Here is a 70,565-nt window from a genome sequence, read left to right as displayed (position 1 = left end):
TTTTAGTCGATCTGACCTGAAAATATATATCTTCAATTCAATTTGACTAAATTCAAAAAATATATATCCTCCACCCTACTCTGACCCAAAATTTTTAGGTATAAATTTGACCCAACCCAATCCGATATAAAATAAGAAATCAATTAAAAATAATTTTTTAAAAAGAAAATTACATTATTATTCCTGGATCAGGTTGGATCAGAGTTTTTTAACCCTCCACCCCAACCCGAATCGACCTCTAAAAAAACCTCACCCAATCCAACTCGATCCGACTTGAACCCGAAATTTTTAAGAAAAATCTAACCCTGTTAGATCAAGTCAGGTCAAAACCCATTGATTTCGAGTTAAACTACCATTCCATGACCAACCACTTCACATCAACATTCATTTTGGTTGAAAACAAAATTCGAGAGCAGCAAATACATGTAGTTTATCAACTCTTTCCACCAAGGAAGGCAATCACTTTGAAAACTCAACTCTCCATTCAGAAACAATACAAGTATACAACGTTGAGACTAACAAACAACATTGCTTGTAACCCGGAACTCCTTCCTTGGCTGGTTCATACAATAAAACTAATACTCAACCAATGAAACCAGAGTCCATTGCAATGAAAGAGTTAAAAAGAATCACAGACCTCATCACTCCCGATCCGATACGATGCGCAACAAATTTAATGTCCCTCCGGCTTTTTCCGTCCGAACAATGCAGTGTTTGCTTGTGTATGTATGATTTATAAAATAGATAGATAAAGCAATTTCTTTCTGTATTTTCATGGTGTAATCATCACCGTCCGGACAATGAGTATGTATAATGTATAAATAGATATGTAAAGGAATTTCTTTCTGTATTTTCATGGTGTAATCATCACCATACATCGCGTAGATACCTGCCAGTAGTTTGCAGATTCTTCACCATGCTCTCGGCCTTTGAGCTGTCTAGACATCCCTGAAATCGACAAAGTTTGGCACCAGATTATCGAAACAGGAAGAGCTTTCAGACACCGTGTGCTTATATGTTCGTTTTCCGAACTTACAACATCGGAATGTGAAATTGTGAAAGTTGCAGTAACTTTTTCTTTAATCAAATTGCCTTCAAAAATGGTGTGTAGATTTCGATGCACATGTAATGAACATACCTGCTCTTGCAAAATAGTGTGTAGAGTTCGATGCACATCTTTAGCCATGCCCTTGGCATCACCACATACATATAGGTAACCTCCCTGAGAAATCATGTTCCAGATGTCCGAGGCCTGGAAAGAACGCGGAAATGTGCTTAGAGGTTGAAACTAAGGGTACTAGAAAGAGAACCGGAACGCACAATTCGTCTGGAAAAAAAAAAAAAGTTCTATCCTGCAATTCATTATGGTAGGTGAAACATGTCCTGTACCTTCTCCATCATCTTGTGTTGCACGTATTCCTTGGTAGGCCCCTCACGTGAGAAGGCAACCACAAGCTCGGAAAATGCACCACTGTCGACAAAGTGATTGAGCTCGTCTTCATAAATGTAATCCTGGATGAAAGAAAATTTTGTAATGAATTAAAAATCGTCGTTTAACAGGGCTGGAGATGTGAAACTTGTCATGGGGCTGGAAAGTGCATGACTTACCATTTTCCTATTCCTGCAGCCGAAGAACAATACCGATGGACCTAGATCAGCTCCAGCTTCTTTCAGGGCAAGTCTTTCCTGAAAAAGAAAATATAAATAATTAGTTTACGATATTCGCTCAACATGATGAACATCGAAAAGGTGATAGAACTTACCTGAAGGAATCCCCTGAAAGGAGCCAGTCCAGTACCAGGGCCAATCATAATAATCGGCACTTTAGGGTCTGAAGGAAGTTTGAAGTTCGACTGCCTGACATAAATAGGAGCCCAGCTGCAGTCATGGCTTTTCTCCGACGGCATGGAACTCTGAAAGAAAGGGGGTAAAATGGGAATAAAGGTTGTATTAATGCTATTATTCAATAAAAAAGACACCAAAGCATGGCAACCAGGGATTAGATATCATTTATCTTCTCAAAATTGTCATCTAAGTTCCCATTAACTTCAATGGCCGCCTTCTCTAGACTATGTAAATGAGAAAAAGGAAACGGAGTGAACTGAGTACCTTCATCCAAGTTGAACAAACTCCTTTGTGAATACGACCTGTTGGTGTCTTCTCATAAACCAATGCACAAGTTACATGAATTCGAGATGGTGCCATCCTGTAAATCATAATTATAGATGGTAAATATGTTCACATATATTTAAAAATTTTAGAGCTAGAATAAAAACATTAAATTGAAGATGGTAGAAGTGTTCCTAAATGAGATATCCATAATGCTACCGGCTTAATCATCTGGTAAACATTTCTTCACCTTGGCGAGGATGAGATGGAATAGTATCTAGGCTGCAACCGAGGGGCAACAGCGGCAAAAAATACGCCAAGTGGAGGCTTGGCTGAAGGAAATTCAGCCAAGACCTCAAGGAGGCTTCTCTGACTTGCAACCATCCATTGTGCATACTCATCCTGCATGAATGTCAGAAGGTGCATCAGCTTACAAATAAGCCACAAACAGGGAAATTGAACTATAATATAAATAGACTCCTCGAACCTTTCCAGCAGGCGATGCAAGGTGTCTTAACCGATCAGCTTCAGTTGGATCAGAGGCATGAGCAGCCAAAGCAAGTAAGGCAGACTGGGAGTTGTATGCATTAAAGAATTAGCTTCTTTTCTCAAAGAAAAAGAAGATGAGTTCATGATATATCGAGAACAAGAAAATAATCTAACCTTTTTTGGTGAGCTCAAAAGATCAGCATATCGTGCTAGTGCTGTCCTTAGAGTGCAAGGTGGGAAAGGAGGAGGCAAAGAACTTCCACCAAGTGAAGTGCCATCCTCTTTATCAGTATGAACAGAGAAATAGGTGTTCGGTGATAACCCCAACAATCTCAATGCTTCCTCTACAACTTCGTCTAGATTCTCACAGTAAACACCAACATGATCACCAGTTTCATACCTGAAATGGAAGACAATTGTAATTAGGCGAAGTTCTCTATAATGTTAAAAGGAAAACTTGAAATTCAAAGCACTCAGCATCTGATCTAAAAATGAGGATAAGATAAAAGCAACTTACGAAAGTCCGGTGCCAGCAATGTCAAATTCAAGATGGGTGCAAGAACGATCAGACGCAGGAGTATGAAGCTCCTTCCTTACAGCCACATTAGACCTTTAAGTTAGAAACAAAAGAACATGTTAGATTTCATCAAAGAAAAATACTAAAAAGTAGTCACCAGGATATCTGTAAAAACTGTTCTTGTATACCTGCATGGATGGTGAGCATCATAAATAGTATGGCCATTTGCATTGCTCCAGTTTTTATCCTCAACAGGTGCATCTGCAGGATCATAAAATACAACACGGTATTCCAAAACAGCAGCAGTGTATGGAGTAGAAACAGTTGTTGCATCATCTTCGTCACGCAAAAGCTGATCCAACTTGGGCCACACAGTTTCACGCCTAGAAGAGAAAGATGGTTCAATAAAGCGTAAAGGTAAAAGAACGAAAAAAAAACTTTTTATTCAAACAGATTTCTTAATACCAAGCCGTAAAGTCATCTTCAATGCATTGGTCATCATCTCCGAGACCCACAGGAACTAAGCGCTCCGCTCCTGCAAATGTAAGGGATAATGTTGGCCCATAGGTTCATACGTAGTGAAAATCTGATGACGACATATATGAACCGACTATAAAACAATCTATGGACCCAAGATTTTATCCATCTGTTCATAAGCAGGGGTGGATAAAAGAACAATTAAAAGCATACCCTGCTCTATAAGAATGTCATCAACCACCTTTGCAATCTTGTTAAAATGTTCATACTGTCTGTTACCAAGCCCAAAAACCCCATACTTCATGTTCTGAAGCCATTCTCCCCGCTCTTTTCCCTAACCAATCACACATTCAATAATTCAATAATAGCTAATTAAACAAAATCTAGTAAAACGGCGATTATCGTAACTTCGCTAAAGATAATAACTCATTATCAATTTACCATCATCAACCAACCGCAATTAAATTTACCTCAGTTAACCATTTATGGAATCTAGCTGCATTATCAGTCGGCTCACCATCTCCATATCTACAGGTTCACCAAATATAGCAAATCAGTGAATCAAGTTCTAAAATTATACATGGACAGATATATGATTTTATGTTTGGGGGAAGAACTTATAGAATTCTAGAGAGTGAAAACATATTATCAATATAAAATATAAAAAAAGTATCTAAAATATACTATAATTTAAAATTTTCAGGCCACACCTTGGTCCATTCTTGCATATACATATAATATATACACATAAACACAGCAATACAAAATATAGAAGTATAACCATAAAAAGAAAGGCAAATGATTCAAAATAACTCACGTGGCTAAGAAGAAAAACGTCAAACTCTCCTTCTTCATCTTCTCCTCGTATTCATCGTCATCGGCCGCATAATCATCCTACTTACAGTACCGAAAAAAAAGATCAACGGTTAAAATCTCTAATTCGAGCTAGAAAACTTAAAAAACAAAAATAAAATGAGCTCAAAATTAAACTGACCAAATCTACAATTTTAAACGTCGCCTTATCGTACCGTGCTTTTGCCTCCTCAGCTAGAGCCTGAGTCACAGCCAAACGTAAATCACGATCGAGAAAAACAAATCAATGAACAAAATCAAAAATAAGGAACTACATATAAATGGAATGGAACCTTGGCGAATCCTTCGGCGGTACCGGTTTGCGTTCCGAAGAAGACGGTGACCTTCTTCTTCCCGTCGTCAACTTCTTCATCGAGATCTCTAACGATCAAAGGCTTAGGAGGAATGATTTGCTTAGGTCTCCGAGAACCGGATCTACGCCAGAACAAAATGACGACGCAACCGATTAGCAAGGCGATGGAGGTAGTCAAGATCATAACGATCTCTTTGTTCTCGACAAGGACGGCGGCAATCTCGGTGTTGGAAGGGTCCGTTTTGGCCTTGATCAACGCTGAAAACAGATCCAGCGGCGAAACTTTCATGGAACCTGAAGATGAAGATGAAGCCTCCATTTCTTCGTTGCTTTTGGGGAATCGAAAACGAAGAAACGGAGGAGACGATGAAAAATGGGCGTTGTTGGGAGGTTGGTGGTGATGGAGGTGGTTTAAAAAGAGTGGCAATTGACCAACCAGCAAAGCCGGGGAAGGAAAGGAGCTTTGCTGGTTTATTTTTATTTTAAAATATTACCTTCTTTGGCTTCCACGCAAATTATGAGAACCAGAAAAAAGTATCTCTCTATTTATTAGGGATGGGCAACGGACAGCATGGTAGGCCTGTAACTGAACTGAACGTTCAGCTAACCGTTCATGAATCGTGCGGCGGGAAGTTTGTTTATGTGCGTTTATTTATTAAATGAATGAACATGAATAAGATTTTGTGTTCGTTTAATTAAATGAACGAACATGAACATAGGTCTCGTTCGTTCATTTACATTCGTGAACGTTCGGTTATGTTCGTTCGGTTATGTTCGTTTATGTTCGTTTATGTTCATTCATTTATGTTTAACCAAATCTTTTTAAATCAATTTTGGTGACTAATATGTAAGTATCTTAAAAATATTAATTAATATGATATTCTGATGATCAAGTTCATAATTAACCTAATTTTATTTGGAGATTAAATCCAATATGTTAACCCGTGAGGCACTTCGCACATATATTCATTTCTCCCTTTTTTTTCTCAAACCCTAGTGTTCACTGGAGAGTGGAGACGATAGCTGAAAGCTTCAAAACAAGTTATATTATAGTGCAATCTGAAGTTTGACATGTCTGTTTTCATCTCTTTCTCTGTTTTATTTGGATTAATAGTTGATAAGTAAAGCTATTGCGGGTATCTTCATATCTAAAATTCAAGAAAAAATTATACTTCTTTATAGAAATAGATGGGAAGATAAAGGTAACAATCAAAAGTATATGAGTATCAGTAAAGAGAAAATATATAGAATTTTTCAAAAAACAAAACAAAGATTTCTATGCAATTTATGAAAAAGAGTGTAATAGCGGAAGTAATGGGTTTTCCAGGAAGAACCCATTAATAAGTAGAAAATACACTTTGACAATGAACTTTTGTTTTCATAATTCTTGACCTTTAGTTGTGGGGTAGACTTTAGGTACGTTAAATGTTTGAATGGTGGTTTAGCAATAATATTAATTACGATATGTAGCATCGAAGGGATTTCGGATTTATGTTATTGTCTTGTAGTCCAATTTGTACCATTCGAAATCTTCATGCTGTTAAAATTTATACACTGCCAACGGAAAGGACCATTATTAACAAACCTCACTAAAGTCTGACATTAATGTCACAAAACTTTTAGCCGGCGAATTTATTAAAATAACATAGTGAAAAATGATTGTTCATATGTAATTATGTATCACTAAGATAAATACTATAGCGTTAAATTAAAGTCGTGTGAATAATTTAATATCTTTAAAAGATCGATCGAAATATTTGATATCTTCAAACATTTCATCACTGTTAATAAGCTCTTACGCTATTTATCACTGTAGATTTGGTTGATTTGCATTGTCGACTATTTTTTCATGAAAGAACAATGGAAGGTAGGGTCTCCAACGTTTATGTTCGTTTATGTTCGTGTTCGTTTATGTTCGTTTATTTGTTAAATGAACGAACATGAACAAGTTATATTCCTTAATAAACAAACATGAACAAAAAAAATGTGTTCGTTTATGTTCGTGTTCGTTTAAGTTCGTTTATTTATTAAATGAACGAACATGAACATACCTCCGTTCATGTGCGTTCGATTCATTTACAGGTCTAAGCATGAGTCCATCTTTTTATCACTCTAATTCTGAGTATAAAAGATATATCTTATATTCGTTTATAATTATATTTATAATAATTATTTATATTTTAAACAGTTAAAATAATATATTTATAATAACTTTTATACTTTTAATAATTAAATAATATATTTAATAATATAAAAAATATTTCAAATATTAAATAATATATCTATCTTTAATAGAAGGTCCATTTCCATGCAAAGTAGTCCTCATTCTTGTTTATCACTTAATTAGGTTAGTTAGGGCAATTAGAAAAGGAAATACGTGCTCAAATATGTGTGTGTGTGTATATTCAAATTCTTTAAACCAGTTTGCTTCTCCTCGGCACTTCTTTCCTCTAACAGTTGTTCTCATGCGCAGGGATGTCATTTCTAGCATTCCGTCAGAGACTATCATGCAAAATTCCTGCAGGGCTTTCTCTTCTGGAGATGGTAAGATATTGATTAATATCCTTAATGAAATATCTTTTTCCAAATTAGCATTTTTCTCTTATTGTTTTCTTTTAAAACGTTATTAATACATGGGTGTGTCATTTTGGTTAAGAATTTGTTTCCTGTGCACTACACGAGGCAACATGCGAAAATAAGAAAATAGTTCTAGGTCAGAAATTCTTCGAAATTTTTCTCTGGAAAAACGTGAAGGCGATATATGAAAATTTCTTGTTGTAATTGTGTTATATAATGATTTGGTTGTAAACGTGAAGGCAGTATGAAAAGCAGTTTGCATCTCCTTTTTTCAGCCCTTTTAGCGCCTTTCTTAAATTGCATATATTGAGGAACAGGTGTCTGCTTGAAAATAATGGCGCGTTCCTTTTTATTCCATTATCATGCTAAATTTTAATAATTTTGACTTCACAATTTATTTATGAAGGGGATCTGGTTGATGCCGTTGTCCCTTTTATGGGAGAATCAATTAGTGATGGCACTTTGGCAACATTCTTGAAAAGTATGTTTTCGACTACTTTGATTTCCATTGATCGCTCTATCATACTTGTTTTCATTGTTGTAAGTGCTTGATTGTGGATACATGTGAATTGAATTTTTGGGAGCAGAACCTGGTGATTCAGTAGCAGCTGATGAACCAATTGCTCAAATAGAAACTGATAAGGTACTAAGGCCTGTTCTTCTATTGAAAAGATGTGGGTTTATACCCCTGATACTGCAGTGTTTTTTTTCATCAGGTAACAATTGATGTGGTCAGCCCCCAAGCTGGTGTGCTACAAGAGGTAATTTATCGATAAATTTGGGTCTATGGGTAGCTCATTCCTAGATTCCTACCTTCTCGTTTCTGGAACTAGGGGGTGATATGGGTCCTGATCAATAATGCTTTTCCAGTACGTGGCAAAAGAAGGAGATACTGTGGAACCAGGTACCAAGATTGCTATCATTTCAAAGTCTGCCGAAGGTGTAGCACCTGCTGCTCCTGCTGAAAAGAAATCAGAAAAACCTGCTTCCAAGCAATCTCCTCCAGCTGAAACTGTAAAGGAGGAGAAGCCAAAAGCTAAGGCTGAAGCTTCTCCTGCTGTGGTGATGCCTAAACCCCCTTCTACACCACCTCCAAAACGAACTGCTACCGAACCTGTACTTCCACCCAAGGAATGGGAAAGAAGAGTAAGTCTTCCATTTTCTATTAACATCCAAATTATACCTTTGATGAAATGTTAGCATCATAGAAAAGAATCCTGAATGTCTGACATCATGTAACAGGTTCCTATGACAAGGCTTAGGAAACGGGTTGCTACACGATTGAAAGATTCCCAGAATACTTTTGCCATGTTAACGACGTTCAATGAAGTCGACATGTGAGTTCATTTCCCCCCATGTATTTTAGCTCTCTGTATCAGGTGTTAGGCATGCAATTTTATTCCCTTTTTCAATACAAATTTTTTGTGAACTTGATGAGAGCATTTTGTAGAAGCTATGGTGTATACATGATAAATCTGGTTCCATGGATTTGTTTTCTTTTCTTATTGACTTGATACATATTGCAGGACTAACTTGATGAAGCTCCGATCTGATTACGAGGATGCGTTTGTTGAGAAACACGGTGTGAAGTTAGGATTTATGTCTGGATTTGTTAAAGTACAAAATTTTATATTCTTTAAATGCTCACATATGCATTCATGTCCTGTCTTCTTTATAACTTTTCTTTCCCTTTTTTCCCTTGCCATTTCCTCTCTGTTATTGTTTCAGGCTGCAGTTAGTGCACTTCAACATCAGCCTATTGTAAATGCTGTAATCAACGGGGATGATATTATTTATAGGGATTATATAGATATCAGCATTGCTGTTGGTACTCCAAAGGTAATCCATTTTCTCGATTGTCTTGCTTTTACATCCTTTTTATTTACCAAATTGCAATTTAGCCCTTAAAATAACTTGCTAAAACCTGGATCATTAGTAGTTCTCTCAACATTCTCTTGGCTAATATTTTTAAAAATTTATAAAGCTGTGGGTTTATGCATGTAAAAATGTATTGAAACCAAAACTTTCCTTTGACAATTAAAGGACACTATAGACTTATTCAAGGTTTTTCTTAGGTCGCAACTCTTTATTCTTCTTGATATACTCGTCTACAACACTTGTATCGGACCTATATCACAGCAGAGACCTTCTAGGACCCCGAATACGTGGAAAAGCTTAGAAAAATCTGATGTACCTGTGTGATTGTGTCCTACATAGGGCTGTAAATGAGACGAGACAAATCGCGATCTACTCGAGATCAACTCGATCAAGGCTCGATAAATACTCGGATCGAATGAACTCGAGCTCGACTCGAATTTTTAACGAGCCGAAACGAGCTGCTTAATACTCGACTCGAAAAGCTCGTGAGCAGCTCGAAAATACAATATATTAAGATTTTATTTTTTTTAAATAAATTATTAATAATATTAATATTTATGTGTTGGTTTTTTTTTAAATAAAGTAAGACTTTTATGTATTTAAGATTCAAGTTCGAGTTTGAGGCTTCAATCTAGTTAAGTTTAAGATTTTTTTTTCATTTCGAGCTTTTTTGAGCTGCTCACGAGCTTCAGTTCAGGATTTCGAGTTCGAGTCGAGCTTAAAAATTTTAAGCTAGCGAGTTTTCGAGTCGAGTCGAGCTTCATTTCAGAGTTTTCGAGTCGAGTAGAGCTCAGCAATACTCGAGCTCGACTCGGCTCGTTTACACCCCTAATCCTACACATGTCCATATCCAAAGATGCTTTATTTTATATCATGGCTAAAGAGAATGAAATGTCTTAAATTATACGAGTCTTTTTCTCGTTTTGTTTTGATCTTTGTTCCTTTATCTTTCCTGCTAGGGGCTTGTCGTTCTGGTAGTCCGTGACGCTGACAAGATGAATTTTGCTGAAATAGAGAAAACAATCAACGGCCTCGCAAAGAAATGGCTGGAGGCTAGTTTACGATACCCAACGGTGGTGTTTATGGTAGTCTATTGAGTACCCCCATTATCAACCCTCCTCAGGTTCGTGGTTTCACACTAAAATGTATTCACTTATACTTGCTCGTATATGTACGAATGAGGGTTTCGTACACATGATTTTTCCGCGTCGGTTGAGGTGTTTGATCACTTCGGAGTTTCTCATTTCTAGCCTTTGCTTGTGAGCAGAATGAAATCCTACATTAACTAAACGGTTTTTGCTCATCTTTTTGTAGTCGGCTATCTTGGGTATGCACTCAATCGTGTCCCGACCAATGGTTGTTGGAGGTAATGTAGTGCCGAGACCGATGATGTACATTGCACTCACTTATGACCATAGGCTGATTGATGGAAGAGAAGCGGTTTTCTTCTTGCGACATATCAAGGACGTCGTCGAAGACCCTCGTAGGCTGTTGCTCGATGTCTAAAAGGCCTAAATGGCATCTGCTGTGATCATTCTCACGCACACAAACTATCCGAATAAGTTCTCTAGTTTCGTAGGGTTTCTTTCGTCGATTCACCGTTAAACGAGTTCCGAAACCGCGGCTGGCCATCGCCGAACTGTATTCGAGTTTTCCGATGTTTTGCAATATGCTCTGTACTTTCAATTTCTATACCGAGTTATTTACAGTTTTGGTGCAGAAAGAGTGGGCGTGGTACCTAATGTAATATCCATAAATCAAAATTTGTGACACTTTAAATGCGAAAAAAAATCAGATTTGGACAGTTTAATTTCTTCTTAGATTAATATCTATTGACTGTTCTTAGGACTGTTCTTAGGACTGTTCTTAGATTAATAGAATTCGACTCGGCTCAAAAATTTGCAAACCTAAAATTTTTAAGTTCGACACAAACTCTAAATCATAAATTAAAGCTTGTAAAAAACTCGAATAAAAAAATCTTAAATTTGATTAAAACTCGAACTTAAACATTAAATACATAAAAATTTTATATAATATTTAAAAATAACTAACACATAAATGTTAATATTATTAAATAATTTATTTTTAAAAAAAATAAAATCTTAATATAATATATTTTAGAGTTGCTCGTGAGCTTTTTGAATTGAGTATCAAGTAGCTCGTTAAGAACTTGAGTCGAGTTCGAGTCAAGTATTTCTTGAGCTTTGACCGAGTCAATCTCGACTAGCTTACATTATAATCACTCTAAATTATTAAAAAACTTATATTTTTTATTAATTGAGTTTTACCTTATATTGTGGTTTGTATATTATACAAAAGGAAGTGAATCGAGTTTTCTTTAACATTTAATATTCTTTAATTTATAGGCGGGGACGAACCTTAATTGCATAATTATTTTACCAAGGATTGTTTAGAATGGGTATGTATTTATTTTAATTTTTTTAATATTAATTACTCATTACATTAATAATATCTATTATGAAATTTTATTTATACTTATTTTATACAAAAAAATTTATTATTAAAATATATATATCTACCTTAAAAATATTTTAAATCCATATCTATTTACATTGATACTTCTGTCAAAAGGTCTGGTCTCCTTAGGCTTAAATGATCTACCATACATCTACAATGTTCAATTAGGATAGTATTTGATTTTAATTTTATTCTGAAATCATTTGTAATTATTAATGTCTTTTATAATAATTTTTTGAGTAAACTATTTAGTATCTAAATTATCAATTTTGGTCTGTTTTAGTACATGAATTTCTAATTTTTTCAAAATCATACCTAATATTTAATTTTCATTTCATTTTAATACATAGTCGTTAAAAACTTAATACATTTAATATCATTTTTTGTCCGTCTTAGTACCTAAAATTTTAATTTTTTTCAAAATTTAATGTTAAATTTTGAATAAAAGTACTAAAATGAAAAAAAAATTAGGTATGCTTTTTTAAAAAAATAAAAAGTTTAACTATTAAAACGGACCAAAACGGATAGTTAAGTCTTAATTTTTTAAGGGTAAATTACACCATTCCTCACTAAACTTTAATCTTTCTCCTATTTTACTCATCGAACTTTTAATTTTTTCAATTTACTCACTGAATTTTGACTTTGCTTCTGTTTTGAACACTCTACCATTAAATAATTAACAACGTTGTGACATGATATACGATACATAATTTTTTATCTCTAAAAGAAATGAAATTTAAATCAAAATTACATCGTTTTGGTTTAAATTAAAAATATATATTTCTTTTCTTTTCTTCATTCTATCCCTTTTTTTCTTTCTTTTTCTCCCTCCTCCCATTTTTCTCCATTTTGTATCTTCAACAGGAACGAACGAACCCAAATCTCATTTCTCTCCATTGTCTGTCTTCATTTTCTTTTGACTCTACTTTCATTCAACCATCAGAATTTTCTCCAGCGTCAGTTTCTTCCCGTCTCTTTGTCCTTCCTCTCCCTCTCCCTCTCCTCCTCTGATTTTTTTATTGTTCTGATTTTTCTTATTTGTCCAAAGTTTTTATTTATTTATTTAAACCCCTTTAGGAATCTGTCATCTTTAACCCCAAAGGCTCACAACTTTACATCTCTTCCTTCAATTTGGTCTTTACCAAAAGAGACATTGTACGACCCTCATCCGCCCCTTAAATCAAACCATGATTTGAAATCAATCTGATTTTGGAAATTAAAAAACTGTTCTTGACCCTTAAAACCCAAGCTTTGATTTCAACTTCCATCCCTTTACTTTTGGGCCCTTGAAATACTCAATACCCATCGTCCCAAAATTTGGTCTTTACCCTTAAAACCCAATCAATGAGAGCATTGAGATGATGTTGGGACGAAGCAGACAGGTCGGAACTCATAAAAGATTCGATAATTGATGTTGTTGGGGTTGGAATTGGGGGTGGAGAGATGGTGGAGAAATTTGAGCAGTGGCGGTGTAGAAGATGAATTGGGAGGTTCTACAGAGGGTGTGGAATAAATTTAAGAATTTTTATTTTTATTTTATTTTAAATATTATGTGTCAGTATTAAATATTAATAAAAATATATATTTCATCTTTTTATATTAATAAAAAAAATTCACGTCAACGACTGTTATAAAATTAACAGTTCAATGTAAAGTTTTTGTTACCGACTGTTATAAAATTAACAGTTCAATGTAAAGTTTAGTAAACAAAATGAAAAAATTTGAAAGTTAAATGAATAAAATAGGAGATAAAGTAAAGTTTAGTGAAGAACGATATAATTTACTCTTTTTAATTCTTAATAAAAAATGATTTTGATATAATCGTATTTATGGAGAAATTATTTTATGGTCTTATCACGTCATTTATAATTTCAGTGAATTGTATCTATCAATTTAAAATAACTTTCAGATACACTGTCAATTCTTTATTTACACATAAAAAAAAATGAAAATCAACTTTTAAAAATGAAATGGGAAAATATTTTTCAAATAATGTGATAAACAAAATCATCTAATAATTTTTCGTATTTATGAGAAGGTATTTTATCAAAGACTATAAATTTTGAATTTATTTATTTTTAAATAGTTTTATTTATTTTTAAATAGTTTTATGTATTTTTCAGAAATATTTGTCTTAGTCAACCGGTCAATAACACAACACAATTGCAGTCCTTTTTTTTTTTTTTTATAAATTTCTTTATTCCTTTATTAAATCGGTGACAGAAACATGGGTTATGCTGTATTTATTAGCTACGAAACTGTAAAATATAATCTTAAACTCTAAATCTTAAATTTTAAAGGATTGTTTGATTAAAACAAAATGATTAAACGTCGAATGATTCAAATGCTCTGTATGAATTAATTCTGAATGTGAGATGCTATTTGATAATGGTTCTGAATCATTCAGAATGTACTTTAATGTTGAATCATTCAACAGTGTTTTACTAAATCATTCAGCACAGTTTTCATTCAAATGTGAGAATCAAACACGCTGAATGCTGAACGGTTCAACATTCAGTAATAAACAAACCGCCCCTAAATTAATAATTGAATAACTAAACATGTAATTACCCTAATTAATATGATAATCAGAAAGATTCATATATTCACAATTACATCCATAATAACCCATCCAAAACGGCATATTATTGCCGTATCCAAACAAAATTCCAATGTTTTTAAAATCAGATCGGACATTGAACCGGTGAAGGTACTGGTTCACTGGTTCAACCGGGTTCAATCGGGTTCAATCGCGGTTGAACCGGATTTTATATAAAATAATTTTTTTTTTTAATTTTACATAATATTCAAAACAATATTAATATATATATAACACTTTTTTTAAGTTTATAATATTAAAAGGTATAAAAATATCACAAGTCATAACATGTATAAATAAAAAATCATAAAATCAAGTGAAACAAAATGATTCAAATCAACTACAACATAATATTTAAGGAAAAAGGGCGAAGAAGGTATGGATGCCTGCTTTTAGAGATGGTAGGTCATTTAAAGAAGCTCTGGGAGGTTTTCAGGTTGAACGTGGTGAGAAACCTCCAGTTGTCCTGAAGGTGTCCTGCATATTAATGTTGTTGATGATTGTGAGGTAAGTGCTTTACCTGTTCCTTCTGCTGATTTAAGGAATTTGATAATTCCAAAGAATGAGGTATCGTGGAGAGAATTATGTTTGGTGGGAAAAATAAAAAAGAGTTTTAATGAAAATATTATTCTAACAGCTTTTAGAGCTGAAGGGTTGGATATTAAGGTGAGTATTTGGCATGATCTTCTGATGATTATTCATTTCAAGAATAAAAATGATCGCCAGGTATGTTGGCTAAAAAGAGATGAATGGATTAGCTCTTGGTTTGATGAGCTTGAACTTTTGGAAGGTTATGAAAATAGAGTTAAAGTTAAAGTTTGGGTTACTCTAAAGGATGTTCCTCCTTCGGTCTGGAGTGAGAGTTTTTTCAGGGGCATTGGTAGTTTATGGGGCAGAGTTCTTCAAATTGATAAAGAAACCACTGACCGTGAAAGATTTGATATAGCAAGAGTGTTACTGGAAATGCAATCTGAATCTTCGGTTCCTGGAAATATCTCCATTTTATGCAATGGTTGCATTTACTGCATTAAAATTCTTACTGAATTGCAGGAAGAAGATAGAGAATTCATTGATGGTACCATGGTGGGGGGTGGAGTTTGGCAAGTCGATGTAGAAGAAAAATCAATTGATCCAGCTCGTGAAATCGAAAATGAAGTAGGTGTTGGTCTCGGAGGAAGCCTGAGCGTGGAGCAGCAGGCAAATTCGGTTAATCAGGAATTTGCAAATGACCGTGGCATCTCTGAAGGTAGTTTGTTGCATGCAGAATCAATGGTGAAACTATCAGATGCAGTTGAAGATGGGTTGCATGAAGTTCCAATTATGGCATTTTCTGGGGTAGCAGTTAAACCTATTGATGAGAGTTTTGAATTATTGGAAATCAATAGGGACGCTGAATTGAATTGGTCGACTCAAACCATTTCGAATAGTTCGAGGTTGCTAGATGTACCTATAGAACAGGTGTCTTCATTGTTAGAAAAGGAGGAGGTTAATTCCGCTCGGATACGCGGATACAAAATGGGGGGCGCTATGACGAGGTTCAAAGATCTAGTTATTCCCGATGTGGTAAATTGTTCTAAATCGACTTCTAGACGGGTGAGTCGGGTCAGTCTCAAAACATCCACGAGATTTATCAATGCAAAAAGGAGAAAGCAGCGCACTAAGGGACGGCATGAAAGACGAAATATAAGAGGTAGTTCAACGCACAATGCTCCTATAGGTGATGAATATCTTGGTGGAGAGAAGAGTGTTCCTAATGAAGCGGAGAAGACAATAGAGATTGCCGAAGCTTTGGGAGTAGTGTTTTCAGGGCCAAGAAGGGAGATTCTACAGAGACTGGAATCGATTGAGTAATGGGGTTAGTCCTGTTTCTGGGTGTGTGCTGATTTTGTGTGCGCTTTATTTATATGGAACATAATTTAGTTGCTCTTTCTTGGAACGTACGTGGATTGGGGAAATTTGAAAAGATAAGAGACGCTAGTAGGGTTATTGATTTAAATAAAGTGAATGTGATGATGCTTCAGGAAACTAAGGTCTCTGATATGAATGGTTTCCTTCAAAGAAGATTAATTGGTAATTTTGATAGGGAGCTAGCGTTTGCGCCTGCTGAAGGGGCTTCGGGTGGCCTTATTTCCATGTGGGATAGAAATGTGTTTGAGGTGAGTAATACTATTTGTCTCTAGGCGAATGATTGCTCTCAAAGGAAGGTTAGTCTTTAATAACATGATGGTAGGACTTATTAATGTCTATGGGCCGAATGATCAAGCTGAGAGGAGGGATTTTTTCGACCATCTGAATGCTGTTATTTATGCTTGGAATATCCCTGTGATAGTGGGAGGTGATTTCAACGCTGTTAGGAAGGATTCAGAAAGATTAGGGGTTCATTCTCAACCGTCTGCGATAAGGATTTTTGATGAATTTATTGAGGCTTGTGAGCTGATTGAGGTTCCTAATATGGGCAGTCTATATACATGGTACAGAGGTGGTGGGAATGTGGTAGCGAGTAGGCTGGACAGATTTTTGTTATCAACATAAATTTACAGTATGTTTCCTCAATTGGTTCAAGATACACTTCCTAGGGGATTATCTGATCATAAACCGGTTGTTCTGAAAGAGAGGAGGTTAATGAGGTTCGCTAGACCTTTTAAATGGTTTAATCATTGGGCTGATGACTCTATTTTGGCCAAAACAATCAGTGATTTATGTGAAGCGAATCGAGGTAAAGGAATGAATAAAATTCTGCTGATGGTAAAGAACGCGACAAAGGAAAGAGAGTGAGCACAAAGAGAAAATAACTCGGAATCTGCAGAAGAAATTGGGAAAAAAATTGATTCATTAGAAGAAAGTTCACTTTTGGATCCTACCAATACTCAAATCCAGATGGAGATTACATTGTTGAAGGCTAGACTGTGGAATATTAGGAGGAAGGAAGAACGGGAATGGCTACAAAAATCTAGGCTTAGGTGGTTTAAAGAGGGTGATAAAAATACTAAATTTTTCCATCTCTCGGCAGTATCAAGGGGGCGAAAAAATCAGATCACAAGGCTGAAAGTTCAGAATTCTCTTTTTAAGACACAGGTTGGTATTCAACAAGCGTTTGTTAATCATTTCCGCGCTGGTTATAATGAGATGAAAACAATTCCACTGAAGAGATTTGATATTCCTCTCAAGAGGTTAAATGCAGCAACCAGAAGGTTCGTAGAAAGCCCATTTTCGGAAGAGGAGGTTTGGCTTACAATTAAATCATCGGATGGATCAAGAGCGCCAGGTCCGAATGGGTTCAATCTAGATTTTTTTAAGAGATTCTGGAAGTATCTTAAAGGTGAAGTTATGAAGTTTATGGAGGATTTTTTCTGGGGAAGAGTGGAAGACTTTTCTTTTAATAAATCTTTTATTGCGCTAATTCCGAAGAAAGCAGAGGCAATTTGTCCTGACGATTTCAGACCAATCTCATTTGTAGGTAGTTTGTATAAGATTGTAGCTCGTGTATTGGCAAAAAGAATGGGTAGTTGTCTTCATGAAGTGATTGGAGAAAACCAGTTCGCGTTTGTTGCTGGCAAACAAATAGTCGATTGTAGTTTGATAGCAAATAAAGTCATTGATGGGCTGTTTAAAAACAAAAAAGGAGCAGTGCTGATCAAGGCAGATTTCAGTAAAGCTTATGATACGGTTGACTGGTGGTTTCTCAATTTGATCCTGAAGAAAATGGGTTTCGGCAGAAGATGGAGAAAATGGGTTAATTCGTGTATTTCAACTCCTTCGATTGCAGTATTAGTTAATGGCTGTCCGTCAAAGAGCTTTTCTATGAAGAGGGGATTAAGACAAGGCTGTCCGTTGTCGCCGTTGCTTTTTAATATTGTTGGCGAAGCTCTCAGTGGTATGATAAAGAAGGCGACGGACATAGGTTTATGTAGTGGGGTGGCAGTAGGGAATGGTGGCGTTGTTTTATCACATATCCAATTTGCAGATGATCTGCTCATTTTTTCAGATTCAAAACATGAGTCCATCTCTAATTTCTACCGGGTTCTTAAAATTTTCGAAGTGGCAGCTGGATTAAAGCTTAATAAGGAAAAAACTATGTTATTCGGCATAAACGAGGAAGCGAGTAGAGTGAGGGTTTGGGCAGATTCGATTCGCTGTGGTTGGGCTGAGCTTCCGTCGACATACTTGGGTCTACCGTTAGGGAACCGGAAGAACTCAAAGGTCATTTGGCAGCCCATTGTGGACAAAATCAAACATCGGCTCCAAAGTTGGAAAGGAAAACTATTTTCATTTGGTGGAAGGTTAACATTGATTAAATCTGTTTTAGTTAATTTGCCTGTATTCTACATGTCCATGTTTTCAGTGCCTAAGTCCATAGCTGAGTTGATAAATAGATGCATAGTAAACTTCGTTTGGAATTCTAAGACTGAAAGGAGCATCCATTGGATTAGTAGGGACAGTATCTGTAGACCCAAATCGCAAGGAGGGCTGGGAATTATCGATGTCAAAATTAGAAACCATGCTTTGCTAAATAAATGGATTTGGAGGTTTAGTGTGGAAAAGGACAGCTTATGGCGGAAGGTCGTTGTTGCAAAATATAATTATGATATGGATTCGATCATTCCTAAAGATGTTAAAATTAATAAATGTTCTTGGATATGGCGTAATATTGTTAATCCATCTGGGCTTAACGAGTCATGTTTCTTTAAAGAGTTGAGATGTATAATGGGGGATGGGAATAACATTCAGTTCTGGACAGATTATTGGACAGAAAAGAAATCTTTGAAAATCGCCTTCCCGAGAATATTTAGCATAGCAAAAAAAAAATGTGGAAAAATTAGTGAGTTCGGAAGTTGGACTCATGGTGTGTGGGAATGGAGGATTGAGCTGAGAAGAGCTTTCTTTGAGTGGGAAAAGCCAATTTGGTATGATTTCTTGAATGTTTTGAATAGAGCAGTTGGTATAGTTCAAGGTATTGACAGGTTAATATGGAATGGATAAAGGGATGGGTGTTACAAACCGAAATCTTATTGCATAAAAATGGCTTCCCACGGCAATATTGAAGACCCAATTTGGAGATTGGTTTGGATTAAATTTGTTCCATTGAAGGTCTCCGGTTTTGTATGGAAAGCAGTCCATCAAAGATTGCCGGTCATGTCTGAGTTGGAAGAGAGAAGAGTTAACTGTGGTGATCAATCTTGTTGTATGTTTTGCAAAAGTGAGCTGGAAACAATTGACCATGTTATGTGTCATTGTTATGTTATTTGGGAAGTATGGCAACGTTGGTGCAGTGTTTGGAAAGTTAATTTGGTCATCCCAAAGACAATTAAACAATTATTACAGGCATGGTTTTCACAGAGAATACGAAGGAATGTTCGGGGTCTATGGCAAATTGGTTTTTTTGGTTTAAGTTGGACAATTTGGTTGTGCAGAAATAAAACCAGATTCAATGGAGTTTCTTTTTCGATAGATCAGATATTTTATAAAGCTATGGTCCAGATAGGGGTGTGGGCGAATTACTTATGGCCGAGGCTGATTCCAATGGTTAATGAGTTTGTTTCTAATCCGGAAGCCATTGTCCGTGGTGTGCGATGATGTAATCTGGGGCGGTGTTATGGGATAGACATTTTTTCATTCTGATTTTACTGACTAAACGTTTCCAGGACTCCTGTCTTAGTGCTGCTTTGTTTCCACATTTATTGAAGATAATCAAGGAGTCAGCTGAGCTGCAGTACTTTAAATTTCTTCAAGATGATTCGTTAAATACAAGGCTCATTAATCATAATTGTTAATTCAGTTCATGTTGTTACTATGTATATTAGTGTACTGGATTTGGCAGTCTTGTTTCCTTGGTGGTTTTGGTTCGTTATTGCGTTGGTTAATGAGGGGTGGGCTGTTTTTTGAATAGTTTATACTGTGTGGATGTTGTGGACTATGCACCAGTGGTAGTTTTTCGGAGATTGCAGGAACTGGTTATGTTTCGATGGGTTTTTGGAGGTGCTAGGCGAGGCTAATGTTTGGCGTGATTCAGCTGCTTACCTGCGGATGGTTTCGTTTTATCCTTGCTTGGGGACCGGTTTCTGTGGTAGTTCTTTTGTTCGGATAATCGCGCGGGATACTTGCGTCCTACAGATGGCCGTGGAGGGGTCCTGGTTGCTGGTATTGGAACTATTATGGGTATTTTGCAAATGTTTTGTCTTGTATCCCTTGGGTGTATGTTTGATTAATTTACTACTGTTGAGTCGTGCTTCTAGCTTGTTCACTCCAAAGCGCACTCTTTTTCCTCCAGATAGGTTTAGGGAGGTTTTTTAACGAGGCATTTGGATGTGAAGTACTTTGTATTGTTTCTCTTCAATTACAAAGTATATCCCTTTTCAAAAAAAAAATTATATAACTATAATTAAAAAAATAAAATTGGGGCTTAAAAAAATCATAACAAATGATGTCATTTGGTTTAATTGTTTTAAAAAAAACAATCCCACATGGCTAATAAACATAGAAGAGTATCCAAAAAGTTTAAAGAGTAAAAATATGAGAACAAAACAATCCCACATGGCTAAGAAACATAGAAGAGCATCTCAACTTACTTCTATAAATAATAGAGGTAATTTGACATTCAAAATCATGTAGCCTTTTTGGTGAGCATAAAGCGAACTATTCTTTCGCTTCAATTGAGCTCAAATTTTAGGCTTCAATCGAACTTCTAAATTTTTTTTGAGTTCGAGCCTTTTCGATTTCAAGTTTTAATATTATATTTCGAGTTGATAATTTTTAGCTCGTGAGTTTTTGAGTCGAGTTGAGCTTACTTTTAAGGTTTTCGAGTTCGAGTCGAGCTCAGCAATACTCGAATTTGACTCGGCTCGTTGAACAAACGACGTCGTTTGGTTTAATTTTTTTTAAAGAAAAAAAGTGAACCGACGGTTCAAACCGGTTTTATCGGTTTTCAGCCGATTCACCCCGGTTTTTAGCCGGTTCTTCCGGTTCTGTGCTAATCCAGTTTTGAGAGTTAACTGGACCGGACAGGCCACCAGTTCACGATTCAACCGGTTGAACCGGCCGGTCCAGTCCAGTTTTGATAACATTGCAAAATTCTCATACTGCCCGGTTCTTGGGTCTTATCTCTCTCTCTCTATTTATTTTTACTTTTGTTTTTAAATTTTTATTGACAGTTCGATTAATTATTTAACGTTAGATATTTCATAAATTTCTTTGAACAGAATTATAAAAAAATTAAATTTATTTTATTTTATATGAGTTTTCATTTGGTGTGTTTTTGGTTTCTATTAGAATACAATAAATTAAATTTTGTTAGGAAAATACTATTTATTATTGAGAGTTCGATCGATTATCCGACATATGATACCTTATAAATTTATTTAAAAAAGAACTAAAAATTCATTCGATATTTTTTATAACCATCGGAATCTGATTTATTGTTCGACTAATCCAGATCGGGTACTACAGAGGTAATGGTGACCCTCTCTACCAAATTTGCTCCATTTGTAAATATCAAAATATCTAATATCTCATCTCACTAGACCAACCGATTGTTGGTATTTGGTTAATTATTTTTAATTATTATAAAATAACTATTTTGCCTGTTTATTTTTCTTTTAACATATAAAAACCTTTTGTCCATTTTAAAAGTAGAAAAAATTAAGATATATTTTATAAAAAAATATAATACTATTAATTGAAATAAAATCTAATTGTAAAGATCCATGTTAGTAGGTTTTATATAATGTATAATTTAAAATTTTCATGCGAAGGATTTGGGATGAGCACGAGCCCCGAATTCGACGGGTTTTGATTCAATACGATTCTAACGAATTATATATATATTTTTTAAAAAAATATTAGGTTTTGGTCGAGTCACATCAAGTTTGAGTTTACGGTATAAAAATATCCGACTTCTTCTCTAATCTAAAAAATTATAATTTTATCTTATATTTTTAGGGATGTTTACAATAAGACACATTCATATATTTTTAATTAAATCCTTATTTGTTATTTAATAAAAGTAATGTTTTTTTATAAATATATTATTTCAGGTTGAGTCAGGTCGGATTTAAATTTTATCTCAAAAGAAAAAGAAAATTATAGATTTGTAAAAAAGAAATTATACTTGTAGGATTATTCTAGATGTAAAATGTATAATGTAACATTAAATTAATCTCGACCATTTATTAAGGAGGTGAAAGGTTGTATAAAGAGTCTTGACCATTTGTTCAAAGTATCTATCGTCCATTCAAGCATTCAAAACTCTAATACACTTTGTAAAACATTCTTCACAGCCAATGAAGTCTTTTTTTTTTTCAAGTGTCCATTTCCAAAATTCCTTTCTCTCATACTTAAAACATTCTTGTCTTAAATATTTAGACATACTTATTCACTAAAAATCATCATCATCGTATTATTATTTTATTATCGTTTTTGTTTACTTTAATGATTTAATTTCATCGTACGTTGTTAAATTATCATCTAAATTTTATATTAGCGGTTCGAGTGTTATTGGTTGATATAAAAATATCTCAATCCGTTACACTCGTGGTACGAAGTGATAATATTAATGTATTCGATATTTCGTACCTATTTTGTTCACGAGAAGATTGTTGCTTTTGATTTGCAAGTGGACTACATTCCTACTAAACCTGATAATTTTACTAAACTGTTTTATAGGTTAAAGAGAGTAAGGATGATATGGCCCATTGACAACTAAAATATTAAAATTATTTGTTATATATTACGTCAGTTGTTAAGATGCATTAGCGATAGACTCTGTATTTTTAAAACACGAACGATCTATTGATAACATTTAGGAGGAGGATTATTTATTATTTTACATGGTATTCTAAGTACATATATTTACAATTTAATATATATAATTTATTATCATTTATTTTACATAACTTTGTGTTTGTCCTAGTCCGTAAAGAGCAAAAATTAAGGAGTACCTGCCACGTGGCAACATTAAAGAAGCAGTTATAACATCTTCATTCTTCTAAGGCTGCAGCTAACAGGTGTTAGGCACATAGTTAATTAAAGATTAAATCAAATAAAACATAAATTAAAACAAATTATCGTCTAACATAGGCAAAACAATCCAATGAGCCGGCTCCTTAGTCAACGGAGCCGAGAAAAAGGAGAGGTGGGGCCCATTTTAATTCAATTTCTATTCTGTTCCGAAACTGAAAACAACTCAACCTTCACCCCTATGGCCCCCACTCAGAGAACAAGCATCATTGCCAATTAATTAACCACTAATTATACTTGATTAAAGAGTAAAGTATACAGATGGTACATCCACTATAATTAAAAGTTACAATGCTCTCGATTACAAGATATTGTTTTGTTAAATTATTCGATTATTCATTATGTACTAAATCAATCTTTTTCATTAAAAAAATAACAGTATGAGTTGAATGTTGATCTGTTGTCTAAGATATCTCATATAATACATTAACATCCATCATAGACTATCGTTAATTTTTTAATGAAAAATAATGAATTTGAAACATAATGAATAATTAGGTGATTATTTTATAACTTTTAATAATCGATATATTCAACAACTTTTTAATTTTTAATAGTTATGAAACTCAATTTACCCTTAGTTAATTTAAGAAAAAACATGCACAACTTGTTCTTTTTGATCATTTCTTTTAATTAATTAAATTGGTTAATTAATTTTTTTTCTTCATTTGTTCAAAGATTCCATTCTTTTATTGGTCCACCACCATTGCCAATATCATCTTCTTCCTCTTCATTTTCTTACAAAAAGGAAATCACATAATTAATAATTTTATTATTACAGTTTCTGCAAATTTATTTGTTTCTTTTTGTAGTTTTCTCCATGTAAGAAAAATCATTAATCATCATATCATATCAATTTAGATTAAACAAAACAAATTCCAACCCAGATTTTCTTTCTTTCTTCTCAACACAGGACAAGGTGAGAGAACTATTTTTTTCTTTTCAAAATCCCTCCAAGAAAGTTGGGTTTTCATTTGTATTGAAGAGAGAAGAATTGTTCTTTCTTGCTGCTCATCATGGTTCTGTCTTCATTGGCTATGAATCATTAATCAATCAGGTAATCATTTTTGCTGTATTTCCTCAAACCAGATTCAACCCTCTTTCTTGTTGGTTTAAATAATGCCATTATGAACCCAGTTTTTGTGTTTGAAATTGTTTATGACCCATGTTTTTTGCTTCAAATCTTATAAACATTTGATACTATTTTTGTTTTTGTTTTATCTTTAGCACTGGTATGATTCAAATTCATTTTTGCGTTAGATCTTAGTGGGAAACATCAATTCAAAGACCTGAGTTTTTTTTTTTTTTGATTTTGGTTACTTTTTCAAATTTGGAATTTTTTGTTTGTCTAATTTAGGGTTCTTATGTTCAAAAAAAGCAAAAAAGGGGTAAAAACATGAACAAAAATGGAATCATTTCCTTTTGGATTGGTTTATGAAATGGTAAAAGGCATAGGCATAATAATGCATGTATGTATGTTGAGGAAGCTAAGGAGTGAATGTAAAGCTTTCACTTTATCTTCTTTGATTGAACTGCAAGATTCTGATTTTTACTTAATTTTGCTTTTGGTTCAAGGGATACATCTCTGCTATCGGGAGCAAACTACTGCGGTTTTGCTCTCGAACGATATCCCCTGTTGGTGTTCATCATCTATTTGTCTTTGTTGTTGATCTTGCAGGAATTCGATCCTCTGCATTCCGAGACGAATCGACTTTGAGCCGAGTGTAGGAATTGTCATGGCTGGTATCGATGATAATGTTGCTATTATCGACGATTGGATACCTCCTACTCTGAGTCCGAGGGCGTATTTCACAGCTATGTTAGGTGATGATGTTCGCTCTAAACCAGCCTCTAAAGCCCCTGCAGAAAACAAAACCGAGGGACACTTTATCGGATCTCGACAGATGATGACAGCCGAGAATGGTGACAAAAAGGATGTTCACAATGGTGATGGACCGTCGAACGAATCGGAGTCGACGTATGAGCAAAAATCGAGCTCACGGGGAGGTCTGGTGGAAAGGATGTCAGCCAGAGCTGGATTTATTGCTCCGAGATTGAATACTGAAAGCATCCGGTCTGCCGATCCTTCACTTAACGCCGACATTTGTTCTCCTTACTTGACAATATCTCCTGGTCTTAGCCCTACAACATTGTTAGAATCTCCGGTTTTTGTTTCGAATTCGTTGGTAAGTTTGCTTAGCTTAAACGTTTTAGTAACATGACGATTCTTGCTCTCCGGAACAAATATGATGAAGCGCCGTTGTCCTGCAGAATTACATTCCGGAACAATATGTTGTATACTTTTTCTTTTGTTTATTGAAGTTTTGTTTCATATGAATTTCACTTTTTATCGCTGCAGGCACAACCATCCCCGACTACCGGAAAATTCCCTTTCATTCCCAGTGTTAATGATGGGAGCTGCAACCCCGAGTCTCATGATAAGAGCGAAGATAACTATTTTGAAGACATCAATGCATCGTTTGCATTCAAACCTGTTGCGGAGTCGAATTCTTGTTTTTTCCTCGGTGCAACGAGTAAAGTATGTAATCTGCCGAATAAAAAGGTCTTTCTTTGGATTGCACGATGTTATTCACGTTCGTTCCTGCTTCCATTGTTACTCGTATTCTAAATGCTGGTAGTTACCCCGACGAATTAGAACTCAGAACGGAATATTATGAAATTTTCCTTCTGAATGCAGGTTAATCTGGCTGGTCTTCCTCAGCAGTCCTTTCCTAATACTGAAGCTTCGGTTCAGTCCGAGCGTTCTCATGCATCTCAAAGTCTAGACCTGAGGAAACTCCACCCACAAAACAGCAACATGTTCAACCTTCAGGCGGATTTCTCTCGTTCATCAATGGAAAAAGATACCGGGAGTAATAACTCTGCAGAACAAAGGGTCTTTGATCCTGTTGGTGGGAATGTTGAACATTCACAGCATCTTGATGAGCCACAGGATGAAGAAGGAGATCAAAGAGTTAGCAGAGAGGCTGGTGGTGTTGGTGGTGTGCCATCCGATGACGGATATAATTGGCGAAAATACGGGCAAAAACAAGTAAAAGGAAGTGAGTATCCTCGTAGCTATTATAAGTGCACGCATCCGACCTGTCAAGTTAAGAAGAAAGTCGAACGTTCTCATGAAGGTCACATAACGGAGATCATATACAAGGGAGCTCATAACCATCTCAAGCCTCCACCGAACCGCCGATCGTCCAACCTATTAAGTGAAATGCAACTCGAGCGACCTGAACAAACTGGCCTTCAAAATGGTATAGATGGCGGTCCTGTTTGGACAACCGCACAAAAGGGAACGGTTGCCGCTCCTCAGGATTGGTCACATGACCGCACTGAGATGACAACGTCTGCAACAATATCTCCCGAGAATGGCAATGGACAGGACCCAAATACTACTCACATTGAATCCGGTGATGCAGTGGACGTCTCATCTACCTTCTCTAATGACGAAGATGATTGGGGCACTCATGGAAGTATCTCATTAGGTTATGAAGGTGAAGGAGTTGGATCCGAGTCAAAGAGAAGGTTCGCATCTTACAAACTGTTTGGATAATGTTGCTATTGAGATCGCAATGCGAATGTTTTCATGTTTTATACCAGGAAAATCGAAGATTATGCAATGGAAATTAGCGGAGCCACACGAGCTATTCGTGAGCCTAGAGTTGTGGTCCAGACAACCAGTGAGGTCGATATCCTGGAAGACGGATATCGGTGGCGCAAGTATGGTCAGAAAGTTGTGAAAGGAAATCCGAATCCAAGGTTTTTCTTTTCCCTTCCGTCATTGTTCGATACAGCAGTTTACCGTTATCGACTGCAAATATAATGCAGAACATCATTCTCAATTGTTTTGATGCCAGGAGTTACTACAAATGCACTAGCTCGGGCTGCACAGTGAGGAAGCACGTCGAGAGGGCATCGCACGACCTTAAATCAGTAATCACTACCTACGAAGGAAAGCACAATCACGGTGTACCGGCCGCTCGGAATAGCAGTCATGCCAATTCCGCTACCTCGAACGCAGCAACCGCCATGGCTTCTTCCATCCAAAGCCATGCACACAGGCCGGAGCCATCACAACTTCACAACAGCATGGTTAGACCGACATCATTTGGTCCATTCACCCTACCTGGAAGGCAACAACTCGGTCCTTCTCCCGGCTTCTCATTTGGAATGCATCAACCAGGTCTGGCTAATTTGGCAATGGCCGGGTTGGGACGCGACCAACCGAAGCTCCCGGTTCTGCCCATTCATCCGTATATGGCTCGCCAGGGTAACGAAATCGGTTTCAGGTTTCCGAGAGGAGAAACGAAGATGGAGCCGTTGTCGGAACCCGGCTTGGATCTATCCAACAACACATCAGTATACCAGCAACTAATGAGTAGGCTGCCTCTTGGACCACAGATTTAAAATTCTCTTATTCAGTTCCCAGCAAAAGCAAAAGAAGCATTTATGTTTCTCTTGATTATGAAATGCAATGCTACTTTTCCTCCTACTTGCACCTACATCATTTGAAACTTATATAAAACTGCAATCAGGGATGAACATTTGACCTAAAACTCGACCATTTTGATTCAACCGGATTCGGTCGATTTTTTTCTTTTTGAAAATTTAAATTCGAATCGGGTCTTTCTATATGGCGTTATGATGTACGATCGGATTCTTTTTAAGAATAAGATTGGGTTGGGTTCAGATTTACATTAAAAAAAACCCTAATATGTACCTTATTTTTTAATCAACTTTAAAGGATGAAAGAAGAAAGGTAAATTAAGATTTAAGCGTTTAGTGTCTAAATTATTAATTTGTTAGTATTTAAATTTTTAATTTTTTAAAATCATAATTAACGTTTAAGTTTTTTTATCATTTTAATATCTCATTATTAAAAACTTAACACCTTATTTTTATGGATAAATTACACATCACGCACAATATAATGTATAATTAATCATGTTAAACGCACACTACCCATATACCTAAGTAAAAATATAATCATACAAATATATATATATATATATATATATATATATATATATATATATATATATATATAAAGGCGCAGAACTAAATATAATAAGTAATAGATAATAGTCATCCCATATAAATAACTAATTATAATACTCATAACTAATAGTAATAATAATTAATGACTAACCAATATATACACACATGTAAATATGTATTCACACAAACCTAATAATATGGTATATACTTATAACATGCGCACTATATGTATATACTTAAATAACCAACCCAACAATTTGAACTAATTAATAATATATATAAACACAAACGAAAACTCGAATGAAATCCCCGGACAAAATGAGCATCTACAGTGTCACAATAACAGAGAAAATACGTGCCATAAGAGTAGAGAAAAACGTATCACGATGACAGAGATTCTTATTCAAAATTAACAAAACACTAGAACAAAAAATGACATAATATATAAAAAATAATAAGGGAACTAATAATCACCAACAACGACAACTAAAGAAAAGTCAATAAATTTTATTATTATCTAATCTAAATATTGTTTTTATCAGTTGTATAATAAATATCTATTTTGGAGGCGTAATTAAGTATTAATTTTTTGTGTAAACTATTTATTTGATCATCCTTACATTCTCGTATTTTTTAATCAAGAGAAAACCCTTAACCAAAAAAATCCCGAATTAAATCTAAACCCAATTTTATCGCTAAATGAAGTTCTTTTAGGGTTAAACCCTTTTCATTATTCCCAAATATAAAACGACATAGTTTAGCAAATTATGTTTTAATGTTTGCCAAATATAAATGGGGTTGGCAACGTGGCGTTAGAGCCCACTAACGGTGGGTGACTGCAGGGACAACAATGAAAATGAAATAAAAGTTCGATGACTATAATGCAAGTTTCAAAAGTTGGGTGACCAAATTATAAGCATCCTAAAAATTTAGGGACTATTTATATACTTTACCCAAAAACTTTCAATATGCTAACGTTGAAAATTAATTTCATAATAAAATCATCATATGAGATCATGATATTAGTGCCTAAAAAAATGGCTGCCCCTTTTTCCCATATATATGGGGTAAGGGGGAGGTAAGATAGTAGGTTACCCCCAACACCAGGTTGAGAGCAGCTTCCGTAAGAGACCTCCGAATTATGAAATGGCCTCCGTGGGACTCGATCCCACGACCTCAAGGTTAAGAACCTTGTGCTCTACCAATTGAGCTGGATGGTACTAAATAATATCATTTTAGTGTGACATTCATGTCATTGAGCATTAACTATGTCACTGTGTTGTTAGTGATTTAACAGTGAAGTGACATAATTGAAGAGAAATCAAAATTCAATGCTATGGTTGATAAAATCTAAAGTTTAATAGTATAAACGAGTGAGAACTTAAAGTTCAATGGTATCTAGAGTAAATTTCCAAAAAAATAAATAACTCACGCAATTTAGCCGTAAGAAAGTGCCACATGGCAGAGAATCATCAACAACCTTTGACCTTTCTCTTAATATTATCATTTAATTTGAACCTTATAATAATAATAATAATAAAACCATTAAATCAAAGTTTCATATCACCATTGTTAGGGTAAATTAAATGTTTAATATCTAAATTATTAGTTTTGATTCATTTTAATATTTAAACTTTTAATTTTTTTAGAACTATACTTAACGCTTAGTTTTTATTTTATTTTAGTACCTCTCACTGTTAAAAATTGAACAACATTGTATTTTCTATGGTTAAAATACATAATTCATCACTCAATTATCTTCTCACTCATATTTTGGTACTAAAGTTTAAAAATTTCAATTTAACTACTCAACTTTCAAATTACTCTTATTTTAATCACTCTATTTTATTTTATTAATAATTTTTGTGTCATGACATTTATTATTATTATCATTATTATTTTATTAATATAATTAAAAATAAAAAATAAATTTTAAAGTTAGAGTGATTTAAATTAAAAAATTTAAACTTTAGACCAAAATAGGAGTGAGAAAATAATTGAATGATGAATGATACAATTTATTCATAAAAAAGGTTCACGTGGAAATCACATGTTAAGTTTTTAACGACATAGTACTAAAATGACATAAAACACTAAATGTTAGATATGATTTTAAAAAAAAAATTATAAGTTTCAGTACTAAAATGGATCAAAATTAATAGTTTAGATACTAAAGTTGTAACTTAACCTTTTAAATTATTAAAATGTCATATAGTTAAATTGAAAAAAAATGAAGAGTATAAGGATTCAAGACAGAATTAGACCTAAAATGAAAAGAACTAAAGGGGAAAAGAAAATTCGTATGAAAAAGCAAAATGCAATTGACGAAGAAAAGTATAAAGTATGAACGAGTGGTCCAAAACTCCTTTATTTTTTAATTTTTCAAAAATAATTAATAGAAGGATCCAGAAACCCTAATGAACTTCCCTTATATAAACTCTCCTTATAGCCCACACTCAATGCTCTGTTTCATCTTCTTCCCCTTCCCCTTCATTTCCAACTCTTCAGATTGCATTCGAATCCGGAGGTTACAGTTTGTTCAACGATGGCGGATACAGAGACGTTCGCTTTCCAGGCCGAGATCAACCAGCTTCTCAGTTTGATCATCAACACTTTCTACAGCAACAAGGAGATATTTCTTCGTGAGCTCATCAGCAACTCCTCTGATGTAAGTCCTCTCCTTCTACGGATCTGATTCCTTTTTTTTTGATAATTTCGTTAAAGTGCATAATTCGACGGATCTGCTTGTGTTTTTCTGATTTGATGTTGTTTAGCTTGATTATTTGTTTGTACGATAGAGAAATTCAGGTTTTTCTATGGTTTTGAATGTAATTGGTTCCGATTCTTAATCCGTAATGATCTGTTCTCTGGTTGTTCGTTTTGATTTGCATATTGCTTTTGTTAGCTAGAGGTTTTATGTTTAGAAATGAAACGATGGATTTCGTATGCATGAAATTTTTTGAAATTTAAATTATAACTGATTTTTTGTAGAAGAAATTTGTGCTTATTTATGTGTTTATGAATGTATAAGAATGTTGTATGTCCTCTCCTTATATGGATCTGATTCTTTTTTGATAATTTCGTTCCGTTGCATAATTCGACGGATCTGATATTTTATGATTTGATGTTGATGATCTTGGTTATCTGTTTGTACTATAGAGAAATTTAGGTTTTTCTACGGTTATGAATATAATTGGTTCCGATTCTTAATCCGTAATGATCTGTTCTGTCGTTGTTCGTTTTGATTCGCATATTGCTTTTTTCAGGGAAAGGTTTTATGTTTAGAAATGAAAATTAGATGAAAGTGAATTTGATCTTTCTTGTAGATATAATTTGTGCTTATTTATGTGTTTGTGAATTCAAAAGAATGATATTGTGAATGTAATGTGTTTGATATAATGCTCCTTTAGGCGTAGTTACTGTATGTTACAATGTTAAAAACTGTTACTTGTAGGCTTTGGACAAGATTAGATTTGAGAGCTTGACCGACAAGAGCAAGCTAGATGCTCAGCCGGAGCTTTTCATTCATATTGTTCCAGACAAGACTAACAATACTCTTTCGATAATTGACAGTGGTATCGGCATGACCAAAGCTGGTAAGTACTTATTATTTTGCTTCTTTAATTGTTGTGCATTTAAATGGGATCCAAATTTGACTATATCGCTGTTATGTATAGATTTGGTGAATAACCTTGGTACCATTGCGAGATCTGGGACAAAGGAATTCATGGAGGCCTTGGCTGCTGGTGCTGATGTTAGTATGATTGGTCAATTTGGTGTCGGTTTCTACTCTGCATATTTGGTTGCTGACAAGGTGATTGTTACAACGAAGCACAATGATGATGAACAGTATGTGTGGGAATCTCAAGCCGGTGGGTCATTCACCGTCACCAGGGATACCTCTGGGGAGAATCTTGGCAGGGGTACTAAGATTACTCTTTTCTTGAAAGAGGACCAGCTTGAGTACCTCGAGGAGCGACGCCTCAAAGACTTGATTAAGAAGCATTCTGAGTTCATTAGCTATCCAATTTCCCTCTGGATCGAGAAGACTACCGAGAAGGAGATTTCTGATGATGAGGATGAGGATGAGAAGAAGGATGAAGAAGGGAAAGTCGAGGATGTTGACGAGGAGAAGGAGAAGGAAGAGAAGAAAAAGAAGAAGATTAAGGAGGTCTCGCATGAATGGTCCTTGGTGAACAAACAGAAGCCAATTTGGATGAGAAAGCCCGAGGAGATTACCAAGGAGGAATATGCGGCCTTCTACAAGAGCCTTACAAATGATTGGGAAGAACATTTGGCTGTCAAACACTTTTCAGTTGAGGGGCAACTTGAGTTCAAGGCTGTCCTCTTTGTTCCAAAGCGAGCTCCTTTTGATCTCTTTGATACAAAGAAGAAGCCTAACAACATCAAGCTGTATGTCAGACGTGTCTTTATCATGGACAACTGCGAGGATTTGATTCCCGAGTTTCTCAGCTTTGTGAAGGGTATTGTCGACTCAGAGGACCTGCCTCTCAACATCTCTAGAGAAATGTTGCAGCAGAACAAGATCTTGAAGGTTATCCGCAAGAACTTGGTGAAGAAGTGCATTGAGCTCTTCTTTGAAATAGCTGAGAACAAAGAAGATTACAACAAGTTCTACGAGGCCTTCTCGAAGAACCTCAAGCTTGGTATCCACGAGGACTCTCAGAACAGGACTAAGATTGCCGAATTACTGCGATACCACTCCACCAAGAGCGGCGATGAGATGACCAGCTTGAAGGACTATGTGACCCGAATGAAGGAGGGTCAGAATGATATCTATTATATCACTGGTGAGAGTAAAAAGGCTGTTGAGAACTCCCCATTCCTCGAGAAGCTGAAGAAGAAGGGCTATGAGGTCCTTTACATGGTTGATGCTATTGATGAGTATGCTGTTGGACAGCTGAAAGAATTCGAGGGAAAGAAGCTTGTGTCTGCCACCAAGGAAGGTCTGAAACTCGACGAGAGTGAGGACGAGAAGCAAAAGAAGGAAGCTTTGAAGGAGAAGTTTGAGGGTCTGTGCAAGGTCATCAAGGATGTGTTGGGTGACAAGGTTGAGAAGGTTGTGGTTTCCGACCGTGTGGTCGATTCTCCTTGCTGTTTAGTGACTGGTGAGTACGGTTGGACTGCCAACATGGAGAGGATCATGAAGGCCCAGGCTTTGAGGGATAACAGCATGGCTGGGTACATGTCCAGCAAGAAGACTATGGAGATCAATCCCGAGAACCCCATCATGGAAGAGCTGAGAAAGAGGGCTGATGCAGACAAAAATGACAAATCCGTCAAGGACCTTGTACTCCTCCTCTTCGAGACCTCTCTCCTTACCTCCGGGTTCAGCCTCGACGACCCTAACACCTTTGGCAATAGAATCCACAGGATGCTCAAACTCGGCCTGAGCATCGATGAGGATGCAGGTGAAGCAGAAGCCGATGCTGACATGCCCCCGTTGGAGGATGCCGATGCTGAAGGAAGCAAGATGGAGGAAGTTGACTAAGCGTTTCTTAGACGAACTCAGTAGTGCTATTTTAATTTTGAACGATCCTTTAGCCCGTCTTTCACATTTTGTTTGGTGCCTTCATTAGGAGGCTTTGCGTAGTTATATTTGGAGACGATCTTAAATGATAAATGCTCTGTTTTTTTTACTGGGAATTTTAGTCTTTATTTCTACTTCGTTTTGATTGTTTGCATCATTCTGGATTTTGATTACATATTGGATTACGCGATTCGAAACAATTTAAATGAATGATGCCATGAAATTGAGTTAATTGCATCATGTCTTTAAGCAATACCTTCTATTTTAAATTGATTTTTAACTTTTGAATATTTTATTTTCATCCTTAAATTATGACGTTTATTTTAAATCTTAACACTTTAATTTTATCTATAAACTATGATTCTCTTTCTAAATTGGTTATTAAATTTTTGAATATTTTTATTTCATTTTTAAGTTCATCCTAATTTTTAAATTTTTAAATTTTTGAATATTTCAATTTTATCTTTAAGTTCATCCAAATTAATTAGTTTTAATTATAATTTAACCTAAAATTTTGTCCTTTTCAGACATAAAGTTTGGTATTAAATTAAAATATTCAAAAAAGTTTGGGATCAATTTAGGTATAATATCAAAATTAGCTCCTAATCCTTATTCTATTTTTTAGAGTATTTTGACCCTCAATATTTTATTTTACGAAAAATCTTTAACATTTGACAAAATAATTATTTTGATACTTATTTTTTCTATACTATTTTAACCTCAATATTTCATTTGAGGTTAAAAAGACCCCTATTTAAGAGTATTAATTGTGTATTAATTATTAGTTTTAATTTGTAGAGGGAGTTTGTTGCCCTTAGTAAAATATTGGGGGCCAAAACAATGACTGTCTTGGTAAACGTTATGAGTTATTTTTGGTATTATGCCATCACTTTAAATGAAGGTTTAATGATGGAATTAAAATATTTAAAAGTTTGAGGATTAAATTAGGATGATAATCATAGTTTAAGGATTAAATTGTAATATTTAAAAATTTAGGGATTAATTTAAAATAAAAGTCATGTTTGAGGGCATATGGTACAATTAACTCCATGAAAAATTGATGACAAAATTATATTAAAAAGCTTTGCACATGCCTGGAATTGGTAAAGGTAACAGGAAAGGAAAAATCAAAGCCCCTCAAACTTTTTTTCTCTTGTTACATATATTTCCCAGCAATGTAGATTCAGCTCAAATATTACATGACCTAATTCTCTTGCGCAGGCAGACGTAAGCACACAGCCGGTATCCGAGCGCCATGGCGAGTAGAATCCATACTTCTTGCAGGCCTCCGTCGAGGTTAACCGTGTCGAACGAAGGCGAATCCTGCAGATTCCGACACCCGCCCGGGCTTTGGCATTCATACAATTGGTCCCCAGAGTATTGCACTTTCACCAGAAGCCTAAAGCCATAGTACATGAACGATAAGTACTTCATCCACCGCATGAATTTCGGTATATGCTGCAAAACAGAACAACTTTGTTCAGTGAATTCGTCCGATCCGATGAAGAATCGAAAGCAATGTCGATTGTAGTTTCAAGTACCTGGACGTAGTAACCTCCTGTGAGAAGAAACAACATCATCACCAGAGACGCCATCATCCCGGCCCTTTTAATGCTCAAAACCGCAGCTCCAAATAGCTCTCCCGCTCCCTAGTTTTTCGGTCATATGTGAAGTCGAAGATCGCGTTAGTCGGAGAAGAGTATTTGAGTCTTAAAAGCAAAGAACGTTGTATATCTGAAATCGCTCGACTTACTTGGCTTATAATAGCTATCAGTAAGATGGTACATAACGTGAGGAAGAAGCAAATGACTGTTCTCTTGAAACCAGCCATGAAGTAGACAATCAACATGAATGATGTAGGATACAGAACATGTGCCACCATGTCACATAAAGTGCTGCAAACATAGTATACACTTAACCTGTACATGTCGGCTTTCCGTTCTTTCACCAAATAGACCTTTTCGAACGGGAAAACGTATACCGCTCCGAAAATCGACGATGATGTCCAAAAGATGCAGATGTAGAACAGCAGGCCAATCTGAAAATAGAAAGAGTCGTCAATTTGATGTAATGGGGAGTCAAAGATTTGTAAAATGAAGTTCGAGAAACTTTACTTGATCCCTCAGTTGAGCCTCGGTAGTGGCGCTCGATTTCCACCAAAGAAGACCGAGCAAGACTGCAACTCCTAGTGATTGTAGTAACCTCAGCTTATCGAAGTAATCCCTTCGTCTCTCTCGAAACGTCCTCTTCATTATTATCATGAACTGCTCCCACCAAGTTATTGTCCAGTCCTTCTTCACTTGAATAGCCGTCCGAAGATGTTGCGGCGCCTTGGTACTCCGGTGATTCTCTTCCTTTTCATTTGGCTCCAAATGAGTTTTGTACTTGAGTTGAAGATACTGATATAATGTAAAGAAAAACAATGTTTTGAGAGGGAGATGATCATATGAAGAAAGGGATTAAATTACAACTACATTGTCAAAAAGAGTTTATACTTTGATTACAGCCTTGTCGGTCTCGGCCGTTCCTTGAGATGCCACTAGATCTTCAGGCAGAGTTATGTCATGAACTTGGCCGGTCGCTAAATCGAGCAAGAACTCAGCCGGATTCATTGCTATCTCCGGGATGAATCGTAGCGACGAAAAATACTCCATGCAGTCTCTTGCCTTCCCGGAGTAAATAGGGTAGCCTTCTGATATCAGCAGAAGCTTATCGAACATGTGAAACATTCGGCTTGACGGCTGGTGAAGCGTCGTGATTACAGTTCGCCCTGCCTGTTTATCATCAACCACACAATCTTTACTCATTTTCTATATAGGAATTGTGTGCACTTTGTACATATTTTGGTCAATTAGTATACCTTTGCAACTCCTTGAAGAATATGAATAAGTTTATTGGCTGAAGTAGAATCGAGACCGGAAGTCGGTTCGTCGAGCAACAACAATGACGGATCAACGAGAATTTCATAACCGATGCTAGTTCTTTTCCTTTCTCCTCCGGATATCCCTTTCACCAATCCTCCCCCGATTCTCGTGTGACGACATCTGCGGTTATCACAACGGTTAGAGTGAAAGGTAAATCCCTATGTGGTTCATATTTGTTCATACCTTTCAAGGCCTAGCTCCTTCATAATCGTCTCCACTTTTGCATACTTTTGTTGCAGGCTCATGTCACTAGGAAGTCTCAGAAATGCTGAAAAAACTAAGGTTTCTTCGACCGTTAGTTGAGGCAGCAGTATATCGTCCTGCGTCACAAATCCAATCCTGCAAGGAAAACAGAACACTCGAAATCGATGAATGACGGAAAAAAGAAAAAAGCGCCGATAAAAACCGGCCTAACCTTCGTTTAAGAGCCGGACTGTAAGGGAGATCGTTGTACGTTATGTTTCCTTTAACATTATCTGTCAACCTTCCGCCTATTATCTTTAACAAGGTTGTTTTGCCACTACCAGAAGGACCCATCAAAGCAAGGATTTCTCCTGGGCCGGTGCTGCCCGTTACGCCTTTAAGGATCTCCTTGTATTTATCATGTTCCAAGTTAAGTTGCGAGGCTAACTTCGACATCACCGCTCTCACGGGGATGATCGAGGCAGGTTGGTGACTCCGAACCTTGTATTCCACGTCTTCAAACTTCGAATACGAAACCGGGATCATATCAAAAGTTAATACTGATAAACAAAACATCGAACAAATCGAAGAAAACCTGGGAAATCAAACTACCTTAAGAAATATGGGGAGAGGCTGATCTTTATCAGCATACACGGTGTAGTCCTCGATATCGATCTCGGAATACCGGTTCCTGAGGTAAGCCTGTGACATGAACTCGATGTTATGACCGAAACCGTTGCCACCTGCAATCTGCATAGACCCCATCCTCGGAGGCGACAACGGCATCGGTATGTCCTCGATCTCAACCTCTTTTCGAGTTTCCATAATCGGAAGACGAAAATCCGAAGAGAAACTTGACTAAAATAGTTGTATGTAAGTAGGTAGAGAAAATGAAGTGAATCAACTGTGATGAACCAAAGGCTTGCCTATATATTGAGGGGGAAGAGTCTTGGCTGGTAGACCACATGCTTTCCATTCTATGCATGCCTGCCCTTGTTTTAATGAAGTTTTTTTAATATAAATTTTAACTACATAACAGCATGAACATGCCAAGAATATGAATTGCCTTGGGGTTTTATTTATCTTTATTTTTTAAAATTTATTTTTTGATTTATTCGATCTAGATTATACTAATGGTCGAACGTAGATCATAAAACGGACATGGAAGATATGGGGAAGAAAAGCCTAGACCTATTGCTTTGTTTGTGTTTCTCTGCATCTTATAGATATATCTCCTTATAACTTGACCGATCACATAGCCCTGTTCTGGCGACTGTCGTGCAAAATATCACCTAGGGCATCCTTCGGACATGATCCCGGGTGCCGTGGGACAATGAGCCAATGTACGATGGTCTGTGGCATCATGACCCCACTGATCTCGACCGTTGATTTCATCGGGTTGAAGAGCCGATAAAAACATACCTGTGAAGGCAATCATGTTTAGCCCAGTATTCCTTGTACTGATTATAAACATACCAGTCAAAGAAGATCCCAGCACTTCCCCAACAAATATATTAAACTGCTTTAGCTGATGGTATAGCCTGCGAAGCTACGATGATAAATGGCATATGTATTAACCCGGTCGTTTTTTCTCCTGGAATTTTCACGACAGCCACCAGAACCAGGGCGAGCGAACCAATCAGAAAGAACCAGTTCATCTGCAGCTAGTTGCTGTAGTTTGTGAACATTCTTAGGGGACCTACGACGCCCCTAATGATCGAAGCACTGTAAAATACATCACCAGGGCATGTCTATGGACTCCTCTCGAGCAATAATGCAGGTTCTTGTATTTGCTCGACGCTCGATAGTAGCCACCTGGTTGCTGCACCTAAACAAATCATGCTTATAGACTTTGAATCTGTAATGCTATTGCTATTTCTTCAAGAATGATCGTACCATGTTCGTCGTTGTTTGAATAATCCCAACAGGTAATGTGAAAAATAGTGTGCTCGCACAGGCAAGGAGAACTTCCCACCATGGAAGTCGAAACCCTTTATCGAAACTTTCACAGGCGAAGATGGAAATGACCACCATTGAGGGACTGCTTCATAGCTCTTCATCTACCTTGTATGCACATCTGTAAAACTATCTTGCACTACACATTGTCTTTCTCCACATTCTCCATATTGTTCTATTAATATCAAACAAAGAATTTATTTAACGAGGAAAGTCGAAACGAACCGAGAAAACCTTTTCATGTTTAGAGACACTTTCCGTCGAGTAGGCCGACATGAGAAACACTAGCAGTGAGAGTTGCGGAGCTCAATCTATACAAGAAAGAAAATGCTTTTGGATTCAGGATTCTAGTAATGCTGTAAATCCGACCCCGGTATCGAAAGTATGTGAAGAAAGCAAGGGAAATCATTTAAGATCGGAATGCATTCGATTAGTAAGAGATGGGAATAAAAACATGAAAAACATTATCCAGCTGCGTATGCAATGGTAGACCAGTCGAGACTGAAAGAGCCGATGCCAATTCCACTTACACCCGTTCCTATCTGCTGACCGGTGATCAATTCTTATTTATGTTTTTCGCATTTTTCTCTCGAAAAAATTGACTAGTGGCAATTAGATCCATCAACAAAGTTCGAGTTCTCATTCATGTTTTCTGCATTTTGCTCTTGAATTACTCGAATGTGAGTGTCCGGTGCGATTATTTTACGAGTTTTTCATGTAATTGAACGGATCCTAGAAGGTCATATTGCAATATCCAAGTGCCGGATACGAGTGTTCGAACACGAATACTTCAATAAAAACGAAGATGTCGAGCAAATATAGCCGATCACTCTACTAAAGAAAGAAAATGTCATACAAAAAGCTTTACAGCTTATAACAAAGAGAAGGTAAACAACAAGAAACAACTCTGCTTCTAATGATAAACATACTTGTGGAAGCTCTAATACAGACAGGATTCCATTACCGTTCCGCAGCCGGGGCTCGAATGCAGCAAAACCATTTTTTCTGAAGAACAAAAACAGCACTTCAGGAGTGAGAAATCTAATGCATGCCTCGAAGAAACATCGAAAGAATTGGTTATCAACATCGTCTAATGCATGTATCGAGATGGTATGAGCAAGGTAAGTTGTTAAAGATTACTTACAGGTCGGGGTTCGCTGAGATCCGCTCTGGACTTAACAGAAAGATCAGCCTTTTCTGGTGACTCGGGTTTGCCGCCCGTTTTCTTCTCGTCCCTTGCCTTGTTAAAGATCACGGTGAATCCCTCCGCTGATGCAGGATCATTGACGTCCCATTCACCAAATTTTGGCAACGGGCGACCCTTCTCCTCCTGTTGGGCAAATGGAAAAGTTATCTTGAAACATAATAAAGAAAATGAATCTTCCAAAAAAGTCAAACTTAAAACGATGTAAACTAGCAATCAAAACAATATCGAGTCATGGAAATTCAAGCATTCGTCGCATCTGTCAAAATGAAAACATTGCGATAGACCCCGTAAAGAACTCTAGTTGCTACAGTTTGGAATGCTATTAAGACCAAGAGCAGACAATGACATGGCACAAATTTTAGCAATCCTTGGTAAACTTCTGACCAAAGACCGCCTTCTTCGATGGGGATTAATCATTGAAGTGGTCTGCCCCTTCTGCAATCTAGAACAAGAATCAAAGGGATTGTGTCTTCTTACTCAAAGGTATTCTAATGGTGTGAGGTGATAGAACTTTGCCAGATAAAACGAAGATTGCGCCATCGGGCTGAAGAATTATCATGGGCAACCAACCAAATACGCGGCAATGCTTCGATCAGCAGTATCTTGCATATTGCTTGTAGCACTTTCATCTATTTTCTATGGAAGGAAAGGAACAATATGATCTTCTAAAATTTGGCTACTCAAATCAGTAGTGTTCTTCGGAAGATTCAGAACATTGGTGGATCAATTGAATATGAAGAGATTGATATAAAAGATTCATCTGCTACAGAATATGAACAAGAGCCATTTACAAATTAAAATATCAAATACTACACAAGTATAACAACACATGCCCTCTGCACACTCCGAAGAAAAACCTAATTTTCTTCACATATTGAACTTCAGTATATCGACTCTCGGAATGTTCTCAAAAGAAATTTATCACTGTAGATGTACAACTAGGGGAGGGAAGGTTTGGTGGTGTTTGAAGTAAATATTCGGACTCGGCTCCCTTCTCCCAAATGGAGAGAGGGAGTCTTCTTATATACTCTACGTCCCTAATGCCGCGAGGCACCATTGGATTGGCGTATGGTCAAGAGTGAGGTTAGGCCGACTTAGAGTCTGTTGTGTTAGTTCGCTGTCATACATCCTACTTAGCCAGGGAGGGGGTCTAGGCAGATTAAGCTATCTTGTCTTGTGCTGGGCGGTGTTCCGATGCCGGTTTCCGATGAACGTTTGTGCCTGCCGAGGGTGTGCTAAAGGGTCAATACAACAATTACAATCCTAACTTTTCAATGACCAGGAACTATAATAGTACATCAATTAAACCATCCTAATTCCAAATTTCCAATTAGGACAAGATTCTAAAAAAATTCCAAAACAATCACCCATTTTCCAATGCATCCCATTTGAATCAATATTAACTATCCCTCTAGAACAAAAAAACTTATTAACCATAAATCATATTATGAACTTATTATACAATAAATTGCTCAGATGGTTTTGTAGCTAATCAGTTATACAAAACAAAAATCTCAAACCCATCTTCAAGTAAACTCATCAAAGAAAACAATTCACAAAATAAAAAGGGTAAAAATTACAATCATGAAGATAATACCAGCGCAAAAGAAGAAACTTTGATCAGCAAAAAAGAAAAATCAAAATTAAGAATCGTAAAGGAGTAGAAACCCAAAAGATATGAATGAAAACACAAAAAGCTTAAATCCACACAAAAAAGAAGAAGAAAGAAATCAAATCAAACAACGAAGATAAACCTTCATTTTAACGAATTTAAACAGAAAATTAAATGAATCAGTAAAGATTACATACCGACATGAATTCTAGAGAGAAGAACTTGTGATAAAAAGAGAGAAATTGAGTGTTTTTCTTAGAGAGAAAGATTGGTAGAAGTTAAATATTGTTGGCAGGAAGAAGAAATGTGAACTGAAAGAGGAGAAAATTTGGAGCATTGAAAGAACAGCGGTTAGCGTATGAATTTCGTAACATTAATTAGGTTAAACTATAACAATAGTCATCAAATTTTAAAAACGTTTTAATTTTACCATTAAACTTCGACATTGTATTATTTTTTGTTTTTTGTTATTGGACCGTTAAATCGTCAATGGTGTCAAAATCTGATCGATACTAGTTATTATTTGTGACGAGATCAATATTAAAATATACAAATCTCACTTATCTTTTTATTCTTGGATTAACTATGAAATTCATTTAAATTTGATGAAAATCTATAAAAAAAATTAACATTCTAATACTTTGATCTCCTCATACAATCACCTGATTAGGTTAGTTTTGTGATATGTTATTCTTCTTTTCGAAAGAATGCTTCTCATTATTCAATTTTTAAAATAAATATAATAAATCTCTCAAATTCAAGATCATATCTAGATTGATCGTAAAATATATCAAGAACATAACTATGTTGACATGTAAGTCAACATGTGATCCAACAAAGTGTCATGTCATGCAAAAAAAAAAACAATGTCAAAAGTTAAGTGGTAAAATGGAATATTTGTAAAGTTTTAAGATAAATTTAATTCATAAATTAAAGTTTAGTGACTAACATTCGAGTTTACCCTATTAATTATAATTAATTTTTAAATGGACCAATCGACGGGCAAAATGACCTGGCAAACGGCGTCGTGATAAAGTGGACAAGTGATCTGCTGGCACTGTTTTGAAATTAGGAGTTGTAAGATTCGAGTAATAATTTATTTTTATTTTTTGAAAAAATGTATTGGTTTTTTATTGGCAAAAATACATCAGGAGTCCCTGTACTTTTAAAAAATTAATGTAACCCTCTTATTATTTTTCTCTTAATGTGACCCTCTAACTCAGAAAATAAATCTAATGTGGCCCTTTGACCAACGTTTTTTCATCGTTGATCGTTATTGTCGTAACCGTCTTTCGGTTGGACCCCGGAATTGGGCTTCGACTTGAAATGAATTGGGTTGGAGTCGCCACCGACCACTTTAAAACGAATTTAGGTGGGTCGGACACCATCTTACCTGATCTGCGTTGTACCAGAAACGTGTCGAGTTCGGGAGTCGGTTACAGTCAAGGAAGGATTAGCACCCTTGAACCGCCCTTTCGGTACCAATTAATTTGTCGGTTGTCTTTAATTGCGAAAATTAAAATTTAAATTGAAATTTAGAAATCCGATTCGAATTACTTACATTTGATCGATTGAGATTATTACTGAAAAGACAAAAGAATATTAGATAGAAAAACAAATAAATAAAAAATAAAAAAAATTGAAGAAAAGTTAAATAAATAAAAAAAATTATTTTAAAGGTAATAAAATGGAAACGATACGAAGTAAAAATAGATAATGATAATTAAAAAAAACATGATAATAATAAAATAAAATAAGAATTCAGGGGTCAAATTGCAAAAAAATGTAACATATAAATGGGGACCGAATTGAGTCGATTGAAAATCCAGTGGCCAAATTGCATACAATGACTGAAACGAATTGCGCTTCAAACCTTGGGGGACGGAGGAGCGAATTTAAATATCTTCTAATTGCAAAATGGTCCCTACTATATATATATACAACCAAGTTTATTTTCGTTTCATTTTCTTCATTCTCTTAACAATCTCATCTCTCTCAAATGAGAGAGGGCTCCCGGTTCCCTCCCCAGCTGAATGCTGGCCACCACAGCCGTCGCCGGAAATCGCTTCGGCCGCCATAAATCGCTTCGGCCGCCATAACCGGCGGCCGGACAAACTCGAAACTTACACAAAACGCACCTCTCAACGCCCCTAAACCAAAACCGAGCCCTATATCCCCTAGAAGCGCCTCCTCCGTCGTAGATCTAGGAAACTAACTCCGGGTTCTTTACCTTTTTCGCGAGACCGTTTGTTTCCCGACGACCGTTCACCTCCCCGATTTGCTCTTTAGTACGGTTGGCTTTGTTTTTGGCACTGCTTTGTTCTTTGTGGCTCGTTGTTTATGTGGGTTTTGTGTTGGTATTGTCGTGTGGTTTACTGTTTTGTGCTCTGGTTTTATGTTGGTCGTGTGTTGATGGTTTTTCTCGGTGTACTATCGTTTGTGATGGCTCTGTGTTTTGGGTTCTGCCGTTTGGCTAACTGTTGTGTATTCTGGTTTTCTGTTGGCCGTGTGTTTGTTTACTGTTGATGCTGTGTTGATGTTGTGGTGTTGTGATGTTCGTCGTGGGTATTGTGTTTCTCTTGGTTCGTTCTTGGTTTACTGTGGCTATGGCTTTCGATGTTCTGGCAATGTTCTCGGGGGTTATCTCCGTTCCCCCCTTTGGTGTCACCGTGGTGGGGTATTTATACCCACCCCACTGGTGGCCTGCTCCGATTATAACGGGGTTGTTCCCGTGTACTTCGCGCTAACGTTGTTCACGTAGCCGGGAATCCCGGGATGGTGCAGTCCCGGTTTTCTCGGCCGGTCGGTGCGCCGTTTGACCGTTTGGTTTCCTTGACTTGTGCGGCGCTGTTGATGATAATATGAGGGTGAGATAAAACCCTAGCTTCCTAACCGTTGATCATCTCTTGATCTAATGGTCCCCTGTAATGCGGCGCTAGGATGAAACCTGAAACCCTAATCTGCTGCTGGGCTGGTTCAGGCCCCAATTTCGTTGGACTTCTATTGGACTCAAAATGGGCCTGACAATAAAAATGAAAATAAAATTAATAGAAGATAAAAAAAATAAAAAAAAAAATAACGATAATAATAATATTATTATAAAAAATGTTTTCAAAATTATATAGTTTTTAAAAATGTTCTTAAAATTATATATCATATAAGTTTTCAAAATAATGTCAAAACTATATAATATATATGTGTTTTAAAAATGCTTTAAAAACTATATATATTTTCAAAATGTTTTAAAAACTATATAATATATATTTTCAAAAATGCTTTAAAAACTATATATTATATTTATTTTTAAAATGTTTTAAAAACTATATAATATATAAATGTTTTCAAACATGTTTTCAAAACTATATATTATATATAGTTTAAAAAAATGTTTTCAAACTATACAATATATATATATATGTATATATATATAAAAAAGACGAAAATGAGTGTCTACAGCTGCCCCTCTTTGTCCTTTTTCGTGGAACGAAAAATAGGACAAAGATAAAAAGACACAAATTTTCGTTCAGTGGAGTTGAAGAAAAACTCCCTGTCGAATTGGGTTGCGGATGACTCCTCCGCCGCGAAGTCGAGTCCATCTTGAAATGATATGAAATTGAAGCTGTGGTCTGGAATTTGAATTGGAACGTGGCTTCTCGTTGTCCGTTTGTAGTCAACCTCGGTCTTCTTCTCGATTTAAAGACCTTGGTTAAAAATTCGACTGTAAAGTAGTTCCTTGACTCCACCATGTGATTGATAGACCCTTGAGCTGAATAAAATCGAACCCGAAAGGTCCTCGCCGACAGATGGCTTTTCTCGACTTAAGCTATGCTGTCGGAAAGCGGTTTTTTGTCACTAAGGCACGGTTAACCCAGGTGTTCATCTTGACTTTGAAAACCTCGATTGCAGCCGAACATTAGTGTGATTGAGGTATCATCGAGCTAAATAGAGTCGAACTCGACAATTTTATTGACAAATAACCCTTCTTGCCTTGAGCTATGTTGTAGACGATATGACCTCGAAGTTGAGTGTAATCGAACTCGGGGGTCTTTGGCAGATAGCCCTTCTCGACTTAAGCTATGCTGCAAATGATGTGCCTTGGAGCTAAGCGTAGTCGAACTCGAAGGTCTTTTGGTCACAGATAACCCTTCTAGCCTTGAGTTATGCTGTAAATGATGTGCCCTCGAAGCTGAGTGTAATCGAACTCGGGGGTCTTTGGCAGATAGCCCTTCTCGACTTAAGCTATACTGGAAATGATGTGCCGTTGAGCTGAGCTTAGTCGAACTCAAAGGTCTTTTTTTGGCAGACAACCCTTCTAGACTTAAGTTGTGCTGCAAATGATATGCCTTGGAGCTGAGCATAGTCGAACTCGAAGGTCTTTGGTTGGCAGATAACCCTTCTCGACTTAAGTTATGCTGCAAATGATTTGCCGTTGAGCTGAGCGTAGTCGAACTCGACGGTCTTGTGTTGACAGATAACCCTTCTAGCCTTGAGTTATGCTGTAAATGTTATGCCCTTGAAGCTGAGTGTAATCGAACTTAAGGGTCTTTGGCAGATAGCCCTTCTCGACTTAAACTATTCTGCAAATGATGTGCCTTGGAGCTGAGCGTAGTCGAACTCGAAGGTCTTGGTGGCAGGTAGCCCTTCTGGCCTTGAGCTAAGCTGCAAATAGTTTGTTTAAAAATGGCTTCCCTTTACGGGTCGAAAACGGTCATGATTCTTCCGGTGGTTCCCCTAAGCTGGTCTGGGAAAACCTACTGATAAATTCTGACAGCCGGATATCTTCCGTCGTGGAATTTAAATCTGGCTTGAAAGTGTTAACTGAAAACATGTTGCTCATGGTGAGTTTGAACCGAACTAGATTTGATCTAAATTGGTTCTCGAACCCATCTGAAATTGGTTCTGAGATCTGTAGTTATGTAAAGTCGGTTGAGGTGTAGCTTCTTGCTGCTGAGTTACACCATCGTTCTTTAAAGGTGCTTGCAAGTCGAGTAGCCTTCATCCTGAAGTCGAAGCTTGACTCTGAAAGCTGCAAAATTATGTATGCTAAAATGATGAATGTGATGCACCTAAGTATGTCTAAGATGCATGCAACATGAATAAATTATGTGTTATTTCTTGGATGGAGTCTCGTGCTTTGCCTGCCAATTTGGTCTATGGAATCGATCGTGCCCCATTTGCTTCTCGAGCTTGGGCTTTACAGACATTTCATATCTGAGATTGTTCTGTTTGAAAACGTTTTTCTCCTTTTTCTTGTTTCAGGAGAGAGAAATGATAAAAATGTTGTAAAGTATTGTTCGCAATTGAATCAAATTGTAAATGTGAGTTCAAAAAATATCAAAGGAATCAAGAGCTCTTTTAATGCTTTCAGAGTTACAAATCTTTGACAAATGTTCAAAGGGACGAGTCGGCTTTAGGTTGGCCTCCTTTCTAAGGTTTTTTTGGTAAAAAATGTCATTTTTTAAATATCGCAACATGCTTTGGCACTTTAATTGGGTGCGGACAAAATGACGCAACTAGCATGATCAATTACTAGACCTTTTATCTCAGTCCTCTGAAATCTTTCATTTGTTCAAGCTTTGTAGGCTCTTCCAACAAAGGCAGTGCAAAAAATATCGGTCTAAAAATGAAATTCTTGAGTGCTTGTGTGTAGTCAACTATAACAGGTGTTCCTTAACTCCCTTAGTCCAACATTACCGAAAATTTCTTTTTTAGATAAATTTCATTTACTTTGCCATTGTCTGGCTAGCAAAATCCATAAAGTCAGGGCGTTCAACCAATTGCTTTAGAGGGACAGCTTAGTATTATAATCACTTTTATCAGGTTTAAATGAAGGGTTCGTCTCATCACAAAGTCTTCAGCCTGACAAAAGCAGTGGAGCAAACACCGAATTGCCAAGTTTTCGAGCAATGTCATGGTTTGAACGTAATCTACTCATAAGGCCAGGGCTTTCAAGTTTCCTCTATAACCAATTGCCTTAGCGGAATAGCTCAGTTTTTACGGATTTAATTTCTTAAGATTGTCAAGAAGAACCTGTTATAGCCTAGGTATTTGTTGAAAGTAAAGAATTTCATCTTTAGAGTTCAATTTTCAAGCAACTGACCTAAACTGGATTCACCTACTCGACTCTTTCATTTGTAAAGATCATCATCGTCATTGAAAGTCTTAAATAAAAAACATAGTAATTGTCATATGCAAATGATGCCCCGTGTTGTCCGCATCTTATGAAAGGAAAAGGGTATATTGGTTAATTCCAAGAGCGGGGTATGGTGTTTGAGGGTATATTCTGGATAAGGTCAAAGTCCTTGTTTTTAAATCATGTTACTTCGTCAAAGATTCATAACTTTGAATCGTTTACAGAGTTTCTTAATTCAAATGATATGCAAAGAATTACAAATTTGCAAATATGATCCATTGCTTAACATCTTTTAAAGTAACATAAATTTGATTAAAATGTTCTTACAAAAACTTGAGAAAAAATGGAAGAAAAACAAAGTCAAACAGAATGCCTCAAATGATGAAATGATATTCCTCACTTGGATGCCCCCAAGTTGTTGAAGTCGATCCAGTTCTGGTTACGCATCTTTTGTACGACCCTCTTAAATGCATAACAGTTCTCAATTGTGTGCCCTGGGACTCCGCCGTGATATTCACAATACGCATTCTCGTCATACCACTTGGGGTATGGAGGCTTTATGGGTTCTACTGGATATGGTGACACCACATGGGTGTCAAGAAGTTGCTGGTAAAGCTCTTTGTAGGTCATGGGAATAGGGTCGAAATGTTCCCTTTCCCTCCTGGAATCTTGTTTAGAAGTACCTAACGGTACAGCCGCAGTTGATTTTGGGCTGGAGATTGTAACACCTTTGCTGGAGTGTTTGATGTTGTTAACCTCTCTATCCCTCTCCCTCATAGGAGGCTTCTTACTGGCTTCCCCATCCTTAATCTTGCCTTGCTTTATGGCCGACTCAATCATTTCTCCGGCCATAACCAAGTCTGAAAAGCTTCCTGATGTGATCGCCACCAGATGCCCGAAGTATGGAGCCTTCAGAGTCTGCACGAAAAGTTTCCGGGTTTCCTTTTCATCTAACGGTGGATGAACTTGCACAGCCAAGTCCCTCCATTTTTGTGCGTACTGCCTGAAACTCTCGTTATGCTTCTTTTCCATGTTTTGTAGCATAACTCGATCTGGCCTTATGTCATTGTTATGCTTGTATTGTTCCAGAAATGACTTGGCCAGGTCCTTCCAGGTCTTGATATTTGATCGGCTTAGCTGGTTGTACCACCGAATGGCTGAGCCCGACAGACTATCCTGAAAGCAGTGGATCAGGAGTTGGTCGTTTCCTCCATATCCTGTCATCTTTCGGCAGAACATGGTGATGTGAGCGGATGGGCAACTATTCCCGTCAAACTTCTCGAACTCCGGGGACTTAAATTTCGGGGGAAGAACCAAGTCCGGGACTAGACTAAATTCCGTTGCATCGATTTCATGGTAGTCACGGTATCATTTGACTATATTCATTTGGTCCTCCAATTGTTTGATTTTTTCCTCCATCTTCCTCGCTTTTTCCTCTTCGTCCAAATCCGGTACATGGTAATAACCCGGATTGTTCCTAGGGTTAAATACAGAGGACAAGGGCTTTGATTTTGCAACAGATGAGTCCCCTCGAAGTTCTGGTAGGATTTCAGGTGAGATAACCACTTGCGGGGTAGGTTGTATAGTTACCCCTTCCGGTGAACCTGCCCCGGGCGCACTGGTCTATTGTAGGCCAACTAACTTGGCAACGATCTGATCAACCAAGGACTCTTGGTTCTTTGTGATTGTTTCCAGAGTATTTCGACTGTTCTGGTTTATCTTGTCTTCTAGTTCTTTTTGTAGTTTTGCCATATTCTCCTCGATTTGTGTAATTCTGGCTTCCATCCTCTTCTTCTTCAAACGAGTGTTATGTGGATGGGGTGTGTCCAATGCTTGAGGCGGTGTATCCAGTATTTGTTCCCCTTGATGAGACATGTTTATATTAGTTAATGTGAATGCAAAGAAAATAACAAAATGCAAAGAAAATAAGAAATGCAAAATGTCTAAATATATGATGCATGAAATGTCCGAGGCATTGATCCAAAAAATGTGCCTGTTATTCTGAATAACCCTTATTGGTGACAAAAGTGTTACGTCTGAAGAGACAAAAAACTCTCTTTGATGGTACAAATCCTGTACAGCTTCTGACAAGTTGATTCGTCTTTTTCACTAGTTGAATATCCTGTCGAACCATTCCGGCTCCTTTGGCTAAAATGTGCAGATAATGAGATGCTTGCCCCAAAAAAAAAAGATCTCGAAGGACTGCATCTCCGACTTTCACTTTCTACCGAGCTTGTTTCTAACGAAAGTGTCATTGGAGCCCTCCATCGAGAGAAACTATCCGAAGCTTGCTTCTTGAATTCGTCCGTAATGGCATCCAACTCAGCTAGTGTTTCACCATCTTGTTCTTGTAGTTTTCGAAAGGAGCGACCGGGTCAGTGACCTTTTCCTCGTATTGCCCCTGCAACTTTGCCTTTTAGTATTCTTTGACCACGGTTGGACTTCTGAGTTTTTTTATCTCTTTGTATTATAACCCATTTGTCCATTAATGCAGATTATTCATGTTTAACAAACATATTTTTGGTGGATCAACACATCGTTTTAAATGATGCAAACGATGAACACAAAATAAAAGAGAACAAAAAATAAAAGGGTTAGTGAGGTAAATCAAAACAATAATAAAAATGAAAAAATGCTACCCCACATGATATCTACCCCACATGCTTATTATTCCTACCCGGACATGATCTCTATCTCGCATGCTAATTTCAAACAAAACCTAACCACATGTTTGTCTAGTTCGCATGCTTTGAACAGAAAATAAAGTAGGAAATAAAACAGCCTAGGGTTTGGAATGAGGTTTTGGGGTGGGCTCTAATTCCATGTACTCTCCCGGTTTAGGTTCTAAAAAACGGTACTCGAGTTCTCCTTGCCGGTGCCCCCTTGGGCTTGTCAGACCCTTAGTCCTAAGCCCATTACAAGCTTGTGTGGACTAAGTTAAACTCGAGAGGAAACATTCCCTTATGCCCGCACGGTGAATAAATTCACACGAAGACATAAGGTATATGAATCCCGAAGGCTACTTGCTAGGCATATGCGGTGAATAAATTCACACGAATGCGTCGCTTTCACCCCCACTTAAAAGGGTTTGGAGCTCGGGTATAGAGCCAAAGATGAAAAATCTGAAATCACTGAACAAACGTAAGTACAACTATTTATTTGAAAAATAATCAAAGGTAAATAATTGGAATCGAATAAATAAATTAAAATTAAAATTTACAATTTACAATTTTCGCATAAAAAGACAACGGAAAATTAATTCTGGCCTGACTCACTTACCGGTCCCCAGCGGAGTTTCCAAGCTGTCGTAACCGTCTTTCGGTTGGACCCCGGAATTGGGCTTCGACTTGAAATGAATTGGGTTGGAGTTGCCACCGACCACTTTAAAACAAATTTAGGTGGGTCGGACACCATCTTACCTGATCTGCGTTGTACCAGAAACGTGTCGAGTTCGGGAGTCGGTTACAGTCAAGGAAGGATTAGCACCCTTGAACCGCCCTTTCGGTACCAATTAATTTGTCGGTTGTCTTTAATTGCGAAAATTAAAATTTAAATTGAAATTTAGAAATCCGATTCGAATTACTTACATTTGATCGATTGAGATTATTAGTGAAAAGACAAAAGAATATTAGATAGAAAAACAAATAAATAAAAAATAAAAAAATTGAAGAAAAGTTAAATAAAAAAAAATTATTTTAAAGGTAATAAAATGGAAACGATACGAAGTAAAAATAGATAATGATAATTAAAAAAAACATGATAATAATAAAATAAAATAAGAATTCAGGGGTCAAATTGCAAAAAAATGTAACATATAAATGGGGACCGAATTGAGTCGATTGAAAATCCAGTGGCCAAATTGCATACAATGACTGAAACGAATTGCGCTTCAAACCTTGGGGGACGGCGGAGCGAATTTAAATATCTTCTAATTGCAAAATGGTCCCTACTATATATATATACAACCAAGCTTATTTTCGTTTCATTTTCTTCATTCTCTTAACAATCTCATCTCTCTCAAACGAGAGAGGGCTCCCGGTTCCCTCCCCAGCCGAATGCTGGCCACCACAGCCGTCGCCAGAAATCGCTTCGGCCGCCATAACCGGCGGCCGGACAAACTCGAAACTTACACAAAACGCACCTCTCAACGCCCCTAAACCAAAACCGAGCCCTATATCCCCTAGAAGCGCCTCCTCCGACGTAGATCTAGGAAACTAACTCCGGGTTCTTTACCTTTTTCGCGAGACCGTTCGTTTCCCGACGACCGTTCACCTCCCCGATTTGCTCTTTAGTACGGTTGGCTTTGTTTTTGGCACTGCTTTGTTCTTTGTGGCTCGTTGTTTATGTGGGTTTTGTGTTGGTATGGTCGTGTGGTTTACTGTTTTGTGCTCTGGTTTTATGTTGGTCGTGTGTTGATGGTTTTTCTCGGTGTACTATCGTTTGTGATGGCTCTGTGTTTTGGGTTCTGTCGTTTGGCTAACTGTTGTGTATTCTGGTTTTCTGTTGGCCGTGTGTTTGGTTACTGTTGATGCTGTGTTGATGTTGTGGTGTTGTGATGTTCGTCGTGGGTATTGTGTTTCTCTTGGTTCGTTCTTGGTTTACTGTGGCTATGGCTTTCGATGTTCTGGCAATGTTCTCGGGGGTTATCTCCGTTCCCCCCTTTGGTGTCACCGTGGTGGGGTATTTATACCCACCCCACTGGTGGCCTGCTCCGATTATAACGGGGTTATTCCCGTGTACTTCGCGCTAACGTTGTTCACGTAGCCGGGAATCCCGGGATGGTGCAGTCCCGGTTTTCCCGGCCGGTCGGTGTGCCGTTTGACCGTTTGGTTTCCTTGACTTGTGCGGCGCTGTTGATGATAATATGAGGGTGAGATAAAACCCTAGCTTCCTAACCGTTGATCATCTCTTGATCTAATGGTCCCCTGTAATGCGGCGCTAGGATGAAACCTGAAACCCTAATCCGCTGCTGGGCTGGTTCAGGCCCCAATTTCGTTGGACTTCTATTGGACTCAAAATGGACCTGACAATAAAAATGAAAATAAAATTAATAGAAGATAAAAAAAATAAAAAAATAAATAACGATAATAATAATATTATTATAAAAAATGTTTTCAAAATTATATAGTTTTTAAAAATGTTCTTAAAATTATATATCATATAAGTTTTCAAAATAATGTCAAAACTATATAATATATATGTGTTTTAAAAATGCTTTAAAAACTATATATATTTTCAAAATGTTTTAAAAACTATATAATATATATTTTCAAAAATGCTTTAAAAACTATATATTATATTTATTTTTAAAATGTTTTAAAAACTATATAATATATAAATGTTTTCAAACATGTTTTCAAAACTATATATTATATATAGTTTAAAAAAATGTTTTCAAACTATACAATATATATATATATATATATATATATATAAGACGAAAATGAGTGTCTACAGTTATGATATTGATGTGGTAGTTCACGATGTTGAGGTGACAGTTCACGGTGATGACATAACAATCTAGGGTGACAAATTAAATTGCCGGATGACATGACAGATGAACTAAATTTGTAATTCTAACATGGCAGATAGATTGTCACGTCAGTATCGTGGACCTCCATATCAACACCGTGAACTGGTACGTCAATACTGTAACGGTCAACGACGAAAAAAATTGGTCAAAGAACCACATTATATTTGTTTTTTAAGTTAAAGGGTCGTAAAAAATAATACGAGAGTGAGATTATTTTTTTAAAATACATGACTTTGACGTCTTTCAACCTTTTTATTTTAATATAAAATAAACACTAATTAATTTTACTAAAAATTATTTGAAAATACAAAACGAAATTAAAAAAATAAAAGTAAACTAATTACGTAAATTTATAAAACATTTCGAATTATCCTATTTATTTTTATATTTTTCTATGTAATTTCTACTAATAATTTATTTTCACACATAAAATTTTAAGAATTCGTTCCCTTTAAAATTTATAAATTCGCTCCCACAACGTATAATCTTTCATCTGTCTCTTCAAATGATAAATACTGAAAAATATCATTATTTGTGGCGAAAGATCCTACTCTTGATAATAACATTTATTATTATTAGAGAAAATAACTTCCGTGACCGAAAATGCCTTATAATATACGATTTTAATAAACTTTTTTTTGATTTGCGAAAATGACCAACAAATTCGCAACGTGAACTCCAATTTCGCAACACAGTTTTCAAATTCGCAACACAGAAGTCAAATTTACAAAGCGCGTTTATTTTCGCAACACGAATTTTATTTTCGAAATCAAAACACAATATTAATTTCGCAACACAAATGTAAACAGTATAATTGCAACTCATAACCTAAAACCCAAAATCACAACTCAGTCTCATCTCCATCTCTCACTCTCTACGGCGACATCCGTCCCCATCTCCGACGAAATCCGTCCCCATCTCCGGCGAAATCCATCTATCTCAATCTCTCAGAGCCACCCTCACAACCATTCATGACCACAAATGGAAAATCAACCACCGAGGGTTAGTTTTTTTAATTATTTTTATTTTGAAAATTTTGTATTATTATTAGATTTTTCATATTTAAATTGATGATAAATTTACTGGTAATTTCAATATATAGATTAACAATTTCACTTAGATTGCTTAGTAAATTCATTCGGTTGCTGCCAATACTGCTAAATTGTTTAGTCTTTAACCCTGTGAAGTTAGTATTTGTCTTTGTTTTGTCTTTTGGTTGAAGTAATTCAATTCATTCAAGTTTCAATTTGTAGAAGAATAAATTTGAAACTTAAATTCGCAACACGAAAATGAAATTCGCAACACGAAAATCACAACGCGATTTTAGTTTCGCGTTGCGATTTTAATTTTCGCGTTGCGATTTTCACGTTGCGAATTTAAGTTTCAGAAACTACTATTCTTCTGCAAATTGAAACTTGAATGAATTGCATTACTTTAACCAAAAAACTATGATAGAATAATGACTTGGGTGAATACCGTGCTAGTTTGAAACATATTTGGCTTTATTTTCACTGTTTAATATCATGTCTGTTTATAGTATATAATTTGTAGTTTTTGGTATATCTAACTTGGTATGTTTATTATTTTTGTTAGAATTTTTTTTCGGCTTCATTGACTCTAAGGAATAAATTAAGCCTAGCCACTACAATAGTGTCGACACTTACACCTGTACAAAGAAAATTGTTTGAGGATACTTGCTTCGGGTCATGGCTGAAAGTACAACATCTAGGTGGAGATGTTATGCTGACCCATTTATTTCTTCAGACCATGACTAACGATCTACCCGAGAGGATACAACGTGGTGATGAAGAGATATGATTTCATTTTCCACCGGCGTATACTTATTTTGGGTGGGAGGAGTTTTGCTTAATCACTGATCTACGTTTCGGACACGATGAAGTAGGTCGGTACACTAGTCATATCGCCCGCCCATCATGGTTACCTCAGGTTTTTCCTGAGCTGGCAAAGGCGAAGCCCAGTTTACATGTCGACGACTTGAAAATATTACTTCTTAAAGATGGTTTTACTCATATGGATGACCTTGATGTTGTCCGAGTATGCCTTTTATTACTTTTGAATGCCGACTTTTTAGGCAAAGAGGCCAGACAACCTATTTCTGAGGACCTAATATTATTGGTAAATGACCTAAATGCATGGAACGTGTTTCCGTGGGGTTTATATCTATGGAAAGCTACCTAGAAAAAGTTGTCTTCTGCCTTTGAGAACCGTCGTAGTTTGCGTGGCGATGGTTCCAAATACACTTTGGTAGGCTTTATTTGGGCCTTTAAGGTAAGAAGTTCTATATAATGTTTCTAAAATTATAATTAATTATTTAACAATTACTAATGTTTGTGTATTATATTGTTTGTAGATTTGGATATTTGAGGCTTTTCCCAACATGCGGACATATGCAAGAAAAAATTCAAATGATATTCCTAGGGCTATTACCTGGAGGAGGATCCGGCTGTTGGATTGTGAAGATTTACTACCATATACGACGATGAATGATGTAAGTTAACACAAATACTACCATATATATAAACAAGTTATTACTAGTAGACGTTTAACTTTGTTTGAGCTTTTATATTGTTAAGAGACCAACTATCCATTACAGAGGTTGACACCCACAGAGGCTGAGCTTGCCACTGATTGGTGGCAAGCTAGTAAGTGTTTTTTTGATGGGACGGATGATGAGCACCCCCACTTCGAGAGTCATCACCTGATCGAGTCGATTCTACAACTCGACACCCAGAGCCATCAACTGATCGAGCCGATTATACACCTCCACAATGAGAGCCATCACCTATTCCATCACATCATCGAGCCTCTTCTCCACCATCACCTCATGATAGGCGACTGAAAAAGATGTCACGACATTTATCTCCCTGTTCTCCACCTCCACGGGATGAGTTAGGGGAGTTACGTGATGAGGTCAGTGCTTTGCGTGATGAGGTCGGTACTTTACGTGACGACAATGGTGCATGGCGTAATGAGGTACGATCTTTACGTGGTGAGGTAGATGTTTTACACGATGACAATGGTAGTTTACGTGGTGAGGTATCTATTTTACGTGATGAGGTAGCCGCTCTACGTGAGATTGTTTCATCGTTGTAGAATGAGGTTCATACTCTACGCAATGAGGTAAGTTTGTTTAATACAATACTAAAAATACAAATAACCTTTTTTCGACATTATTTATTTATTTATTTACTGATTTATGTATTAATTTATTTTTAGTGGCCCGATAAGGTAGATGCTTTATGTCGGGTTTTTCTTGTATGACGGGGTTCACACATCAGACGTCGTACACGTGCCATTACGTCTTCTTTCACCCCAATAGTGCCAAGACCCCGTAAGAAGAAGCCCGATTCAAGAGGCCCCTACCACCGTTCAAGAGGCCCCTGTCATCGTTCAAGGGGCCCCTCCCACCGTTCAAGAGGCCCCTGTCATCGTTCAAGAGGTCCCTCCCACCGTTCAAGAGCTCGATTCACATGACATACTATATCTACATATTGATAAACCCCCTCACGTGCCCGATATGATGGATGAGAGTTGGCTTTCGTATGAGTTACCGGCCAGTACCATTCCTCAGCAGGAGATGAGAAAACTACCGGACACAATTATGGATAATACCCTTTGGGCTAAGACCGCAGTTGATTTTTATCTACATGAGTGGAGCCAGGGGTGTTACGCTGACATATGCAAAATCGACGATGGTATGCATTTGTTTCTTGATCGGTCTTGGTTGGGTGTTTTATTAGGGGTTGAAGAGAATGACTATTTTGAATGAGGGTAAGTCTTATATTCTTCTTATATTGCATTTTGATTATTTTTTTTTAAATTTATTAAATTCACTAATATATGTATTTTTTATCCACAACATATTGATGCATGAGTGTCACGTCTTCTTTTTATAAAGAAATTGAAGAAAATAAAAAAAGACACGATGGACTATTATGTCTTCATCTTTTCACGTAGCTCACTTGAAGGATCAGAGAGACGCTTCATATGCGTTGGGTAATGGAAAAGCTAAGCTTTATCCTGCGTGGTGGGAGGTCGATAAGGTTAGTATTTATTTTTGAATATTTTAAAGGTGTTCATAAATTTTATTTGATGTGCGCAATTGAATTATTATTTATGATTGCAAGTGTTTATCCATGTTATGGAATGTCGTCATTGGCTTCTCGTCGAGCTTCAGCTCCCATCGCTGAAGACGATAGTATATGATAGCATGTTGAATTACATACCATTGTCTGATTTGAAAGATATTATTTGTAAGGGATGGAGCGCTCATTTGGCTAAATACTTGGATATGATTGATTATTGGACTAATTCTGGAAACAAGAAGCCAAAAAAGTTCAAAGTTACTATGATGAGAGATGAGACAGTGCCACAATAAACAACGGGAGCCAGAGGGGATTGTGGTCCTCTTGTATGCATGTTCTTGGAACGTTTGACGACAGGAGATAAACAATTTCTACCTCCCACATATAGAGATAGAGGTGCAGTAGGGTTGTGGTTTTGTCATTTTATGGCTAGAGCAATATATTCGAGATGTTGCCTACCTGCATCCGTGTGCTGAAAGTGTGCATAAACAACCATTTGTTATTGGTAAGTTTGAGCAAGTGTTGTTAACATATATACTCTTTATTGGTTTGAAAATGTTTGGTTAAGTACCTAGAATTCAATAATTTGCTATTTGTTGGTTTTAGATGTGTAGAAAGTGTTGTTTGAGCAACTGTTTAGTTTTTGCAGGTTAATCTTGAAGTGAGCTGCGTGAATGTATTTGGATGTAAGCTCCCTATTGTTAGGAGCATTTGGATGTACTGTCTGGGCCTAATTATATCAATGTGTTGTTGATTTGTTTTTTTTAGATGTGTAAATAAGAATTATTTTTTCTTGTTTAAAGATTTGTAAAATTTGATTTGTTGTTTAAGAAAATTTCAATCTGCATTATGTTGAAGGCAAAAAAGATCTGTTGAAGGTACACTTTTGCAACGCGAAAGTCAAATTCGCGTTGCGATTGTTGCAAATTTTACTTTCACGTTTTAAATTTGACTTTCACAACAATTGCAACGCGAATTTGACTTTCGCGTTACGAATTTGACTTTTGCAACAATCGCAACAAAAAATCGCAACGTGAATTTGACTTTCGCTTTGCGAATTCAAGGAAACCACCTTCAAAAAGATAACAGACAACAATCTGATAAGTGATAACAACTGAATATATCATAGCAATGTTCAAACTCAAGTTACTAATGCATGTCTAACTGAAATTGTATGCATTCACACATAAAATACACATAATACAACGTTTGCATTTAAAAATCACCTAAGTTAATAAGTCCCAAAAGGTGAAGCCGGTTGTGATTGAGATTTTTTTTATTGCGATTTTGATTTCCTTTTGCTTGGCACCATATGAGCTTTGGATTTTGATGAGGATCCATATTTTGGTAGAGGAAAAGATGATTGTGATGGCACTGGTGATCCACAGGTCAACCTTGTATGACCACTTTCCTTGCACCGACTACATGTCAATATCCTATTCTCTTCACCCTTAGACGGTATACGATCGTGATTTTTTGGTCGGCCAGGTAGCCTGTTGTCCATGACTGGTGGTAAAACTGTTTGTAAGTCATCTAGAATGTCTCACTCAGAAGGATGTGGAATGAGGTAGACAATCTCGGCATAAGTCTGTCGATATACTTCTGTAGTGTAGTAATCCATAGCGTATGCACGTGAATCATCTTGGTTTAGATGAAGAGCAACTTTTATAACATGGACACACGGATAACCAGATGTTTTCCATTTCATACAACTACACGTCTTTGCATTTAGATCGACAAGCTCATTTAAGTTAATATCCAATACTTCAAACAAAGTGTTTGAACACGGTTCAACTCTCCATGACGTTGACTTCATAACACGTTTCGTTATCTTTTTTTATTCAGTCCATGGTGTAACACGACGTTCCAATGTTCCTATAAATTTAAATAAATAATACTTAGTAAAATATATAAATATGATAAGTTACGAATTTGAAGAAATAATATCTGCATGGTTTCTTTTCTTGTAGTACCACTGTTGAATAGAGGCTCGAAAAAACTCCATTAACATAGTAATGGGTAATTTTCGGGATTGACGACTTAGAGCGTTGATTGATTCTGCACTATTAGACGTCATGAAACCATATCTTGCTCCAAGTTGATGTAGTCTTGACCATCTTTCAAACCCGACATCTTCTAGTGTTTGAGCACATTGAGGCAAAACACGTCTTAAACAATTTATATGCTTATTAAAATACACTTCCCGATAAGCTTTTATAGCCTTTCAGTATATCCATTTATTATTTTTTATACCAGCAGACCTTGATTTTAGATTTCTATACAAATGAACACCACAAAGTCCATGAAAAGCATCTGGGAAACACATTCTAACATCGTTGTCAATTGAGTTTGCCCTATCGGATATGATTGTCAGATTGCTAATAAGACCTATGCAATCCCTAAGATGCCCCATAAACCATGTCCATGAATCATAGGTTTCAGATTTGCCAACCCCGTAAGCTATTGGCAGTATCCCATTGTTAGCATCCATGGCTACTGCTAATAAGTTTACTCCAAGGTATCGACCATTCAAATGTGCTCCGTCAACTATAATAACTGGGCGCATGTAAGTAATAAACGAACGAATCTACAAAATAATATACACAAGAAATATAATCATTTAAATGTGAAATGCATGTAACTAACAAAAATAAGTCAACAAAATTATATTGATTTACTAACCGCAACACCAATGGCGATAAACAGCAACTCAAAGCGTCCATCTCTATCTGTTTTGATATGAGTTACCGACCCAGGATTTTTCAGCTTTAAATTGTGACAATAAGCCGACAGTTGGGCAAACGATGCTTCTGGAGACCCCCTCAACAATTCCAAGGCATAACATTTGGCTCTCTAAGCTTGAGAATATGAGATACTAATCTTGAACCGGGATACTAATCTTGAACCGGGCATTCATGTCAGTCATAATTTCTTGTCCCTGATATACCGTACCATTCAAAAACATTAACTCATCCAGAAAACCACCCAACACCTTTTTGTTTGTCTGTTTATGGTGAGGAAAAACTTGGGTTCTTGAACATGTATGTTTCAATAAAAGTCCTAACTTGAAATATTTCGCAATCTTTTATCCTCTTTGCAATCATACGCCACGTACAGTTTTTGTCAATCATACACTTTGTTTCGAAACGATTTTTGCTTGATTTGTTAACTTTTAGTTGATAGACATCTTCCACACATTTCGTATACAAAGCTATCTTCAAGTCTTCCTTCGTATCAAAACAATCATCTTTCTTGATACAAATAACTTTTGTGTAACAATCAACTGCTATCTTTACCAACTCTTCTTCCGGTATCTGAAGTAATTCTGGTATATTCCAGTTATACTCCCGTGGCATTTTCTTCTACTTCTTTTTCTTCGGGGACTTCTTCTTTTTCTTCTTCAGGGTTATATGAATTACAGAATGGATGTTCAACATGTTCATTCACAGTCGTAACTTCCTCCTCATTATTATCAGCAACATCTTCCTCGGCAGTGGCTGTTTCATCATCAAAATTCGGGTATTGGCCAATATCAAAATCATTACACGCAGGGTCTGTTTCTTCTTCTGAAACATCATCAAAATCCGAGTATTGACTAAGATCAAAGTCTGGGTATTGACCAAGATCAAATTTCGAATACTGACTAGTACTCACAATTTTTTCTGTTGGCTGATAATCGTCTAAATAGTCGATACGAAAACCGAAATTTGGTGCTGAAAGTTGATTGAGATTTGGATTAGGAAAATGTTATGGGTTTTGAGATTGTGTTTGATATTGTGTTTGGTATTGGAAATGTGGTGAAACAAAATTTTCTTGGTGATGAAATTGTGGTGGAACCATTAAATTTTGAGGTTGATAACAACGTTGTACATTGTGAGCACCATAAACTGGGATTGAAGAACTTAGTTGATTACTACCCGCTACTGACCCAACTTCACTACTTCTAGGTTCAACAACATACAATGTAACATCATATTCTTGCGAAACACTAATGTAAGCAATGAATCGTTCAACATCTTCATTGTCGGTTAACAAATAAACTTTACATTTTCTCTGATAAGATAGCCTAAATCCACTTAGAGGCTCTAAATTCAATTTCTTTGCAACACATAACATTAGAGTTTCATAAGTTAACTTTTTTTAATGACAGTTTTAGTTGAAGATTCATGGGTAAATGCATATATTGTAAAACACCATGAACATTCTCCCATGACCCTCCAAAACACAAATATATCCAAACATGATCAATATTAGATGATTTCATTCTACAAATTGTAAATTAATTTACTAAACAAACGAGCTATAAACTACATATCATCACTAACTTAGAGAAAAACATACCTTTACTATGTTGATAGTTGATAATTTGGGAGAGAAATCATTGAAAATTATATAGAAATAAAATTATAAAAAAAATAGAGATGGGGAAGGATGTCGTTGGATATAGAAACGGATGTCGCCGGAAAGAGTGATAGATGGAGATGAAATGAGTTGCGATTTAGGGATTTAGGTTATGAGTTGTTGCTTCTGCGTAGTTATATACCCAAAACATTTGTGTTGTGAAAATAAAACCTGTTGCGAAATTAAAATTCGTGTTGCAAATTCGAAAATTGAGTTGCAAAAACAAAATTCACGTTGCGAATTCAGAAATCGAGTTGCAAATTTGAAATTCAGTGTTACGAATTTGGAAATCGCGTTGAGAATTTGGAAACTGTGTTGCGAATTCGAGATCGCGTTACAAATTTGTTGGTCATTTTCGCAAATCCAAAAAAGTTGGTTAAAATCGTATATTAAAAGACATTTTTGGTCACTGAAGTTATTTTCTCTTATTATTATTGGTAGTGATAGATATTATTACATTATTATCAGTGGCGGAAGGCATGAGGCGCTATAGGGCTATGATCCCCAAAATTTAAAAATTATAATGTAAGCTCTTAAAGTTTTCAAAAAATTTAATTTATCCCCTCAAAATTTTAAAAATTCTAATTAAACTTTAAATTTTTTAATGTTCTTGATTAGACTCCTTCCTATAATTTTTAAAAATTCTTATTAAGTCTCTCAAAATTTAAAAAAATTTAGTTAGATCCTAATTTATTTTAGAAAAAATGTAAATTAAACCCTACAAAATAAAAAATAATATAAACCTTTAAATTTTTTAAGTTTTAAATTAGTCCTCTAAACTCTATCACCAAGTTCCGCCACTGATTATTATTATAATATTATAGTGATTATTTTATAACAATTCGATAAATTCAATGACAATTTCATAATTTTTAATATAATGACTAAAAAAAGTATTTGAACATAGTACTGCATACATTATTCTTTTTTATAAATATCTTATATTTTCAGTTTACAATTCATAAAGATTGTACGAACTAAGTGGCCTCCGTGGTAAAGGAATTATTATTCTTTGAGGACCTGAGTTCGAGAACTATAGATGTTAGGGGTGTGAGCATTCAATGTCGAAAGGTTGAGAGTTATCTTTGAACATATATTGTCTTGTACTTATCTCATATTAATCAAAAAAAATAAAGATAAGTTCTTTTAGAATTTGTAATAGTCTTTCTAATAATATAATCTTAATTTTTTTTAAAATAATTTGAGGTGATTATTAGGGGTGTACATGAACCGAGCTTGAACGAATAAGACTATGTTCGGGTTCATTTGTTTATTTTTAAAGATTTTCGTGTTCGGTTCATGTTCGTTTAATTTTTTAATATCATTTTCATTTTTTTATTTATTTTTAAAGGTGTTTGTGTTCGTTCATTTAACGTTCTTGAACATGTTTGTTTAAATCTTCGCGAACGTGTTCGTTTAGCATTCATTTAATGTTCGTTTAGCATTCATTTAATGTTCGTGAACATGTTCATTTAGCGTTTGTTTAACATTCGCAAACATATTTGTTTAGCGTTCGTGTAACGTTCGTAAACATATTAAAAACGTTACCAAACAAATAGAAAAGAACAAATTAAACAAAATCACCTAATAAAACTTATATAACATCCACAATAACAAAATGCAATCTTAAGACATACTAGCAGTATTTAGACACATCCATAAACATTTTCATATTAAAACATCTACCAACATATCAAAATACCTTCCTAAAATGTTAAATCACCTACAGAACCTAAGAGATAGAACCAAACATCATGAATGAAAAGATAAAAATATAACAACTTGAAAGATATCAACTATTAAATTGTATTCACAAAGAAAAAAATCAAATTAGTGCAAGAAAATTAATACCTTTAAAATTCTTCAAAATTATAACTTTAAAGTAGAGAAAGCTCTTTAATTTCTTTGTTGCCCTACATAAAAAAATTAAAATTAAAAAATCAAATTAAATAACATATCAAATATTAAATAAATAAAACAAATACTTAAAAATACTTATTTTAATTTCTTTTTTAACTTATAAAAATTTCGATACCAATCAAAACAATAAAGTAACATTTGCATTATATCTGTTCCTAAAGATGAACGATAGATATCAATCGAACTATTCAATAAATGCACAAGAAATCCTTACATAATGAGGACTTGCAGTTTTCATCAATAAAGTGAATAACTCATACTCAGTAATTGCAAAAGGCAACTCGTGAACTATTATTGTGTGAGAAACAACTTCCATGATCTTTACTTGATCATATCTCCAAGTCTAAATACCACACATACTGTCAGATCTAAGTGTTTGCGGTGGTAAAAAAAAAAGATTGCCTTGTCCCCTTAAAGATATATGACGTTTCACACATCCATCTAAATGTCTTTTAAATTGTGTAGTTGTGTCATCCTTGTTCTTTGTAAGTTTAATCTTACAATGTGTAGACACAACATTTCGTCTTTTTATATATTTAACATATATTATATTACTTATCTTGTGTTTCATTACATATTTCAGGCCTAAAAACGAGGCCCGGGACCATTACAAGATAACCCAACAAACCAAAACGTGCGATCCAGCTGCACGTGACCCAGCCAAACCTCGACCCATTTCCAGAACCAGCTCCAAGCCAAAAGATCAGGGTTTCCAGAAATCCTAGCGCCGCATCACTCACCTAGCAGCCACCTCGACGCCTGGTCAAGCCAAGACCGAGTTCCCCGATTGTTCTTTCGGCACCAGCACGCACAAAGCAAAACAACCCGAAAACAAGAGTTTTAGTTAGAGTATGAGACTCTAAACTCTAACTAAAAATATGCGTTTTTAGGTTATAAATATACACGTAACACACCATTGTAGAGGGGACAAAAAAAATACGGGAAACATTCGAAACAGTGGGCAGAGAATACAAAAAATACGACGAGGAGTATTCAAAAGAAATACCCAGAAAAAAGACGCAAGAAATACGATGAGGAAACCAAAAGGAAAAGAAGGGAGAGAAGACTTTCCACGGTCGTTGGGGGCCTCCACGCACCATCGAAGAAATGAGACATAAAAGGTAAAATTTGTAGATCTACGTCGTTAGGATATTTTTCGGTTGAAACAAGGCCGGAGTATTTCTGAAAAATTTGTAGATCTCGTTTTGTAAAAGTGAAAAAACGAAAATGGTGGGTTCTATGTCCATGAAAACGCAATATTCAAGATTGGTGGGTTCTATCACTTTGCCCCCACACCATCACATGTTTCACTATTTTGAATTTGAAAACTTCTTATTATATTTATTCAATCTATTTTTAGTTTACCTTTTCTTAATTTCAACAGTACTAACTTTATTTTCTTAATAGTGTAGAACGGTTAAAGTGTTTAATATTTGTTTATTTATTTTTTAATTATTAATAATACATATACATCATATAAGTACCATTATCAATAGTTGAAGAAAATAACATTAGTATACCATAATAGTTAAGTTTCAGTATTTTTTATTTGTTATTTATTTATTTATTATATTTATTTATTTATTTTATTTTTTCCTTTGATTTATTATTTTATTTAATATCTTTATCTAACATTTTCGACTTATTTAGAAAAATTTTAACCAATCAGAGGTAAGTAATTCAAATCAAGTTTTTTTAAAATTTAAATTTTTAATTTTCACAATTAAAGACAACCGACAAATTAATTGGTACCGAAAGGGCGGCTCAAGAGTGTTAATCCTTCCTTGACCGTAACCGACTCCTGAACTCGACATATTTCTGGCAAAACGCAGATTAGGTAAGATGGTGTCCGACCCATTTAAATTCGTTTTAAATGGTCGGTGGTGACTCCTAACCCAATTCATTCAAGTCGAAACCCAATTTCGAGACCCAACCGAAAGACGATTCCGACACAATGATTACACTGCACTTTTTCGGTTCCATCAGGAAGTTTAATTACAATCAATTCTTGCCAAACAATTAATGTCTTCTTTCTATTTCTCCTTGTATATAAGCCAACATCAATATCATCTAAAGACTCGTGCCCCTGAGGGGTTGATTTTTCATGAGTAGTATCTTGAACATTGAAAATTTTATTTCTTTTAGTGAAATTCATGGGTGATGAAGAACCAGTACACAAATAATGACTTTGTTCTGAGTTATAAGACATACCTAAAAAAATAAAAAATCAAATCAATATTAGTGGGTAGCAGTACATATAATAAACAAGCTCTATAAAAGCAATAATACATATTGCTTAAACAAGGTAAAAGAGAATAGTATATCACAAATAAAGATTTGAAAATGTCTCTCCCAATCGCTTTGCGGCCTCCCCAAACCCTATTTTTGGAGAGACTATTAGAAAGAGTCAGATTTTATAGGAGGATACATATTACTAATATATGGGGAAAAGGAAAAGAAAACTCTTTTACATACCTTCAGAAAATAAAAAATTGATTATTTGTGATGACCGATGAAGTTGAACAATAAAATATATAAAGAGATGTAAGTATAAATGTCAAGAATCCAAAACACCACATGATGCAAAAAAAATCATATTACAAATCGTTGGTTTGAGACGAAAATCCAATAAACATGATTTATATGATAAAAAACCAAATTATAAAATCTCATCCAAATATCAAACTAGTAAAATTCTTAGGTAATCACCATACACACAAACTAACTATCAAAAGAGGGTTAACAAATCACTTCAAAAGTAATGGACGGCAACCCATTCTCCAGAATAAAATGATTTTGATTCATATGATTATTAACAAACAATAAATAATGCCTATGAACTAAAATCATTGCTAACGATGTGGAATTTTTTTTTTGTCATTACTACTACATAAAGCACTAAATTACATGAACAACTACAAGTGCCTTTAGTTACATAAAGCATTAAATTGCTTACTATTAGTTAGGCCAACTAATATTCGAAATATGAAGAAGTCAAAGGATAGGCCTTAACAAGTAAATATGTAATTTTTTTTCCAATTCTTTAGTGCTTATCCCAGTAAACGTAGATTCTTAATTTCTGAAACATAAAGAAGTCAAAGGATAGGCCTATGAAATGTTAGATTCTTAATTTCTTATAAACATGATGCAAGTAAACGTAGTCCATAGCATTAAAAGACTGAAAAGAAAAACACCATATTTAAAGAGGTCCATAAATAATCTCAAGATTAGTGACATTCCTACAAAAACAGACGGCGAACGATAATTTCTACAAAACATACCGTAATTTTTCTGAAGATTAAAAACATCCCTATTGTCGTAACCGTCTTTCGGTTGGGCTCCGGAATTGGGCTTCGACGTGAATTAAATGAATTGGAAGTCGCCACCGATCATTTACTTTACGAAAAGCGGGTTGATCGGATACCTTATTTCTTATCTGATATGCGTCTTACCAGAGATATGTCGGATTCGGGAGTCAGTTACAGTCAATGAAGGGTTAGCACCATTGAACTGCCCTTTCAGTACTACGTATTTTCCAGTTGTCATTAAGTAAGAAAATTGAAAGTTTAACTCAAAAGGTAAAATTACGATCCAAAATTACTTACCCTAATTCGATTTGAAAATATCCCTTTTAAAAAAGGCGAGAAACACATTAGAGGAAAAAGACAATGAAAGTAAATAAATAAAACAAAGAAAACACATAAATAACACGAATAAACAAAATGAGATAAAAAAATAAGAAAATAAAAGAAGTAAAAGTAAAAATAAACAAGAAAAAAGAATGAAGTAACGAATTTAATAATAAAAAACAACAATAAAAATAATGAGAAAAAATACAAAGAAAATAAAAAATAAATGAAAAGAAAAAAACAATCACATAAAAAATGTAAGTTAAAAGTAAAATAGTAATATCAATTATAATGATAATTATAAAAATAAATAGTAATAATACTAGTTATATGAATATATATATATATATATATATATATATATATATATATATATAACAACTTATAAACAAGGTATAAAAAAATAATAGTAATAATAAGTATTAAAATAAAAGATAATAATAGTAATAAATAAAAAAAGAAATTATAAAGAATATGAAAATCAAAGTAAATATAAATATATATATATATATATATAAAGTATAAATGAAATAAAAAATAATAATAATGGAAATATAAGTAAACATATATGATATTAGTAGGGGATTAAATTGAAATAAAAGCTAAATCAGTGGGCAAATGTCAAAGAACATTGAAGATTAAAACCGACAAAAATAAAAAAAAAATTCATTTTTTTAATAGATTTTCGCACCCTCATTCCAAAAATATAATTTGTTTTTTGTGAAATAGCCTCTAGGGAACGTAGATCTGAAATCAAAGATTCGAAAAACTTCCTCCGGGTCATCGACTAAAACATTTGTCTTTGGGTTTCTCAAGCAAAGAAAACGCGATTAACAACGTATGTAAGTGAAGAGTAAAGAGAAACAAACGAAAGGTAAAAAAAACTTTCACCTTTTTTACTTCGAATCGTTTACAATAGCCTCGAAATCACTTTTTCTTTGCTCGTTTTTTTCTGGCATTCATTTTGTGTAACTCGTGTGTGTTCTGGTGTGGTAATTACAAGGCTTATTTATAGTACTAAAAAACCCTATTTTAGACTAGTATTTGAGTCATAATCCAACTCTATTTTAGACTAGTATTTGAGTCCTAATCCAACTTTTCTTTGTTGGTTACATGAAGACTCCTCGGTTGGCAGGACAAAATCTGGTGTCTTCAGCTGCCCCTCTTTGCTCATTATCGTGTAACGAAAATTGAGCAAATATTACAAGACACAAATTTTATCCATATCGAATATCCTCTGTCGTAGAGTTGAAATCATTGTGAGGTTGAGTCAAAATTGGAAAATTATGAGCAAGAAATCCTTCATCGTGAAGTTGAAAACGAGCTCAAAGCTTTTGACAAGTGGCCTCTGAATCATCTTCTGGCTCAAGATACTTCATCGTGAAGGTGGAACTTGACCTGAAGACTTTGGTGTTGTGATGTTACAGATGACCCATTCGTCGTGAAGTTGAGTCAATCCGTTGGGGTATGATACCCTTCGTTGTGAAATTGTATATGTATATGGCCCCTTCGTCGTGAAGTTGAGCCTGAGAATTGGATATCCTTCGTCGTGAAATTGAAATCCAATGTAAGTTGCGTTGCTCCGAGTCCAATATCCTCCGCCGTGAAGTTGAAATTGGCTCTGGAATTGGGAAATTGTTTGTTGACAATCAGTCGCCCCTTCGCTGTGAAGTTGAGCTTGTGTTGTCTCGAGTCTAATATCCTTCGCTGTGAAGTTGAAATTGACTCTGAAATTGGGAAGTTGTTTGTTGACAACCAGCCGTCCCTTCGTTGTGAAGTTGAACTTGTGTTGTCTTGAGTGTTGAGCCTGGTAATTGGATATCCTTCATCGTGAAGTTGAAATCCAAGTAAGTTGTATTGTTCCGAGTCCAATATTCTCCGTCGTGAAGTTGAAATTGGCTCTGGAACTGGGAAATTGTTTGTTAACAGCCAACCGCCCCTTCACCGTGAAGTTGAGCTTGTGTTGTCTTGAGTCCAATATCTCTCGTTGTGAAGTTGAAATTGGCTCTGAAACTGGGAAGCCCCTTCTTCGTGAAGTTAAGCCTCAAATGACACGATATCCTCCGTCGTGGAGTTGAAATCGTGGATGTACGGGTACGATATCCTCCGTCGTGGAGATGAAATCGCGGATGACCCCTTCGTCGTGAAGTTGAGCCTTGACTTGGATATCCTCCGTCGTGAAGTTGAAATCCAAGTATTGCATGTTGCGGGTGGACACGATTCCCTTCGCCGTGAAGTTGAAACCGTGGATGACCCATTTATTGTGAAGTTTGGCTTCGAGCTAGATATCCTTCGTCGTGAAGTTGAAATCTACTCTCGAGCAAATTGTGTCGCTTTGAGTTCAATATCCTTCGCCGCGAAGTTGAAATTGACTCTAGCTAAAACTTGAAAAAGTTATACATATATGTGATGAAAATATGTTATCTTGGGGCTCTGGAGAGAAATCTCGATCTCCTGGTTTCTTGTCTGGGATCTTGATTCTGGAATCTTGAATTTTTCGACCCCTGGTCTATAATTCTTCGACCCCTGGTCTTGAATTCTTCAACTGTTCAAATCTGATGTTTGTTTTTTATCCTTGATCTGGGAAATATCTCTCGACCATCTCAAGTATATGCATGAGCCTTGATCGGTTTCCGAGTACCTGTACTTTTCAATGAATCTTTGTACAGTAATATGCGAATATCTTTTGCATAAGTAAACAAATCATTAAGTTTAAGCTCAATCCAAGATGCTCAAAAGGAATTGGTCTAGAGAAAAAGATTGTCTTTTATTCATGGGAAAAAAAGAACAAATAATATATGACAAACATTCTGGAAGATGAAGGCATGATGAGGTGTAAATGAATGTCTTAGATGTCAATAATGTGAGCACTTCTGAGCTGAAGAGCCGTTAGGTGACCTTGAATACAGCCTTTGTGAAAGGATATTTGGAAATGTGATAACTTTCAGGAGAGTGCAACCTTTCTCCGACTCGTTGAGTCTATTCAGATGCCTGTCTGGATTTCTTGAATTATCCAAATCGCCCTTTTGGGTTTTCAATTTGGACCCATCCTTGGTTGCAAGACGCCTTTTGCGGGTTTTCATCTTGAACCCACCTTTT

At 35.8% G+C, this 70,565-nt stretch overlaps 6 protein-coding genes and 1 long non-coding RNA gene across 8 annotated transcripts; 4 read left to right on the top strand and 3 right to left on the bottom strand.

Moving 5' to 3' along the window:
* Positions 1 to 804: 804 nt before the first annotated feature.
* Positions 805 to 5,181, bottom strand: LOC120129824 (NADPH--cytochrome P450 reductase 2-like). The gene is made up of 17 exons (XM_039147230.1): positions 4,738 to 5,181; positions 4,587 to 4,646; positions 4,410 to 4,486; positions 4,063 to 4,120; positions 3,806 to 3,926; positions 3,581 to 3,650; positions 3,304 to 3,498; positions 3,116 to 3,208; positions 2,773 to 2,998; positions 2,597 to 2,680; positions 2,360 to 2,511; positions 2,110 to 2,206; positions 1,764 to 1,913; positions 1,609 to 1,686; positions 1,390 to 1,512; positions 1,139 to 1,252; positions 805 to 948 (listed from the first exon to the last, which is right to left on the bottom strand). The coding sequence occupies exons 1-17, from the start codon at positions 5,074 to 5,076 to the stop codon at positions 868 to 870; spliced, it is 2,118 nt and encodes a 705-aa protein (XP_039003161.1). The 5' UTR covers positions 5,077 to 5,181; the 3' UTR covers positions 805 to 867.
* Positions 5,182 to 7,087: 1,906 nt separating this feature from the next.
* On the top strand, positions 7,088 to 10,901 carry LOC120129584 (dihydrolipoyllysine-residue succinyltransferase component of 2-oxoglutarate dehydrogenase complex 1, mitochondrial-like). The gene is made up of 10 exons (XM_039147051.1): positions 7,088 to 7,301; positions 7,741 to 7,815; positions 7,922 to 7,977; positions 8,051 to 8,095; positions 8,205 to 8,480; positions 8,577 to 8,671; positions 8,861 to 8,951; positions 9,063 to 9,173; positions 10,172 to 10,335; positions 10,527 to 10,901. Exons 1-9 carry the CDS (start codon positions 7,145 to 7,147, stop codon positions 10,307 to 10,309), a joined length of 1,044 nt encoding a protein of 347 aa, XP_039002982.1. The 5' UTR covers positions 7,088 to 7,144; the 3' UTR covers positions 10,310 to 10,335; positions 10,527 to 10,901.
* Positions 10,902 to 24,275: 13,374 nt separating this feature from the next.
* LOC120129614 (probable WRKY transcription factor 2) lies at positions 24,276 to 27,771 on the top strand. Its single transcript, XM_039147081.1, has 6 exons — positions 24,276 to 24,358; positions 24,980 to 25,487; positions 25,661 to 25,840; positions 26,000 to 26,838; positions 26,914 to 27,072; positions 27,171 to 27,771. Exons 2-6 carry the CDS (start codon positions 25,038 to 25,040, stop codon positions 27,718 to 27,720), a joined length of 2,178 nt encoding a protein of 725 aa, XP_039003012.1. The 5' UTR covers positions 24,276 to 24,358; positions 24,980 to 25,037; the 3' UTR covers positions 27,721 to 27,771.
* Positions 27,772 to 30,761: 2,990 nt separating this feature from the next.
* Positions 30,762 to 33,978, top strand: LOC120129730 (heat shock protein 90-2). The gene is made up of 3 exons (XM_039147163.1): positions 30,762 to 30,979; positions 31,766 to 31,907; positions 31,989 to 33,978. Exons 1-3 carry the CDS (start codon positions 30,857 to 30,859, stop codon positions 33,821 to 33,823), a joined length of 2,100 nt encoding a protein of 699 aa, XP_039003094.1. The 5' UTR covers positions 30,762 to 30,856; the 3' UTR covers positions 33,824 to 33,978.
* A 1,005-nt stretch (positions 33,979 to 34,983) lies between these two features.
* LOC120129582 (ABC transporter G family member 26-like) lies at positions 34,984 to 38,067 on the bottom strand. 2 transcript variants are annotated; one of them, XM_039147048.1, is made up of 9 exons: positions 37,582 to 38,067; positions 37,202 to 37,491; positions 36,970 to 37,125; positions 36,723 to 36,906; positions 36,358 to 36,636; positions 35,977 to 36,261; positions 35,616 to 35,900; positions 35,404 to 35,511; positions 34,984 to 35,320 (listed from the first exon to the last, which is right to left on the bottom strand). In XM_039147048.1, the coding sequence occupies exons 1-9, from the start codon at positions 37,792 to 37,794 to the stop codon at positions 35,051 to 35,053; spliced, it is 2,070 nt and encodes a 689-aa protein (XP_039002979.1). In that variant the 5' UTR covers positions 37,795 to 38,067; the 3' UTR covers positions 34,984 to 35,050. The 2 variants fall into 2 exon arrangements, with proteins under 2 accessions (XP_039002979.1, XP_039002981.1); XM_039147050.1 differs by having other exon boundaries at positions 37,202 to 37,484; positions 37,582 to 37,716.
* LOC120129583 lies at positions 36,794 to 38,243 on the top strand. Its single transcript, XR_005516757.1, has 4 exons — positions 36,794 to 36,936; positions 37,026 to 37,221; positions 37,314 to 37,454; positions 38,196 to 38,243. It is a non-coding gene; the product is annotated as an uncharacterized LOC120129583 (long non-coding RNA).
* A 1,517-nt stretch (positions 38,244 to 39,760) lies between these two features.
* Positions 39,761 to 42,048, bottom strand: LOC120129545 (protein NOI4-like). Its single transcript, XM_039147011.1, has 3 exons — positions 41,942 to 42,048; positions 40,070 to 40,255; positions 39,761 to 39,930 (listed from the first exon to the last, which is right to left on the bottom strand). The coding sequence occupies exons 1-3, from the start codon at positions 41,945 to 41,947 to the stop codon at positions 39,886 to 39,888; spliced, it is 237 nt and encodes a 78-aa protein (XP_039002942.1). The 5' UTR covers positions 41,948 to 42,048; the 3' UTR covers positions 39,761 to 39,885.
* Between the last annotated feature and the right edge of the window lie 28,517 nt (positions 42,049 to 70,565).

This window comes from Hibiscus syriacus, unplaced genomic scaffold (assembly GCF_006381635.1).
Source record: "Hibiscus syriacus cultivar Baekdansim isolate YM2019G1 unplaced genomic scaffold, ASM638163v2 tig00110503_pilon, whole genome shotgun sequence".
Classification (NCBI taxonomy): Eukaryota; Viridiplantae; Streptophyta; class Magnoliopsida; order Malvales; family Malvaceae; genus Hibiscus; species Hibiscus syriacus.
The sequence above is the reverse complement of the archived record's forward strand: the minus strand, read 5'-3'. Positions and strand labels throughout refer to the sequence as shown.

What these genes read in the sequence shown, in the direction of transcription:
- LOC120129824 (XM_039147230.1), bottom strand. Translation starts at nt 5,076, where the DNA reads ATGGAGGCTTCATCTTCATCTTCAGGTTCCATGAAAGTTTCGCCGCTG. An exon ending in TTTTGAGCTCACCAAAAAAG is followed by an intron (nt 2,681 to 2,772) that starts GTTAGATTATTT and finishes TACAACTCCCAG; the next exon opens with TCTGCCTTACTTGCTTTGGC. An exon ending in TCCATCTCATCCTCGCCAAG is followed by an intron (nt 2,207 to 2,359) that starts GTGAAGAAATGT and finishes TATGATTTACAG; the next exon opens with GATGGCACCATCTCGAATTC.
- LOC120129584 (XM_039147051.1), top strand. Translation starts at nt 7,145, where the DNA reads ATGTGTGTGTGTGTATATTCAAATTCTTTAAACCAGTTTGCTTCTCCT. An exon ending in CTCAAATAGAAACTGATAAG is followed by an intron (nt 7,978 to 8,050) that starts GTACTAAGGCCT and finishes TTTTTTCATCAG; the next exon opens with GTAACAATTGATGTGGTCAG. An exon ending in TTATGTCTGGATTTGTTAAA is followed by an intron (nt 8,952 to 9,062) that starts GTACAAAATTTT and finishes TTATTGTTTCAG; the next exon opens with GCTGCAGTTAGTGCACTTCA.
- LOC120129614 (XM_039147081.1), top strand. Translation starts at nt 25,038, where the DNA reads ATGGCTGGTATCGATGATAATGTTGCTATTATCGACGATTGGATACCT. An exon ending in TCCTCGGTGCAACGAGTAAA is followed by an intron (nt 25,841 to 25,999) that starts GTATGTAATCTG and finishes TTCTGAATGCAG; the next exon opens with GTTAATCTGGCTGGTCTTCC. An exon ending in GGATCCGAGTCAAAGAGAAG is followed by an intron (nt 26,839 to 26,913) that starts GTTCGCATCTTA and finishes GTTTTATACCAG; the next exon opens with GAAAATCGAAGATTATGCAA.
- LOC120129730 (XM_039147163.1), top strand. Translation starts at nt 30,857, where the DNA reads ATGGCGGATACAGAGACGTTCGCTTTCCAGGCCGAGATCAACCAGCTT. An exon ending in TCATCAGCAACTCCTCTGAT is followed by an intron (nt 30,980 to 31,765) that starts GTAAGTCCTCTC and finishes TGTTACTTGTAG; the next exon opens with GCTTTGGACAAGATTAGATT. An exon ending in TATCGGCATGACCAAAGCTG is followed by an intron (nt 31,908 to 31,988) that starts GTAAGTACTTAT and finishes TGTTATGTATAG; the next exon opens with ATTTGGTGAATAACCTTGGT.
- LOC120129582 (XM_039147048.1), bottom strand. Translation starts at nt 37,794, where the DNA reads ATGGAAACTCGAAAAGAGGTTGAGATCGAGGACATACCGATGCCGTTG. An exon ending in AGTCCGGCTCTTAAACGAAG is followed by an intron (nt 37,126 to 37,201) that starts GTTAGGCCGGTT and finishes TTTTCCTTGCAG; the next exon opens with GATTGGATTTGTGACGCAGG. An exon ending in CCGACAAGGCTGTAATCAAA is followed by an intron (nt 36,262 to 36,357) that starts GTATAAACTCTT and finishes ACATTATATCAG; the next exon opens with TATCTTCAACTCAAGTACAA.
- LOC120129545 (XM_039147011.1), bottom strand. An exon ending in ATCTCAGCGAACCCCGACCT is followed by an intron (nt 39,931 to 40,069) that starts GTAAGTAATCTT and finishes TTTGTTCTTCAG; the next exon opens with AAAAAATGGTTTTGCTGCAT.